The sequence below is a fragment of the Lagopus muta genome, chromosome 15 (assembly GCF_023343835.1).
Source record: "Lagopus muta isolate bLagMut1 chromosome 15, bLagMut1 primary, whole genome shotgun sequence".
In the NCBI taxonomy this organism is placed as follows: Eukaryota; Metazoa; Chordata; class Aves; order Galliformes; family Phasianidae; genus Lagopus; species Lagopus muta.
The window spans coordinates 6161256-6222203 of record NC_064447.1 but is presented as its reverse complement, the minus strand read 5'-3'; the positions used below and the strand labels follow the sequence as shown (position 1 = coordinate 6222203).

At 41.5% G+C, this 60948-nt stretch overlaps 3 protein-coding genes and 1 long non-coding RNA gene across 6 annotated transcripts; 2 read left to right on the top strand and 2 right to left on the bottom strand.

Moving 5' to 3' along the window:
* The first annotated feature begins 773 nt into the window (after positions 1-773).
* On the top strand, positions 774-10539 carry TVP23A (trans-golgi network vesicle protein 23 homolog A). 2 transcript variants are annotated; one of them, XM_048962312.1, is made up of 7 exons: positions 774-952; positions 1055-1134; positions 5037-5181; positions 6060-6149; positions 7631-7756; positions 9020-9149; positions 9540-10539. In XM_048962312.1, exons 1-7 carry the CDS (start codon positions 944-946, stop codon positions 9599-9601), a joined length of 642 nt encoding a protein of 213 aa, XP_048818269.1. In that variant the 5' UTR covers positions 774-943; the 3' UTR covers positions 9602-10539. The 2 variants fall into 2 exon arrangements, with proteins under 2 accessions (XP_048818269.1, XP_048818268.1); XM_048962311.1 differs by having other exon boundaries at positions 944-1134.
* A 114-nt stretch (positions 10540-10653) lies between these two features.
* NUBP1 (NUBP iron-sulfur cluster assembly factor 1, cytosolic) lies at positions 10654-15257 on the bottom strand. Of its 2 annotated transcripts, XM_048962309.1 has the most exons (11): positions 15124-15157; positions 14931-15032; positions 14712-14848; positions 14528-14596; positions 13969-14001; positions 13617-13707; positions 13001-13155; positions 12273-12383; positions 12047-12149; positions 11303-11386; positions 10654-10820 (listed from the first exon to the last, which is right to left on the bottom strand). In XM_048962309.1, the coding sequence occupies exons 1-11, from the start codon at positions 15155-15157 to the stop codon at positions 10768-10770; spliced, it is 972 nt and encodes a 323-aa protein (XP_048818266.1). In that variant the 3' UTR covers positions 10654-10767. The 2 variants fall into 2 exon arrangements, with proteins under 2 accessions (XP_048818266.1, XP_048818267.1); XM_048962310.1 differs by lacking the exon at positions 14712-14848 and having other exon boundaries at positions 15124-15257.
* A 1677-nt stretch (positions 15258-16934) lies between these two features.
* On the top strand, positions 16935-38272 carry TEKT5 (tektin 5). The gene is made up of 7 exons (XM_048962308.1): positions 16935-18189; positions 18957-19040; positions 20643-20713; positions 21330-21473; positions 24042-24264; positions 34463-34617; positions 37360-38272. The coding sequence occupies exons 1-7, from the start codon at positions 17629-17631 to the stop codon at positions 37571-37573; spliced, it is 1452 nt and encodes a 483-aa protein (XP_048818265.1). The 5' UTR covers positions 16935-17628; the 3' UTR covers positions 37574-38272.
* Positions 29713-49909, bottom strand: LOC125700953 (uncharacterized). Its single transcript, XR_007380105.1, has 3 exons — positions 49295-49909; positions 35824-36088; positions 29713-29913 (listed from the first exon to the last, which is right to left on the bottom strand). It is a non-coding gene; the product is annotated as an uncharacterized LOC125700953 (long non-coding RNA).
* Positions 49910-60948: the final 11039 nt, after the last annotated feature.

The window sequence follows — 60948 nt, the reverse complement described above, 5'->3', positions numbered from 1 at the left end:
TAATAATTGTACCTGAGGCTGAGGGAGCTGGGCTTGTTCAGCCTGGAGAAAAGAAGACTGCAGGGTGACTTCATTGCAGCCTTTCAGTACCTAAAGGGAGCCTACAAACAGGAGGGGAATCGACTCTCTGAAAGGGGAGATAACAGCAGGACAAGGGGAAATGGTTTGAAGTTGAGGGAGAGGAGATTTAGGTTGGATGTCAGGGGGAAATTCTTTACAGAGAGTGGTGAGGTGCTGGAACAGCTGCCCAGAGAGGTTGTGGATGCCCCGTCCATCCCTGGAGGTGTTCAAGGCTGGGCATGGATGGGGTCCTGGGCAGCCTGGTCTAGTATTGAATGTGGAGGTTGGTGGCCCTGCATGTGGCAGGGGGGTTGGAGATTCATGGTCCTTGAGGTCCCTTCCAACCCTGGCCATTCTGTGATTCTGTGATTCTATTTTACAGAAGACAGGTAAGATGTTAAGTGCAGGCTTATGTAACATCAGTAAAGCTGTCCCTCGATCCTTCACTTCGTACCCACCCGATCGACCCGTTTCTCGGTCGTTCTGAGCACACTTCTGTTCCCCTATCCATATTCGGAAGCCTTTCTCCGTGCTGCCGCCTTACAACCATCCTGCAGCTTCAACAAAAGCAGGCTGAAACACCTTTAACTACAGGACGGGAATCCCTACGCCAGGCTCGCGGTGCAGCCGCAGCTCTCCGCCGCTCGGCCGGGCTGCGGGGCGGCCCCGTTCCCTGAGGGGGCGGCCGTGCGAGCGGAGGAGCCCCCGGCCCCGCGCCATCTCAGCCCGAGCCGCCCGCCCGCAGGCGCCGCCGCGCACCTCAGCGCGGGCGACGAGGCTCCGCCGCGCCTCAGCCCTGAGCGGGCCGCGCCCGGTTCCGGCGGGATCCTTCTCCCTCTGACACCTCCGGGCGCCGGCGACTGCCACACCCCGCAACCGCGGCATGAAGCAGGTAGAGGCGCGGGCGGGCGGCGCGGGGCGGCGGGCTGCGGCGGCGGCGCGGCCTCCCCGCCCCTCGGCGCTGACGGGAGCGCTGTGGGGGTCCCCGCCGCAGGCGCTGGTGGACGACACCGAGGACGTGTCTCTGGACTTCGGCAGCGAGGAGGAGCTGGCGCTGCGGAAAGCCAAAATCAGGTAACGGGGAGCGGAGCGGATCGGGCCCCGCCCCCCCACCGCCAGCCGCTGCTGCCGCGTTGCGCTCGGGCCGCGTTGCGCGCTGCAGGGAGGGCCCTGACACAGCGCCCCGCCGCACCGCAGCACCGCCATACCGCAGCGTTCTGCTGCCTGGAGCCGAAGGGCCCACAGCCAGAGGCTGTCACAAGATGAGGTGTATCGTAGCATCATAGAACGGTTTGGGTTGGAAGAGACCTTAAAAACCATCCAGCTCCAACCTTCCCCCTGATCGCGGGTTGCCACCCAGCAGATCAGGCTGCCAGGCCCATGCAGCCTCCAGAACTTATCTGGGTAACCTGTGCCAGTGCCTCGCCGCCCTCTGAATAAAGGCCAGCTCCTTCGGCCTGTCTTCACAGGAGCGCTGCTCCAGCCCTTTGATCATCTTCATGGCCCTCCTCTGGATCTGCTCCAACAGCTGTCAAAGCGAATTGCCCATACACACTCATCAATACTTCATGTAATCATCTTCTGTTGATACTGATCTCTTCCCTCCCACCAAGCTCCAGATGACTGTGGTAGATTGCAACATTAGCATGTTCTGTAGGCATAAATAAAATAAAGGACACTAAGCCTGCACAGCTTATCTGAGGCACACAAGCAGTCGTGCAGCTTTACAATACAATTGCTCAGCTCTACCAGTATCTGGTGGAACGTCTCAGCCCTTCCACTGCACTAGACTTGCAGTCTGGCTCCATGGTGAGCTGCCATGACACAGCATTAACATCCCCAGAACTGTTTTCTGTGTTCTCTGCCATGGCAGCAGGTTTGAGGAAGGTTTGCATTCTGTTCTGTATTATGGTGTGATTCTGAAGCGCATGGCTTGAATGGAGGTGACTAAACTGGGAACTAAAACTTGCAAGTGTTGTATGCAGCAGACACAGTGGAACCAGACTGGAGTCTGGTGGGAACTGGAACTGTACTGAAGTGCTTGCTTCAGACCTGTGGCACCAGCCCTGTATAGTAGAACCAGCTCTGTTCTGCAGGTTCATGCTCCCTGATAACCATACCACAGTGGGCTCACTTTGCTTAGATGATTATTTCACCAAAGACTGCTCTTTTTTCTTACCCTCATTGTGACAATGCTAAAGGATAATCTCTTATTGAAATATTTTGTGCTGTAGAATACAGAAATGAAACTGCTCAGATTCTTTGGAAATAGAAAAACAAACTTCTCTGTGAGCAGTTGTGCAAATGAGCCTGGTACACAGCCATGAGCTGCAGAACTTCATTGCCTGTAAGAAGTCATAATGACATATTCTGGACGTTTGTTTTTATTAAACCTTATCCCACTTTCATACATCTTGGACTTACTCAGTTTGCACGAGCCATGACAAGTTGTACATTTGTGATTCTCCAGCATGTGTGCAAGTGCTCTTGAGAACCAAAAGGTGGTTGGTGGCTGCTTCTGTTAGGAGGAGAGCACAACCTTGCACAACTTGGAGCTCTGTGCAGTATCAAAACATTTAATCAGGATCAAGCAGGAGCATATGCTCACATCTGTTTCACGTTAGTCAAGTAACACAAGATGATGGAGCCAGAGGGTCTGGTTGCTCAAAATTGGCCTAAATATATCTGAAGTTCTGGACAGGAGGTGCAAAGAGTGGCATGCAGAGCTGCTGTGGCACTTGGCGCAGGTGCCTGGGCAACACTGGATCAGTGGTACACTGTAGGGCTGACCCAGTTTGATCCCTTAATGCAGGGTCCAACTAAATTCACAGCAGTTCATTCCTATCCTGACAGCCATCATCCTTTTGAATGGAACAAAGTTATTAATGATATAATTGGTAATAGTTTAGTCTTATGAGAAGTTGGTGTGCATTTAAAGCCTACACTGTCTTCCGTCAGTACAAGAAATCATGTTAGTTCATACAATTTCTTAATTGCTACCATACTTCTGGGAACTGTATTTTTAAAAAAATGTATCGAGTACAATTGAAAATGTATTCACTGAGAGCTGTATAGCTTATGTCAAAAAGCATGCAGAGGCTTCGCCTTCACGCCTGAACAGTTTCTTTTATCTCAGATTATTTGTTCAAAGTTCTGTGCCTATATGGTAGAAGCTGTAAGCTTCACCTGGTGGCTGCAAGTTAGGGAAATGCATGTTTGCTCTGCTGGATGAGGAAGCAAACAGTATGAACCAGTTTAGTTTCAGAATTCAGAATCAGAAAACATATTTATTGTTAGCATATATAGGTGCACATGTTCTGTGAATGAGGGAGTCATGCAGGGAACAACATGCCAGTGCTGAGCAGTCTAACTCTTCCTCCCCTCGGACCTGCAGATGTGTCTCTGGCCTGAGCAGCTCTATCTCTATATCTCTGTGAGGGGCTTGACTCTCTGTAGTCCCCACAAAAAGCATTCAGGGCTGTAACAAACGTGGGCCTCCTGCTTCTCCAGAGTGCCCCCAGCATAACTATAAAAGCTGTCTGCCCTGATGCTCTCCAGGGTTGCAGCCTACAAGTAGCCCTTATTACTTCAACTTACTATTTGTGCAGCTGAACTCTTACATCATGTTGAACAAGAAGTACCAAGGCAGGATCTGCTTTTAGCAGCTCACAGGATTCCTTCCGCCTGTGTAAGAAAAAACCCCTTTCATTTCACATGTCACGTGTTTATCTGTAAATCAGAAGTTTTTTGGAAAGTCTGTGGTTAGTGTGGGCACAGCAGTACATGCAAGCTTCAGCTGTGTGTCATTCTTGCTTTTCCAGTCAGGCATCTTTACTACAAGCACAATATTTCCATTATATAATAGTTGACTTCTACAATAAATAGGTAAATAAATAGGTATGGAGTAATAATATTATAATGAAGGAATATATATAGTAAGTACTATAATTTAAACTCCAGTCAAATTTTTATAATATATTCAAATATTTTTATAATATATTCAAAGATTTATAATATGCATATGAAATTTTTAATTATACATAATATAATAAGAAATAAAATAGTCAGATAATTAATGAAGGTTTGGGCCATACTACTCTTAATCACTTAAAGAGATAGAGGGGCTTTGTGAAACAATCACAGATGGAAATAAACCATCTTATTTGGAAAACAGATTTTATTCATTGTGGCTTCAAGGGAGGACGTTACTCAGGTGGAATGGCTTTTAATTAACTGTCCTTTTAAACTCACAGAAACCAGCTGTTTCTGTTGTCTTGCACTTGGCATATTACCTGGACTGTGCATCTTACAGCATTCCTCCAAGCCCACGTCCTACTGTACAGACCAACATTGAACTCTGTACAGTTGGTTCTTCTACTGAAATTTCCCTCAGTTTTGTTGTAGGCCAAATTTCCTTTGAGAAGCACAGCACAGATATGCTGTGAAATTAATGACCATTCATTCAGAAGAACTGTAAACTTCCTAAATTGTACTCCCTCTGTAAAAGGAAGTGTTCACTTTCAGTTATTCCATATGAAAGCTCATTTTGTCTTATTTTATGTCATTTTAATTCCAGAGAGTTGCTGGTCTTGTTTTCAAAGTGCTTTGGAAAGACACAAGATCTGTCTCAATTAATTCCTTTGTGCTCTGCCATACAGATGGAGGAGCTGGGACTGCAGTGCTGAATGCAACCACTCACCAGATTCCTTTACACAGCACCACGAAGCTCATGGCTGTGCAGGTTTTGTTCCATCTTTGAGGAAGCATTAATACAACAATTGCTGTTCTTAGTTGTAGGCTGGAGGTTGGTTATTGGATGTATCATCACTTTGATCATTTATCAACATCTCAGATAACAACTACAAACTGAGATGTCACTGTACACCAGAAATAGTTGCTGTACTGCACTGTCAGCATATACACTAACTGTCCTCCTTGTCCCATAACTTCCTAAGTGCTCTGTGTTGTTTTTCCAGGCACCCACTGGCCACCTTTTTCCACCTGTTTTTCCGAGTGAGTGCTATTATTACCTACTTGTTCTGTGACTGGTTCAGCAACAGCTTTGTTGCCTGTTTTGTCACTATTCTCCTTCTTCTATCCTTTGACTTTTGGTCAGTTAAGGTAAGATGATCCTGAACAGTAATTACCTTTGAAAGTATTGTTATGCCATTAACAAATATATATACTATTAATAAAAAGGGAAGATATATACTGAAAGGGAGACAGACATTGTGATCTGTTGATTTAGTAAATGGGTCAATCCTGTTTTATACAAGGCTTTTACATATCATAGTCACTGGTGTAAGTTACTAACATGGTAGGAAAGCAGCCTTGCCACAGACAGATTTGTTTGTATACTTTGTGTATCCGGAAAAAATAGATAGTAGTTTTCAATAAGGATGGGAAAGGACCCAGAGGATGCCTATAGCTGTGCCTCACAGCCCTCAGAGGGCCCAGCTGTGGTACCAACACCATCGTGATGGCCCAGGGGGTTGGTGGGGCCAGCCCAGAGTCCCCAGGGGTGCAAAGAACAAAGTTTAAATCCTGTGTGAAACACTGATGTGTCTCCAACTTACAGTAAAATTATAGTATTGATCCAGGTTCAAAAATACTTTCTTAATTTAATTGTTTGCTTGATTCCAAGCAGCTCACTTGTTTATAATTAATTTTCCATTTTTTTTCCCAGTGTGTTTTTGGTTGGTGTTCTCTCAGTAAGAATTTATCAGTCTTCTCCAAGTAACTGACTTAGGAAAGATGCACCCTATCATTTCTTATCTAAGTTAATATTATTGTGCTAATGATCAGATTAGGAGAACGGTCTCTCCATTTCTATTAACTCATCTGTTCTTAGTGACTGTTGTGCACAAATTGACAGAGGCTTTAGAAATAAATTTAGTATTTGGTAAGAAATACCATTTTCAGACATGCTTGTCTTTATTTTAAATGTTTTCTGACAAATGAGTGATGCAGCTGCTTAATGCAAATGTTTCTGTCACTAGAATGTGACAGGAAGACTCTTGGTTGGTTTACGTTGGTGGAACCAGATTGATGAAGATGGAAAAAGTCACTGGGTATTTGAAGCAAAAAGGGTAAGAATGATAATTAAAGGCACATGACAAGCAGAAAGCGTGTGAAAAGCTTGTCGTATCCATACTAATTAAAAAAAAGAACAAATGAGAACAACTTATAATGAATCCATCTTCCCGTAGTTATTTACAAAACAGAATTATCTTCAGGAAGGAACTATGTTGAAAGCAAGGCTGAATAGTTCAAATTCATTTCTTAAAAGTTAGTATCGTTTATTCATGCTCATGGGCAGCAGCACCCAGATTCTGGAGCATTCTAACACTGCTAGTGCTGAGCAAAGAAGCTCCATCAAATGGCACTTGGCATTGCTGCTAGAGTCAAGACTGCCAGTTCCACATTTGTTTGCTAACACAGTGTCCAGCACCCCAGCAGACAAGAGTTTGGTCGAACAACACTCAAGTGTTGCACAGTAGGTCACCCTTTTTATGCAAAGCCAGAGGTGCACACAACTGAGGTGTTGAGCCCAACGGGAACTGCCCCAGAGATGCAGGCCAGCAGTGCCCTCTAGCAGCCCTGTGTGCAGCTGGGGCTGTACGTGCAGGAATGCAGCAGGCAGCGTGGCTGCACACCAGTAAGAGGAGAGCAGAGGTCAGCTTTCTGCCTGTAATTTAAGTGAAATCTAGGATACAAGCAAGTCTGCAGGAAAGCAAGGAAGCTGGAAGACCTCCAGTGTATCACAGTTTTGTGGAGCTGAGAAAGACAGCAAGAGCTTTCTTGGCACTTACTGTAAAATGAGTAAGTGCATTGCCTACTTCACTTACTGCAGTTTGTCAGTCAGTACAAAGTCCGCTCACCTCTGTGGGCTCGAGCCTTCAAAAACTTCTGGCAAATAGGTTGATTAACGTGGGGATCATAACAACAGAGGAAGGAAGGTATAAATAGGGTAAATTGTATTTTTGTCCTTGTTTACTGATCATGGCACAGCCTGGGGTACCCACTGTTCTCTTACTTCCCAGTCTGGGGCTCCATCTCTTGCCACTCCTCTGACAGCTTTTTAAAATCTCCTCTGTGGGGTGGGTTTGCTTACAAGTGTGACAAGTCATTCAGCACCAACCAGCAACCAATTCCTGGTACACTGCTGCTGCTGGGACAGAAGCTCAACCTAGAAATCCTACCAGCAGCTGAGGTGTGCTGGAAGACAGTAACACACCCTGAACATCACAACTGCCAGCCCTTTAGGTCTTTCAGGTGTGGAGTTCTCTCTGTATTGACTTATTTTTTCCCCTGAACAGTAAGTGCTAGTGCAGCATCTCTGCTGGTAATTTGTTGGTAATTATGGTTACATGTATTAAAATTCTGTTTGTAACACTGTCTTCTGTGTCACACATCTCTCAGGAATCTGAGAGATAGTAGGAATCTGATGCCAAATTGAATTAAATGTAATAAATTCATGTAAAGATTTATGTCAATTCCTCCTTTGTTGATCTGTTAATTATTGTGGGTTTTGGTTTTGTGACTAAAATGTCAATAATTTCCTTTGTAGGTGCCTACAATAGCTGCCTCAACTGAAGCTGAAGCTCGAATCTTTTGGCTTGGCCTCATAATCTGCCCAGTGATTTGGACAGTGTTTTTTTTCAGCACCTTGTTTTCCCTGAAGCTGAAATGGCTGGTAAGTCTGGGGTTACTGAATGAAAGATAGCTGACAAGCAGTGTTAGCTGAGAGAAAACCCAGAGCTGTAGTTTTGCAGAAATCTTTGCATCGAGATCTCTCATGTTACAAAAATCCCAATAAGAATTTGAAATCTGAGGTTTCTGTAGTGAAGCCCTGAGCTCAGGAATGCAACTTTCAGCCTGGCTTTACTATGTTATCAACTGTTGACAGTTTCACCTGTCTCAAGAAGGGCATCTTAAAGGTTGGCAGAATTGTAGCTTCACTTTTAACTACAGCAGCTTACTTTTCCCCAGAGCTGTGTACCCCATACTTGCACTGTGCTAACAGACTTTAAGAAATCATTGTTTTCCCCTGTAAAATTTTCTATTGTGTCTGCATAATCACCACAGAATACATTTTGTTACATTGCTGTGCTAAGTATGAATTTGTTACTGATTTTTAAGAGGTAAAGTGCCTTGCATACATACTGCTACATAACAAACAATACCTGAGATTGCATTTTATTACTTAATGGAACAGGAAATTCATCTGTGGGTATGAGTTGATTGCAAATAATTAACTGCTTTATCGTGGCTCAAATGGCATCACTAAAGAAACAACAGTTAAAATTAAACCAGCAGTTGTTCTCCACCCTTAGTTTTGAAAACCAGAATTGGAGCCAAGCTAGCAATGAAGATGCATGTTGCTCGTACATTGGGAAGCAAGTTCCACAAATGAAAATGGAGTAGCTTCTAGGAAACAAAGTTTCTCTGACCCTATAAGCACCAATGGTTCCACTTATTTTTACTGCCTGCTAATGGTGGATACTGATTTGTATCTATTGATGCTCTCTGTAAACCTGTGAGTTACAGGATCTTACAGCGAGGCATTTGTCAGCAAACGTATCTGCAGGCTTGCTGTGTATCTGCTTGTGAGGATATTAGATATGTCAGGCTTAGAAGAAGTGAAATGATTATAGAATCAGTTGGATAGGTGCTTTTTTCTTTTTTTTTTTTGAATAGGAGCTTAAATATTTCGAGATACAGAATGACTTGAGCCAAAAATTCTAACATTTTTTAAAAAATGTATTTTCTTACAGAAAGGGATTGCTGTGTTTAATATGAATGTATCTCTTTTAAGGTTATTCATTATTTGAAGCAATATATTTCTTTTATATATATAACATCCTTCTTATAACATATGTATGCATATATTTTCCCTGCATACAATCTACATATATGGCAGCACATTCATCTCTGCTAAACTTCTGTTTGTCTGCAGGCTCTTGTCATAGCTGGTATCTCCCTTCAGACTGCTAATTTATATGGATACATCCACTGCAAATTAGGGGGACAGAAAAGCATCAGCAAAATAACTTCAAGGTTTTTTGTCACAGCAGATGTTGCCAAGAGTAAGTATTAAGTTGGTCTGCCAGCAGCAGCCCATGAAGTATCAAATGCTGACCTGCCTCATACTGTTACAGGCTTTGGCTTCTTCCAGATACTGATTCCTAGCATATCTTCTGGCAGGGCTTCCAGCACGTCCACCTTGTGAGCTCCCACCACGGGGCTGCACCAAAGTCACTGCTCTGTATTCAGGAGCTGGCTGAAGCTCCATGGCTGAGCAGCTTCTAAACCCCATGACGAATTTTCTCCGAGTGAAGTGCTCAGTACCATGCTGATTTAGCACAGCACGTGGGCATTGCTGAAAGAGCTACCTTAAACCCTTGGGTTTCCAACAGCCTCTTCCCTGCGTATATTAAATGATGCTAACACCTGCCTGTCATGTTTTCACTCAACAGGACAGAACAGGGGGATTTCAGAAGACCGCACTGAAGGACATGGGAAGACACGGACCAGATAATCAATTAAGGAAAAACAAAAGGAGGAGCAGTAGGAGTACTCACTTATAAAAGCTGTTTTTCATATGAAATTATTGAAGTAAAGCTCTTCTAGAATTGCCTGCATGAAATAATGATTTTCTATCATTTGTGTTTGTGTTATCAATCTCCAAAACCTCTCAATTTACTTCAAAATGACTTTCCCCAAAAGGCAGTTTGCTTGTAGTTGTACAGAAGTTCAAAAAGCAGACATTATCTTGAGAAAAACCTGTAAACTAAACTGAAACTGCTAGATTGTCCTGAGCATTAGAATGCAGCCAGGTGATGATCATTTGTTTAATTCTGAAACTAAAATCAATGAAGTGAAAGTACCTTTTCCTCCTGTACACAACACAGATTTCCCAACTCTTTGATTACTCGGTAAAAAGAAGAGGAAATACAATTGCATAAGGGCAGCTTGGTTAGGGACTGTTATTGTTATTTTAAAAGTGCTCAGGCTTAAGAGTCAGTACAAGGAAAAAAACAGTGTCATGCAGCCACAGTTACGTTGAAGTAATCAAAATCCATTAATCTTATTCTGATTTGTGTAGTAAATACAATTCTGTACTTGTGCTGTTAACTGTAAGCTGCCTAACATCTAGGTGTTTTAAAACCAATGCCAAGTGTAAGGAAAGAGGACATCACTTCGAAAATTCCACTCTAACAACAGATCTTTTCCACTGACAAAGATACTTACGTCATGTTCAGTAAGAGAGACATCTGGCATTGCAACTCATCCTACAGCAGAAGGCAGGACAGAGCCTACTGCACATGCACATAAGAGTTTAGATAGAATGTCCCAGTGTCACTGAAGCCTATTTTACATTCAGCTTTGTGAGTAAGATTTTGTCTATGCACGTTTTCAAAAGCCAACTTCATATTCATGTCATCAGTATGATGACTGGATGCAAACTGCACCCCTGTAACACAGATGAAGGTTTGTTTATTTTATCTAATTAACCTCATAGCATGTTCTGAGACCAGATGTGAATTTCAGTAATCTTGATTAATCTTTATGGAAAAAAAGAGAATGACATTAATACTAAGAATTTATTTGCAGTATACAAAAAGAATACATTCCTTATATTAAGTCAAGGCAAGGCATAAGTTACTTTTCTGTAATTACACATGAAGCATATTTTTATTGCATTCAGATAATCTTTTCTTCTTGAAAATGGTGCTGATCACAGTACTCCTGAATCCCTGGAGAGACAGGGAAAAAGTTATACATAAATACCAATCCTGCTGTCCCCTGCTGCTCTCACAGGTTGGGCCTTTGTCACGGAATTTTGCTGCTATCTTGAAACTGTACATCATTGGCTCCTGGGGTAGTTCATATGCAATTACAACCAGGAGGAGGCAATATTACCCAGCTGTATCACATTTAGTAGGCTCCCCTCGGTGGCCTGCTTAAAAATTGCTTGAGAGCAAGCAAACACACATCTTTTCTTAATGATTTAAGCAAAAGGATGAAAACAGTTATTATATACAACTCAGTCACCAGTTTGTAAGTCTGCCATAACTAACGACCAAAAGAAGTAAAGATTACATTGCATGTTACATTCTTAATTGCTATGCACGTGTACCCTGGTTTGTTTTCTGATTACGTGCAGCAGAAAACCAATTCCTAGCACCTTTAATGCACTGCAGCAGGGATTCACCTTCATGGTGATTTTAGGACTTACTTTGAATTATGTTCCTGTAAGTTGACGTCGCTGGAGACTCAGGCACTTCAGACAAGAAAGACTGACCTTTGTCACAGCTTCTTCCTGGAAGGACAGGAAAAGCATGAAAACAGTGCAACAAGAAACTTGTCTTTAAACTTGTCTTTACTGCTCATCCCACTATCAGTTATATTCCTCCAAGGAACCACTGGTATCCGTTCCTTTTAAGAAATGGTTATGTCAGTGATGGAGCTGCAGCTCACAGTTGTGCAAAGGACCACCATCAGCAGGAGGTTTCAACCGTTACTTTGGAAGTACTGACCTGTTCCTCAAGTCATTAAATCAAGTGTTCATTTCCAATAGCCAGTGAGGAACCAAGGCATCTCACAATCCACAACATGGTTTGAGTCATGCCAGTGAGAGTGAAGAAAGAGCACTAATTTTAATGCTTATCATTTACAAGTTGCTATTCTTCACAGAAGAATTTACTAGCTGTGTTTTCAGGTGATTACATAAAAAAGACACCACATATTTAGAGTAAGGATTATACAGCTGAAAAGACGTGTAATAAAATCCTCATCAAGATGAAACATCAGGTTAAGTAAATTACCCAGCACTTTTCACACCATGGTATGTGTGATTCAGACGCTCTATGTAAAAAAGAATATCTACCTGAGACACAAAACATTTAACATTCTGTCAGACTCCCCAGTGAGAACACCAGCACAGTTTTAAAGCTGTTGTAGTGCAACACAGTAACGTTACCTATTTGAGGATCTAGAGGCACTTTTCCCAGGAGGGAAACATTTAAGTTCTGGCACATCTTCTCTGCACCTCCAGTAGTTGGGGGAAAGATCTGAGATTCTTTCTGGGACAACATGAAAAGAAGAGTTACAGTGCTCCAATTCTGAGAACATGGTATTTTTCCAGAAATGTTTGATTTCAAACAACAGCGAGATAAAGAAATGTTTTAAGATACAGACAGCCTTACCTTGCAGTTTGGACATATAAAGCCACTCATGTTCTCCACAACACCTATGATTGGCAGTTTCACTTTATGACAGAAGTTGATTTCTTTCCGAACATCCTGAAGTGAGACTTCCTACAAACATGAAGAAACAATTGGACTTTATAATGAATTGCTTATAATCAATTGGCGTTGTTCCCTTTGCTTATGTTCATCACAATATCTGTGAATTTGATGTAAATGAATTTCAGACCTCTGATTTTTTCTTTTAAAACCGTACTTCACAGAAATATGCCTTTTTCTATGTGCAAGTCAAGCTATCCCCCAGATTTTAAGTCTTCATGTGACTTTTCTCTACTCCAACTGATTTATGGAAAGCACCAAGCAGCTGGGAGGCAGCACTTTATTTGCTGTCTAACAGTGCACACCTTATTTAAAAACTTATTGACTTCTGAGCTTTAAGCCACTGGTGACCAAATTACAAATGCACAGTGATGCCAGCTCATATCCTGAAGAAGTGAATTAATGCATTTCACTTCACAACACAGATCAGACAGCTTTTGACCGCGAACCACTCAGCTGTGCAGAAGCTCACTCAAGTCCATTACTCCACCAAGGCATCCACCTAGCTCATAAAGCAGCCAGCTGCACACACAGGCAAGTCAGTCAGCTCCCTTCTCTGAAATTAAACACTGATTGTAAGCCAAGCACTTGCTGTGCTGCTTCCGTGAATGGAAATGCAGATCTCTTACCTGAGGGGTCGTAATTATAACAGCGCCATCTATATGCGACGCACTGAGGTACTGCACAATTGAGAGGTGCTCATCTGACGTCCCTGGAGGGGTGTCTACAATCAAGTAGTCAACTTCACCCCAGTCCACATCACGAAGAAATTGTTTGATCAGCCCTAGCAGAGAGGACAAGAACGTGGCATTAAATGAAATAAAAATCCTTGTATATTTCAATCTGCTTCAAATTTTAGAGCCCAGATATGCAAATTCTGACTACAGTCAACTTAAGTGCAGAAGTGCTTATTTTGCAATGAATTAAAACAAACAAAAGGCAAAACCCAAAACCCAATAAAGCACCTGACCCACTGTAGCCATTATTCAAAGAAATGAGAGAGGATATTGAGAAAAAGTTCTGAGATGAAAGCGGAAGCAGTAACACAACTATATTGTGCAGCTCTGGCTCTATTGTGCAAGAAAAATGATGAAGGTATGCTAACTACTACTGAACAGTGTGGAGTATTCACTGCTTCTTGCCATCGCTTACTTTATTAGGTTTGTGCTTTAGCCAAGTAAGCTCATCTTCAGATATTCACTATTCCAATCATGTAAGTTGTTGCTGAAAACCCTGAACACGTACCATTTTTTTTTGGTCCTCTCCAGATGACAGCATCGTCAGGACTACTGAGCAAGAACCCCACTGACATGACACCTAAGTTTTCCTCAACATACTAAAAGAGAAGAGAAACTCCATGCAGAACAGGAGAGAAAGGGTAGAGGGGATACACTACAGGTGACCTTCAGACAAAAAACACCTGGCATTTTCCCTGCATATTTTTCAGATTAATGAGATGTTTTCTGGGGGGTGTAAAAGACCCTCTGTCCACCACAATTAATACAAAAGCACACTGTGCTTCTTCCCCAGCCCTTCTGCTCCTTACAACAGTGTCAAACCCAGCCAGCCACCTCTGGGAACAGCTGCACCGGCTTACCACTGGAGACCATCCTGATCCACTCTGATGAACCTGAAAATTGAAGAGATACATACAAAGTCACACGAGAAATTAATGCAGAAGTTATGTAAAAGATGAACAGAAGATCAAAGAGGATAAAAAGACCTTGCCTATGGATGTGGTGCCACTGTATTGGACCAGGTTAATTAAAAACTGCAGAAGTTAGATCTCCATTAATAAGTGAACTGCTTGAACGCTCTTGCTGGAAACATACCCATGATTTTATATAAACACATTAAACATTTCAGAGCTGATAAAGAGCACCATGCTGGTACAACTCAGGTTCAGCATTCATGGATTAGCAGTAGATTCAGAGCAGCGCCTGCCTGGCAGAACTGGTCACCCCGACTGCCTGTGACTCTCTAACAAATGACACCACGCTGCACATTGGCCATCTCAGCTTTTTTGCTCCCCTGGTTTCCCAATAAACGACCATATAGAAGCCTTAAATCTAAGCGAAGCTTTAGTCTTAATGACACACTGGGGATGCTTTTATCTGACACATTCGCCTCTCGGTATAGCAGCGGTCAGAGCGCACCTGCTCTCCTTCCAGACCCATCATCTTAGGGATGGACGGCCCACAGATGTCGACGTCCAGCAGAGCAACCTGGAACACAAAGCAACGAAGGCCCGTGGAAACGCGCCTGCACAGCAGGGCTCTCAATGCAAAGCCCCGCAGCGCACACCGCAGCGCAATAAGCGGAAAGCCGTTCGCGCCCCACCTGTTTGCCCTCGTCGGCCGCCAGCCCGCGAGCCAGCAGCGCGCTGAACGTGCTCTTCCCCACGCCGCCCTTCCCGGAGAGCACCACCACGATGTGCTTCACGCCACGCAGCCGCTCCCTCAGCTCCGCCGCCTCGGCTGCGGGCAGTGCGGCCGCGTCAGCCCCGCCCCAGCGCGGAGCCCCGTCCCGCGCCCCCGGCCCTCTCACCGTCTTTCTCACCCGGGTCCGTTGCGGCGGCGCCGGCGGCGCAGAGCTTCTGGTTGGGGCATCCCTGACATGCGGCGGCTCGACCCGCCTGGGCGCTGCCAGTTCCCGGGCAGTCTGTAAGGGGATGCGACAGCTGCGGCACGAGTCCCACCGGCGGCGGCGAGCGCCACGACACGCCGTACCCGCGCGGCGCCGCGTCCCTCACCCTCCGGCTGCGACCCGTCCGCCACCTCGGCCATGGCGCCGGCCATACGCCACTTCCGCCGGGAGCGTGGCGCCCTACGCGCATGCGCCTGCAGCCGGGGGTGGCCATACCGCCTGGACGCTAGGGGGCGCTGCAGGACGATAGTGGCCGCGCTGCGCCGTTGCGCGGGTGCTCGTGCTGGGAGTTTTGTGTCTGCGAGGTTATGCGTCGTTCCAGTAAAATAAGGCCACTCGTACAATTTGCGGCGGTTTTGAGTATCTGAGGAAACCGCAGCGGTAAAATTGAGAACCCGAAGGACCCCAGCTGCGCATCCTCTGTGTTAGCAAAGTGTTAGCAAAGAACAGGTGATCTGACAGAGCCGAGCGTTGAGCCATGGCACCGTTCTTCTTCTTTCCTGCGGGAAAATAAAACACCGCTCTAAGTAACTGTCCACATACCAAAGGCAGACTAGGAACAGAAGTCTTGAAGCACTGTTAGTTTATGGGGAGCTGGCCTCTGGGGTCGGCTGTTGACCACTGCCTGTTACACCATTTCCATTTACAGGGCACTGACCTCAGGTAAATGCTGATCACTGTGTGCTACATGCAGAATTACTTGCAGAATTCCTGATGAAATAGCAGCTCCACCTGAGGCCAGGGCTCAGAGCAGTGCTTTGGGTCTGCGCTTCCTTCAAACATGGATCAGATTTGCTGATGTCAGCAAGCCTTTCCACACCATACAGTGAGGCATGTGTGCAAACATTTCTCTTCTCGGGCCAACAGATCATTTCCTGTTCCCAACATTATATAGAAAATTCCCCACACAGAGCAGCAAAATAAACCTCTTCCTTGGAACCCCCTCCCTCCTGAGGCAGTGAGGCCACATCCATCTAGATACAGCTCACACCTCATGGGAAGATAAATATAACTTAACAATAATTTGATTGAAATTCTCTCTTTTTTTTTTCTCTCAGCTGAAGTGTAATATCATGCTAGTGGTCTGCATCATAATGCATATAAATATGTACCTTTTTGTTTTCCCAAATTAAAACAAAAACACAAAAACAAGCTGATTCTGGTAAACCTGATGAGGTTCAGCACGGCAAAGTGCAGAGTTTTGCACTTGGGCTGGAGGAATCCCAGGCATCCATACAGACTGGAAGGAGCAGACCTTGAGAGCAGCCCTGTGAAGAAGGACCTGGGGATCTTGATAGATGAAAAACTTAACATGAGCCAGCAATGTGCTCTTGCGGCTCGGAAGGGAAATGGTATCCTGGGCTCCATCAAAAGAGAGGTGGCCAGCAGGGACAGGGAGGTGATTGTCCCCCTCTACTCTGCTCTTGTGAGGCTCCATCTGGAGTACTGTGTCCAGGTCTGGAGCCACCAGTACAAGAAAGACAGGGAGCTGTTGGAGAGGGTCCAGAGGAGCCACAAAGATGATCAGGGAGTTGGAGCACCTCCACTATGAAGACAGGCTGAGGGTGCTGGGCTTGTTCAGCCTGGAGAAAAGAAGACTGCAGGGTGACTTCATTGCAGCCTTTCAGTACCTAAAGGGAGCCTACAAACAGGAGGGGAATCAACTCTTTGAAAGGGGAGATAACAGCAGGACAAAGGGAAATGGTTTGAAGTTGAGGGAGGGGAGATTTAGGTTGGATGTCAGGGGGAAATTCTTTACAGAGAGTGATGAGGTGCTGGAACAGCTGCCCAGAGAGGTTGTGGATGCCCTGTCCATCCCTGGAGGTGTTCAAGGCTGGGCATGGATGGGGCCCTGGGCAGCCTGGTCTGGTATTAAATGGGGAGGCTGGTGGCCCTGCATGTGGCAGGGGGTTGGAGATTCATGATCCTTGAGGTCCCTTCCAACCCTGGCCATTCTGTAATTCTGTGATTCATAGGTATGTATCTGGAGAAGGAGTGATGATAGCAGCTGTCTTGCATTCAACCTAGAAGAAATCTGCACTGATTTAAGGACACTTAGGATAATACACTTAGAAAATACAGAGCCTAGATACAAACAATTATTTATATTCAAAATCCCTGGCACAGAAAATGGGTTACGATGTGATCTTAGAGCACTGGGTTGCAGGAGCTTTTTGCCAGAATCCTGAAAGGAAAAGCTACAAAAGTAAGTTCTCTGAAAAGCAACCTAATGCTTAAAACATGGGAAAAATCACCAGGAGAGGAAGGCACTGTTGTTTGCATGTGCATTTGGAGCAAACCATCTGCAAACATCATCAGGACAGCCCAAGGCAACACCCAGAGCCTGTGCTTCGGTTCAGGCTTGTTTCTAATGCCTGCAACTGACTGTCACACTCATACTGCATGGATGCAACCTGCAATTCACTCAAGGCAGACCCAGTGAAGGCAAGCCCACAGCCCCATCTGAGAGAGCCTTCAGTAAACATTCTGAAGGGTGGAGCAAAGGCTATGGAATGCGCCCTGTGACACCACTGTGTATCACTGGGTGCCCGCAGCCCAGGACAGCCTGCAGTGGGGCTGCCTGAAGGCAGCTGCCTGAGCCCTGGGCACGATGGAGTTTTTGGGGACCACGCAGGTTGCCAGCTACTGTGGCACGCGGAAGAGCTGCCTGTTCCCGGACCCAGCCCCCACCAGCACCACCAAGGACACCTACCAGTCCTACTACCTACCAGGATGCCGCTACCTCAGTTCCTGGAGGCCCAGTCTGCTTCACAGAGTGGTCTCAGTCCCTCCCAGCTCTGCTGAGCTGTTCAGTCCCACTGGGCGGCCACCCACTGTTCTGCCCACCTTGCGTTCCGCCCTCCATTCCCGCTACAGCACTCGCGACTGGCACCAAGCAAACATGGTTCAGCTAAAAGGCTCTGAAGCCTCCAGGTACTGGGCTGGAAGGCTGAACACTGATTCCTTGCGACTGATGCAAGATAAGGACCAATTGACTCACCAGATGCAACAAGACAGTAGCAGAAACTTGGGAGAGAGGATCTCTAACATTGATTTCTGGAGATCTGAGCTCGCCTATGAGCTAGAGTGTCTGCTCAAAGAGACCCAGGCCTTGGAAACGGCCAAGAAGCGGCTTGAATGTGCTGTAGGTGAAATGCAGGGACCGCTGAAGGTAGGTTTGACACAGCTGCTTACTTCATGACTATGGCTAAATGGGTAAAGAGAATATTTTTCTCTCTGTTGAATGCTATTATAACTTCCACCGTTGTCACCAAGACAGACCGTGGTCAAACATTACCCTTGGTAGGAAGGAAGCCTGGCCACCATGGTCACAGGTCAATACAGGAACCTACCAGGATGCTTCTAAGCCTTCTTCCCCTGTCTTCCCGCTCCAGGAGGCTGAGGCTCCGGCAGGCGCAGGCAGTCATCTCTGTACCTTCCAGGAGAGCAGGCAGTGGCTCAGTGAGCTGCAGCACTCCTGGGCTCCCTGTTCACTAATGGTAGTTACGCAGTCATTCTCTAGAATGTAGATGCAAAACTTCCAAACTTTGATACTGAGTAAGGGTCAAAGGGTTAAAGTATAAGAGTTAGGAGAGATGAGAGTCAGGGATTTTGCCATGGCTAAGTGTAGAACAGAGGTGTTTTAATTAACACAATTTTAAACAAAACGGGCAAGTTGTGATGTAGGCCTTGCTGCACTTTACTGTGCAGCTAATGAAATGAAAGCTTTGGTGGCAGCTAATCCCTAGAAGTATGTATTAACAGGTAAGGTAATGAACCACAGAGACTCATAGCTTTGTGCAGTGGAGCAATCTCCTATTCTGTTTCACCCTCACTGGATATCATTTGCCATGTCAGCTCCGTGGTTCCTTCAGCAAAGTTTTCCACTCTACAATGCAGTACTGTGCCCATTGCAAATGTTCTTTGGTTTGCTTGCAGACAGCCCTGGAATGCTTGTACTACCGCGAGAAGCGGAAGGAGATAGACTTGGTTCATGATGATGTGGAAAAAAACCTCATGAAGGTAAGACTGGACTTACTCATTTATGTTTTAAACTGTGAGAATAACTGAAATCCAACTAAGTGCTTATCAGGGCAAAAGCATTAGCTCATAGCTCATTTGGAAGACTGAAGGTGAGAGAGGAGAAAAAATGGGTTAAACTACATGTAGTGGGAATGATTGATGTTCTGTTCATCCTCCCTGGAACAAGAGGAACAGCCATGCGTCTGTCTGAGGTCCTCTCCAGTTCTGTCTTCTCCTACGAAATGATGTAGAAATAATCTCAAAATTGTTTTTTAGGCCATGTTCTATAAAATTTCTGAAGTCCTTCAGGGCTTACAGTATAAAGTAATTGTTTACTGCCTTGCTGTTTTTATAGTCTTACTGAACAAGGAACATGAGGATTGTAGTGATTGCTAAATCTTTCAAATATAAAAGAAAAAACCCCAAAATGAGTACCATTTTATTAAGATTTGAAAGAAGTTATATTGGAAGCATAAGAAAACTGATACTAGGAAAGAAAATGATGGGACAATGCCATTTCTTCAAGTACTTTTCTGGATTAGAAGATTACAGAAGGATCTGCAGACCAGCTGAATAACCAGAATGTTTGTTCAGCGCCTACAGTGTGCAACTGTACTAACAGCCAGCTCAGCAGGAGAACGAATGGCAGCATGAAGCACTGCTTACTCTTCCAATGTGACCAGATTAAAAAAATATTTAAAAAATGAAAAATAAAGACCGTTTGTGTGATCTCCTGGGGCGCTGCTCTGATTATGGAATGAGCTAGATGGAGTCGATGAGGGCCAACAGAGGCCTGTTCTGTAGGAACAGCAAAGGCACTTGTAACGTCTGTCAATTGTATATGGTGCAGGTACAGAGACAGAACTTGGCATTTCAATTTTGGGGTGTCTTAATGACCTCAAATAATTCAAAGCTTTTTATTTGCTGTTTCAAAACTTAATGATATGAAAAAGCTGTTCACACCGCTAAGAGGGTCTGTTATGCCAAAAAAAAGGGTTTCTGAAAAGGAAAGAGAATGGATGGAGCACCATAAGGTTGTTTGAAGGACTGTAAGTACCACGTTTGCATAGTTTCCAGTGTGGTTTGTTTCAGTATTTTTTATTTATTGTAATCTGAGTGGAAACTTGGCTTTGAATTTCTTTGACTAATATTTACACTTTTGAAGAGTACAAAACTCTTTTATATCAAGGAGCCTACTTCTGAAATCAGATATATTTTCAACCTGCTCTGCTGTTCTTTTAACAAAGTGTTTATATTATTGTAGAAAAATGTAACAGTAGTTGGAGGGTAGTTTAATAGATTAAGGCTCATGTTTCAAGTACATTCATTATACCCAGCCAAAGAAAAATTTGTCCTTATGTTTATCAGAATGACTCTATCCATTAAAATCTACTAGAATGTTTGATATAATATAAAAGGCCATACAGAACCAACTCCAAAGATACAAATTTGTGGCACTGAGGAAGATAGGGACAAAAACACATCCTTTCCTTCTCCACACATCCACACATGAGATGATTTCAATATCTAGAATGCAGAACTATTCACTAAAGCAAATGGAGTTGAAGGAAAGCATTGACATCTGGGTATTTTTCACTCTAGGAGGTTGATATATACAAAGATTGTCAAGAAATACTGGCAAAACTTGCACAAAGAATCAATCATCAGTTGGGGTAAGTATTTACGTTTAATTCCTCTTTTAAAGACAAGAAGCTAAATTCAGCGTTGGCTGGGATCTTATGACATTGAAAACAGCAATTGCAAAATCAGAGGCTTAGCCTGTTAGATGCTGCTTGCCCTTCACTTCTCATTCTTACTAACAATAGAATTTGTTAAGCTGCAGAAGAGCAATACCCATCATTTAAAGCACCAAGACAATTTGCCATCTTCTTCAAAGATTTCTCCCATCTTACAGCCTTGCTAACATGAGAGCTGTTACTGAATGCCCGCTCTCTTTTGCTCTGAGGCTGTCCTGCATGCCACACAAACAACTATCTCGTGTTTTTCACCCATGTGGTCATTTGCCATCAAAATGAAAAGCGCCATTCCATGCGCAGAGTTAAATGCAGTTCTTTGGGGAGCGTTCTGAAGCTAAAAGGTGAGCGGGGTGAAATGGTACAGCAGCTCCCTCTAGCTAAATTACAGCGCAAAGCATTTTCATGCCACCATAAGTGCCAGCAGATGATATACTGAAGCATGGGAGGGTGTTAATGAAGGCAGTTAGCTAAAGTACGGAGTACTAAAGCTTCGAAGATAGTTCAGATTAAAGTAAGACTTTCCCCTCCACAGTATCAACAGAGATGCGCAGCATGCCCTGGAGCAGGATCTTTCTGACAAAAACTCAGCCCATTTTATTGACACGAAGTGCTTTAACCTGAGGAACACATCAGACAGCATCAACTTCTACCATGGAGTGGAGAAAGCAGATGGGACGTGAGTACGAGTGGTCGCTGCTGTCTTCTCTTTCCAAGCAGGAGCCTGATTACAGCACAAGTTCTAGCCTCATATTTGAAAAGTGGCAGGAAAAGAAGTGTCTCTGTATGGCCCTAAGGCCTTTCCTTGGTGTGAACCCTCCATCATCCTCAATCAGTGCCTGCTTTCTAACAGCTGCTGTGGTTGGAGAGCAGACAGGAGCTGACAGTCTGCAGCACCCACAATACTGTGCACTGAGCTGCTGCAGAGAGAGCAATCATTTACAAACATGTTGCAGCTGACTCGTTGCCTTCAAACTGCTTCATGCAGATCTCTCTTTTTGGTTTTTATTTATAATCTTCTGTGTTCTTCAGGTTTCAAAATCCATGAAATCAAAGCAAAATATAACTGTGGTGTGCAGTTAAGTGCAGCGGGGTGAGCAGCATGCAGGTGAACACCAAAGACTATTTATCTTTTCATAAAAATAGCTTGGATTATTTGGAAATTAGCCCATCAAGATGTACAGGACGTGCATTAAACAGCATGACTGAAAGGATTTAATAGATTTTAGCATGACTGAAATTTTGCAGTTATATACAGTTTTAAAACTGTATATCATAGTTTACTTATGAACACCTGCATCCAATTCTAAAGTAATAGCAGAAGAAAAACAACATGCAATAGAGGGCAGTGTTTTTGTGCTAATGACTTGTTAATGCACTGCTCACTTGAACAGAGCAGTATCTAAATGGTGAACATACTCCACAATTTCAGATGATGGCGACTCTGTCTTGCTGAACAGTGGAGGGAAAAAATGTGCACTATTTGTTTACTAACAGAACATAAGATCACCTCATTCACTACTGAAATAAGGGAGTAAATGAGAAAACCTTGGCAGGAGTTCTGCTGACTCCAGTCATACTACCGACTCTTAGTATTAGCAATGAAAATAAAAATATGCTTGTGGATAAGTTTTACGGCCCTTTTCCTTTTTCACCAACCATAATCCAAAGCAATGCCAGTTTTCATTAACATCTAACTGAAATAATCTGGCAAACTGAGATGTACACGCAGCACTTGGGAGCAGAGCAGGTGTATTCTGCCTGAATCATTCAACAGAGCCAGCCAGATAAATTACAGTCTGGAAGAACAATGTTAAAAACCAGATCAGGTATTAAGTATTTCAAACCATCAAGATGGAAACCTGCTTGGGAACTCAATTTTCTGATCAGAAAATGAATATAATACATCAGACCAAAAAGAAAAAAAAACAACAAAAAAACAACCACCGAAACCACGAAACCACCCTACAGAAAGTACACTGAGATTGGCTGGATAAGTTGTAAGCACTGTCAGCTCAGCCTTAATACACTGACTTATGCAGTCTTGAAATCGTGTTGGGTGCCCAAGACTTTTCAGGGCAACTACTGAAATAAATGTGTAGTACTAAAGACTTCCAAATACGTTGGGAAGATCAGTGCTTCAGTTTAGAGAGACAGGGACACCCTATGAAAAACTGGGAAAAAAAAGGGGGGAGCCACTGAGAAAACAAGACATGGCAAAATTCAGTTATTTCATCCCTTAATCTCATTTTTCAGGTAAAATCTAAAGAAAAAAAATAGAAGACTGAAAAAATGGCAAAACTTTCCCTGCAGATTTAACATACAAGCATCGTTCTTAGAGGGAAGTTTTGCATAAAGCAGGATGTTTAAATGCAGGCAGAAGTTTTTCTCAGCCTTTCCTTCTGGCAACTAAAAGATAAACCTTTTCATAAAATATTCTGATTTTTTTCTGGTTGAAGGGCAGAGTGATCTGGTAGGCTGAGCAATGCATTAAAGAAGGCAGCTTATACAGCACCACTTCTTGCTGGGGGCTCAGGCAGCAATCTTAGGGCCCTACAGACTCCCACTTTGGAAAAACCTGAGTCTGAGATGTATGTTCAATTAAGGTAATTAAGGCCATCTGTGAAGGCTTGACATAAAACCAAGAGTCCCAAATTTTTTTTGGCTACACAGCATTGCAGAGGGAACATTCTTGGCTGGCATTTTTTCTGTGCAGGAGACCTTTATTCAGTTTTTCTATGTCTATTTGTAGACTTTCCCATACCAATGTCATTTCTGTATGTCTCGTATATATTAATAAGTTTAAGAATAATAGGGCCAAAAATTAAAGCAGAAGTGTTCATTATAATGCATGGAAAAGAAAGAGGATGGAGATCCTACAAATAGCAAAGATGGCCAGTGATGGAGCAGGAAGAAATTGCAGTTCTCCTTACTCTATCCTAGGTCAGTCAGTGAGTTGTCCATCCTCCTGCTACCATTCCTTCTGATGATTAAGTCTACTAGGAGAATCAAAGCCACGTGCTTTGCTGCATGGGTCATGCATTTCTTGAGACGTAGGGCTGTTGATGTCTAACAATCCTGCTCTCAAGGCTAGTTGGTCATTTGCATCACATAGGTTGGCTTCTCATGTTTTCTGGCAGTTGCTGACACACAGCTCAGATTCTCCATGATAAAGGCCTTGGGTTGTCTCAGGCAGTATTTGAATCCAATTTGATGATGTACAATGTACTTTTATTTTCCTTACTAGTGTTTCAGTTCCTGCAACATGGGCTAAATTCAGTGAAGACAATATCAGGTGCTCTCAACATGCAAGGGCCAACTCTGTCAAGCTCCGTGAGGATACAGAGGTTGCACTGGAGAGCACATCTGAGGAGCTGTGGAATCAATTTGTCAGCACCAACTTGGCCTTTAACAGTCGCATTGCCGAAGTAGCTGATGCCAAGAACAAACTCCAAGCACAGCTGGCTAAGGTAAGACCCACTAAGCATTGGCAGCTGTGTATAATCCTAAATGTGCATGAAAGGCACAGAAATCTCTAGAGTTTACATCCTTCTTGAATAAGCACCTCATCGAAAGTCAGCTATATTAGCTTCTGCCAGGCAGTGCATTCGCATCACTTGTAGCCTGAGAAGGGCTCACTCAAAGATGAGCAGCCTGGGAAGATGACAGAATTTTACAACAAACCATACAACATCTGTCCCGTACAAAGAATCACTGTGCTTATGTTCATTTGCACTTTACATGTCTAAAGTGGGGAAAAATGTTTTCAGTTTTCTTTGTTTTCCTATTTTTCATTTATTGAGGTTATTCCCTGGTGATTTCCTGAGCAAAGAAAGTGTTGTTATTTTTTTGGTAAACAGTGAAATGACTTTGGAAAGCACACAAATAAAAAGGCCCACAAACATTGTAACATTTTTTTTCTTTTAGAAGAAAGAGGATATTTCAAGTTTTTGCACTTTTTTTTCTGCAGTAGTAAAAGAAAAGTTCAGAATTTAAAAATCCTTCCATTCAAAATGTTATCAGTCTGCCTTTGAAACCTAAGTTCCCAGTTGTCCTTCTCCTTTTAATACAATATACCTTTACATCTTTAACCTCAATTTTGGCCTTGGTTGTGCTTGAAAATAGTCTCATATCTTGGGGTGGTTCAGACAGTTAACTTCTCAAATATTTCTTCTTTCTTTTCATGTGATAAAAAGCAGAAATAGCACCGAAGGTGACAGACCTGTATTAAATTCCATCTGTAAACCCTTTTCAGTCAGTTTTCATGGAAAAATGTGACTTGTTGGAAATGTATTAGTGGAATTTTGAAACATGTTCTAAAGTTAATAAGAGGTGCTGCCTTTGTACTGACAGATAAAATCTTGTTAAACTATCAAGACTCACTGTGTTATTCATGTGACTTCAGTCAGAGTTCACTGAGTTCTTCTACTAAGACTCCTTCTCTTATAGAGGAGGCTCGTGCTCACTCATTTGTTTCAATGCACATTTGGAAACAATAGAGTTTTCCTGCCATTCTATTTGTCATAAGTTGTTTTAAGATGTTTTCAGTTTATTTTTAGGGACTTGAAGGAAAGTGCAAACCAACCAGCTAAATATGTGTGAAGTCACAGCACATAATGTTTTCTTCTATTTTTTCCTGCTTATAAAGCACAGAAGATGTTGAATGTAGTTTTTGTGTGGTTTGGATCTGGTATAAATGAAGCCAGCTATAGCATTTTATCCCTGAATTGAATATCCACCTAAGTTTCTCACGGTCTTAATCTATGAATTCTTGCTTTGCATTTTCCAGTGACTTTTTATAAAAGGTAGAATAAAATACAGAAGGTAGAATAGGGCCACGTGTGGAATCACAAATTGCAGTGTGAAATACCAACACACTATCAAAGATTTGGTCATCGTGTCCAGCTGACTCAACGCTGACAGCTTGTAGATAATAGAGGAAAAAGTGACTTATGTCCCCATGCTGTCACACTACTGGATTGCAATAAGAAGTGACTGGGAGAAACTGAAGTAATCGTATATGAAGATCGTTACTGCATAAAGAATAATTAGGTTGTGTGTGTGCATGGATTAAAAAAGCGTCATGCAGGACGGCATTCCATGAGCTCCTGCTGCTATGCAGGGATGAGTTACAAAGTGACAGCACATACACAGCAGAGACCTTCATCTCGAACTCCATAGTGATGTGAAAACAAAATGCTGTAGGCTTGCAGAGCAGAAATGCTGCTGGTTAAGGAGTGGATGAAGATATATGATAGAACACCTATTAATTCTTTTGCTTGTGATACCTCAAAAGGACAGGAGGAAAGAGAGAGAGTAAGGAATGAATGCTCAGTTAACGGCCATCTATAGCTAAGCAGAGCAGATTACGTTTTATTCTTTCTCCTAGCTTGCAGTATTGTCTGTAGAACTTAGAGAAAAAAGTATGGCTGGATATGCTTTAATAAGACAGCCACAGGAGCAGCTAGGGCTCAAGGCTGTCCCTTAAACACTACCACACTGCTACAGTTCCTTTTCCTTTCACACGCAATACCAACCTATTCACCACAGCGGGTGCCACGATTTCATTTTCTTGTGTTTAGTGTTTAGTGTTTGTGTTTAGAAAATGGATCACTCTTTCAAAGGCTGTTTTTGCACTGGCTTCACAAGCAATGAATGTCAATATTAGAGACATCCTTCCTTCTGCCAAATTCTTCTCCCAGCTAAGCAGTCTACCTCCATGAACTGGGAGGAGAATGAATATAGAAAAAGTTTCCTTGGAACCAGGAAAAGTTTTATATTTAATGAGATCTGAAGTTCATTTCTGAATGAAAAAATAATTTTCTGCTTTGTGAAACAGCCAAATCTCTTCCAGACAAAAAGCTACGCAGGGAACTTCCTGTAATCATTTGTTTCCAAAATCAGAAAGGAAAGAATAATTAAAAAAAAAACATACAAGAGTAAATAGTGTGAATATGGTGATGATAAAAAATAACCACATGTTGAAATAGCACATTTTCTTCTGTCTATATCACTTACATGCAGAAGATCAGCTGGATGAGATTATGAACCTAATGCCTCAGCTTGTCTCAGCATGTTCTTCCTCCTCCTAAAAAAGTACCAAATTAGTATATAAAAAAAACCCAAATGTAAAGAAAATCAGCAATTCATTATTACTCTGTTCAGTTCTATTGTAGAATATCGTCTTCCTTTATGTCCAGATAAGTGTTTTCTATGTACCAAAAGATGCAGAATGTCTCTATGTAATAAGGGCATCCTGTTGTTTTCACTTCTATCAAGAGTTAGGCCAGGAGTTTTGCCAGGACCTTCTCCATCAATGACATAATGTCTCCATTTCAGGTTACAAACTGTACAAGTCTCAGAGCAATAACTACACAGCAGTACATCTGCTTTTTAAAGCATTTTTTCTGCTGCTAGGATGGTGGGTGGAATTGAACCTCAGTTTCCACCACGTTGCTGCACCATTTACCTTGAGTTACTGATACACAGTTGAATAGCAGATCTGAAGAAATTCCCTGTTGCAACTGACTGAGATTCTGACACAGCTTTTAAACTAGGTTTGCACTATAAAGTGTCCGCACATCATGTTTAAAAGTGCATGAACAAAACGCACTTGAGAATAATTCTTCATATAGTTTGCCTTCACTACGTACTTCCCAATACAATGAGGACCAAGGGATGCAGTGAAGAACTCTTCCTGTAAGGCATCTGATAAACAGACATGAGAAAATTATTTCAAGAGGAATGGAGCAAAACCCTCAACAATGAAAGTGCTTGGCACTCTGCTTTTTTGTATCTAAATTAGTCCAAACAAACCACTTTACAATACAGATCACCTGCTCCACTACATTTCTTACTATGAACCTCCACTCCTTTTCATTTATTTAGAGGAATGGCTTAGTGACTTACAGATGTATCATCTTGTGTTAGATCAGCTGCGACTTTATCTTTTATTCTACTTGGAGTTCAGCCTGGAAGTCGGTGCTTGAAAGGGCTCCAAGTTCAGATCAGGTTTCCAAGTCAGTGTGAGAGGTCTCCAAAGCGCATTGTTTGCCAGTGATTCCAGCTTGCCTTTCTGCGTTCTCAGTCCAGCTGCTGTCTGCTCTCACTGTTACTCCACTGATGTATTCAGGAAACTGTCTGAGTTTTCTTTCCTTCAAATTTTTATTGTCTGCTTTTCCTTCCTGACATTTCTTTTGGGGAAGCTGGCTGGTGAGGCTCACAAACCCCAACTCTATCAGAAATCTGGGAAGTGATTTGCCTAAGGAAATGGTAAAAACGGATTGAAGTGCTTCTGTATGACTCTGAACAGGAATCTATTGAATGCAGAAAGGAAATGCTTTTCCTAAAAACTTGCTTTATATGTCTCTGTTTCTAGTTCATGATAGGGCTTCCATGATGAATTATCCTCTGCCCGCTTTTGCTTGATTTTTCTCTAGCAGGCTGAGACAACTTGCCCTCTTTTCAGAAACTCAGTACAGGAAGTACGGGTGTGGTATAAAGCATTTCCTACTGCAACTCTGAAGCCTGGAAGCCATCACAACTGCAAGAAGGATTAAAAGAGTGGAAACCGGGCAATTGCTTGAATAAGTTCCTCAACTTCCTCCTCAGTAGGATGAAAAGGATGATGTTAGTAGAACTAGATGACACCACTAGATTTAGGTTATTCAAATAACTGTTGGGGAAGGGGCACAACACTTGCTAAATCTACAAACGGCTCTATAGAAGCAGACAAAAACAAAAGAAGAATCAGTGGCGAGAAAGAAGCCAGACAAATCCAGATGGAAAACATACACACTTCTTTTTCACAGCAACGGAATTCATCGCTGCAACAGTTACCACAGATAGGTGACTTCATTAGTGCGAGGAACTGAAAATCAAGATAAGATCGCTGTTCTCCCCGAAAGCTCTGCTTTTCCTACAGGCACTGGCTTATGAAGAGGAATTGCTACAGGGTAGAGTAGTGTCCTGCAGGCAGTGTAGGCAGCTAAATAACTCAGACTTTCTTCTCACCCCAAGATTGAAAATGTCCTATTTCTATTTCTATCCCAACTGCATAAGCCTGTCATTAGTTTGTCTTACTTGATTCTGGGATTAATCTTGTCTTCTGAGAATTCTTGTGAGAATCTGGATGGCAGAACCGTAGATGCATGAGGTTCTGGAGGCCAGAGACAAGGAGCCCTTGCTGGCCAGGGTTCAATCCTACACCAAAGAGGCTGTCGCAGCTGTGCTGTGTTTCATTGTCACTGGGCTCACAGAGAATGTAGCTGTTTGGGGATGGAGATATTTTTCAGGGTTCTAATCACAATGTGTGACCTTGGTCAGGCACAGAGCTGTTCTGGGACCAATATTTTAGGGCAGTGAACAGCAAATATAGCCCACACAATTCAGTGTAGAAGATGGTGGTATGGTAACTACAGCATGCACCACTACAAGAAACACTCAGTTTACGATGAGAGAAAATATGATAAACATATTTGACATCTGATATAAAATCTATACAAATCTTTAGGAAAAGGAGGAAAAGCTTTAATCATGGTAGCAGCCCCTCATTAATATGTTTGCATCTATTTTCCATAAAGCTAATATTAACGTAAATAGTTACCTTGGCTTCCCTCTCCTGGAAATAACCAATAGGACAGGATGTTTACATGCAGTAGGTCTGAGAATCAATCAGACCAGACAGCAAGTGACATATTTACACAGCCCAGTATTTATCCCATGCCTAAACACCAGATTATCTCAGTTAGCACTGTACAAGATAGAACACCTGCGCTGTGCTCAGAGCATTTGTATGCTCAGAGGCAGAGCTGCCCAGCTCCTCCCTTCCTGCAAGATTTGCTATTCCTCTACCCAGGAGCACAGGGATCAGAAACATGCTAGAAAAACAGATACATATTCAGTAAAACCATGAAAAAATAACCACTCATTCCAGTAAACGAGCAGCCCTGATTCTGAGTATTTCCACTCAGTTCATTGAGAATGAGTGCTTTTAGAAATAGTTCCCTCTTACTTACTTTTTTTTACTCCTGCGGTGTGAAAAGGCAGTATATTGCATCGGTATATGATGGAAATTAATTCTTTCTTGCCTTTCTACTTGATATATTTCTACTCTATACCTGAAGAAACAACAGAATTTTGTTTTAGTAAGTTGTTCCATCACTTACACAGATTATCCCATGAGTTTCCATCACACATTTTTTTTTTAATTAAATTCAAATGTATTCATAAATTAAAAAACAAGCCACTTGTTGTCTTAACACCTATTGAATATATTTGTATGATGGCTAGAGGGAAATACTGAATATTGAATACATTTTATAGTTACACAATCAACTTCTAATTCAAGACATAAACCTACTTGGGTTTGTAAGTAGTATAAAACATAGAGCAAAAGCCAAGAGAACCTCAGTGGCAATAAAACCAGGGACTGCCCTCCAGCCTCCTAAATAATTTTCTAACTCCTCAACTGTGAAATTCAGAGAGAAACCCTCCTACAGCTGTTGAAAAGGACACAGCTCAGCCTTCCTCTGAGCAGGGGCATCTGGAAAGGCTGGCATATTTTAGGAGGTGCCTGCGTGAGAAGCATGAAGAAGGGGTGCAGCAGGGTTGTGAGCTGAGGGATGGAGCGTGTGTGTAGGAGAGGGAGCACTTTCCCTGTGGCACTTTTCCCACATAGGCTTTCATCTTGGACCCCGGTGTATCCTCATATTTTTATACATGTCTTTGTTTGCTATTTTTTTCTCTTCCTCATTTTATGCCTTAAAAACTCAGTAATTTATGGTTTCTGATGCCTTTCCTGGTGGCTGAGTATATTCTTCATTCACTTAATCTTATCGTTTAATATGGGAACCTGTTTGAGAGTAAAGTTTTCAGACAATTAATGAAGAGTGACTCAGAAGTGGTTGGGAAGGTGTGTGCTGGTTGGTCTTAGCAGCTCAAACATGCCTGGAAAAACCTGTTTGAAGGAGGAAAAAGATATGCACATACTTTAGACTTTTACTTACAAACCAAGAGAAATTTCACATGAAAAGTGAGGCAATAACTGGAAAACAAAGTTAGATTTATGTCTCCTAAAATGGTTGCTTGGTCCCATGAAATCATAAAGGCTTGCTTAGACTGGATCAGAGTACAAACTGTGGCCAGGGGGAGAAACCATTTAGGAGAAGCCTCTTCTCAGTCTGCCACACTGCAGTGCTCTACTTCACGGGTTAGGCTGAGCGGCACTCACTTGGGGGTGGGCTGGAATCGGAGTAATGCATTTGGATTATCATGAATCCAGTGTCATTAGCTGCACAGTGTCTTCTCACACTGAAGGACATGCTCCCAGCTGCTCAGTAAAGGCAGCCTGTATTGAAAGAAAGCAAGCCTTTGCTGACGTTGCTACGGAAGGCAACTTCTTGTGTGATTTGTAAGACTGCTCCGATCACGTGTGTGACCTAGCGGCTCTTTTTCCAAGTCGTACTGTATCCAGACTATAAAAATCATGGCCTTGGTGAGGTGAGAGAGCAGCAGGAGAGCAGTTTTCTAGAAGCTCTCAAGTATTCTGCAGCACAAAACTTTCCTCATGTCCTGGAAGGGAAAGTTTCCGGGTGGGCAGCTGCCTGAGCCAATCCCTCAGCACAGTCTCTTAGGAACATGCTGCTCAGCATTTGTTGTTTTTGCTTCCTGCCTTTGGAGGCCATCCAGAAATGACGTATACCAGTGCAACACTATCTGGTGATCGTCCCCACCAATCAGTTTATGCACTGTAGATTATCTAAGTCATTTTATCCAATGTGTGTCCCGAATGAGTAATCAAAAAATGTTTGTACTAAGCTTCTGTGATGCTTTAGAGGTGGTTCCCCCGAGGCCATTTTACTTTGCATGTCTGAAATGACAGCACTTAAAAAAAAACAAGGAAAAAAATGACAACATACAAGGAACCACATCCACTTACATGCAGCCAAGCAAGGCTTGAAGATAGCTGCATGACTTTACATTTGAATTTCGAGTTAGGAAGCAGGTTTAAATAATTTTATTTTATTTTTTTATTATTATTTTTTTTAATGGTGAGGGATTTGCTCAGTAGTCTTGGTTGTGCATAATGCCCTTGCACGCTACTGGCACCATTCTGAGCAGGACTTGTGAAGTAATGTGGCACAAGGGTGCTTTGTAGTGACTGTGCATTATGCAGACATGATGTTGTAAGATAACAACTGTGAATTTTAGATTTTAGCTCACTTCGTGGTACCAACCAACAACTGGATTCTCAATAAAGAGAAATCAGAAATTAGAGCCTGCCCTTTTTGAGCACTGTCATTGTGTGAATTTGCAGACTGTGCCAGTTCTAAATACTTTAAGTCATTTCTAGATACAAGAAGACTACTGGCTTACGTCAGTTATGGTAAATGCACGTATAACTTAGTACTGGAAAAAGAGGACAGTCTCCCACATCTGTGTCACTCAGGTAACATCCATGTGTGTTCTACATGTGCTGTGGGCAGTGAGGTCCAATTGGACACAAACTCACAGTCCAGCACAGTCAGTGCCATGGAGGAAATCAACCTCAGGACTGATAAATTACAGCTGAAATATATGGGTTTATGGTGTAGTATTATCACCAATAAAGCTCAGATTCTGAACCAAACAGGCCTTACTCAGAAACAGGACTGAGAACACAAGTCCTCTGTTTCACTGTAAGTAGAAAACAAATAACCCTCCCAAATCCTTTCTGAAATTGAAACACAACTTTGTCCAGTTCTTACTGAGCTGAGGTGATGTGTGCTACTACGTTTCATTGGTTTTACTTTGATTTACACTTTTAAATTGTTATTTTAAAAATCTACTTACAATTTACTATAAACTGTAAATAGAATTAACATAGGAGACCCAAACCCTCACAAAATCCCACTGCAGGTAACATAACCACACCCCAGTGAACTTGGCTCACTCAGTAACTTGCAGCAAGGCGTAGCATGGGAAGCACTCCTGCAGTGACAGAAGCTGTAACATAAACACAGGAAAGGAGGACCCTGCTAAGCAGTGGGTGACCTCCAGAAGCACTGCGCGCTCTTCCCTCACAGCCTTGGCACATCCCCACAGGTTGATATTTTGGTTGGCAATGAAGATGAAAGGTGTGCACAAAGGGTAGGACTGACAGGCTTACAGAATCCCCAGCAGCACACCTGGGAGCTGCATATAACCTCCTGCACATGATGTGAACATACACAGAACATTTCTAAATGGTGACATTCTTGTAACAGCACAAGCTGATCAAAGTTTGCTTCTCCTTCTAATTGGGCAGCAGAAGATCTCTCACATTGCTCTACTACACCACATAACCAAGCTCTTAGATTTGGGCTGATGTGCAGGTTCCTGGTATCCTTAGCCCTCTGGGTTTTACCTATAAATAACCTTTCAGAAGCAAGAACTAACTCAATTTTCAAACCACGTGCATCATTAGCTTAACGTGATACAGCTTCATATGTAGGCAAGATCGAAACAGCAGCATAACTTTAAGCACATTACGCCATTTTTAATGGTTGCTGAAATTCAGGTTGCATTGATTTTAGTAAACTGGCTGAGAAACAATGTCAGTTCAGTTTGTTCTCTTCCATTTTAAACCTGTCTACAGGAAGAGCTTGAATTTGTTCCCTGTATTGGCTGCAATTGATTGTGATAAATGAAAGTAAGGTAATAATCAACTAGTTAGGGAACATTATTAGAACATAAACATTTCTTTCCTGCTCTCCATTTTATGGCTGAGCAAAAAACTTCTCCTTTGTAGTTTCTTCCACTTTTTAACACCGATGAAAACAAATAAAAAGCACTTGCAGTATGCTGGGGAATAATACCATGCTATGGTAATATGCTCTGCAACTAAGAACTATGCTATTCTAATTCTGTGAGGCTCTCCTTTTTGATGTTGTTTCACTCCATACTGTCTCCATTTAGAGAAAAAAAAAAAGTTATTTCCTCTACAGCTCCCAGAGACTTTTCAAAACTTCCAGAAGTTAGTTTCAGTACTTAAAAATGACTTACACTTATACATATTTGCAGCAAATGTCCCCCAAATACTTGTAGTCTGCCACTATTTCAGGGGGCATGTTTCATGGCTTTTGAATTTTTATGGAGGAAAAGGAAATAAGTACTGAATGAAAGTTTGAATGAAAATGAAAGTTTGTTGAGAAATTTTATCTTTTATCTTTTATCACTGCCTCTACAAAAACGGCATTTCACAAAAAAACACAGTTGGGATTTTCCCATCACTGTATTTCAGTGCTTCTTTTCTGCTTGTTATAAATTTGTATTCCAATTTATATTCCAATTCAAAAATTATTTCATGTTATAATAATAAAAAAAAGGTTTATTTCTTAGTGGAAGTTGTTCTCCAGCATTGATACCCAGTTTTGCAGGAACAACTTAATTACATGTTTTAGCAGCATTTAATGGCCTCTGGCTCTCCCATGAGCTGTGATTGCTGTGTATCTTTTGAAAGAAATTGCAAGATCAAGCCAACAAATTATACAAATATGTTTGATTGCTGTGAGGTTGTAGAAATCTCCTCCCCTAAATCAAAACAAAATGACATGCCAGATGGAAGCAGTTCCGATAGCACGGTTTGAAGGAGAGTTAAGTTCTGATTTGGATGCATGCGAGGCTTAAGAAAATGTTCTTCTTGCTCAGGTACTTCAAGAAATCTTCCAGACAGAAGATACAATCATGCTACTGGAGAGATCCATAATGGCGAAGGAATACCCGCTGAAAGTGGCTCAGACACGCCTGGAGGGAAGAACTAGGCGACCCAATATAGAACTGTGCCGTGACGCACCTCAGTTTCAGTAAGTAGAGGCCAGACCACCCCGTCCCTTCCTCAGTCAGCTACTCAAGAAATTTAACAACAGCATGAATTGATTCAACAAGATTAGAGTTGTATTCATTATGTGACTATAAATCCTGGAAGAAAGAACTGAAATCCAAGTAGCTATGCTGAAGTGTAGTTGAGTTTAGAGACCCCTTCCCAGAACAGATTGGTGTTCAATTGCTTGGTGGTGGCTGATATGCTTCTGAATTTGGTCTCATGTTGAGTGGAACTTAAGAATTGTGTTTAATTCCGTTCAGGATGAAACAACAAGATTTACTTCAGGAAATACCGTACTTTAGAATTTTTTTTTTCCAGGAAAAATTCTGTTTTGATGCAAAAATTATCTAATGGTCAGGCCCCTTTAAAAGTTATTTGCAAATTAGAGAGAGGCAGTATTTCTTTCTTCATGAACTTGCTTTCAATGCTTTTATCCAATACAGTGAGTCCAGAATCATTGTACAGATTAGCTCATCTGCTCATTTTAGCTGTGGGACCCTTCCAACATGCTGGCAGCAGCTTGCTGATCCCTGTGCTGTGGTTCATAGAACAATGTGAGTTATGTCCTTCTGGATACAAAAAACAGCATCTGAGACATTAGTCTTCCTTCCCTAGTAAAGGAAGGGTCTTCTGAATTTTAATCCCATTTTTCTCCCTCCCCATCAAGTCTTCAGAGTATTCTGTGGGAGATTTCTCAAGGAATGCTGTAGCTGGAGTGAATCTTGCAGTCCAGTTAGAGAATTGGTGCTTATTTTATTGAAAGCAGGAAGCTATACGTTGTTGACATTTGTATCACAATCCTACCACATGCAACACTATGAGAATACTGGAGTACATTATGCTTAGTCTGAGGATTTATAGTAGTTTTCCAAATCCTGTTTTGTCAGCTCAAAAAGCTTCTGTTCAAACCATTTGGATAGTTTTGTTTGTCTTTTTGTATCACACAAATCATACCTGTTCCAGATGCAGTTCAGCTGTGAATAAATAAAAGCTTCTGATCTATGCACAGTAGTGTTCACTTAGCACTTACCTTTACTCTGGGAGCAGATCAGTTAACACTTCAGTTACCTTTGTGCCATTGATTAGGAATACAAATTAGCAAGTATCAACCATTTATTTAAGAAAAGCCAATCACCACCACCAAGATGGCTTTAAATATTACTCTACAACTTCAGTTATTACTCACTCAAAGTCTGTTCTCTCCTCACTTCCTCCCTGAAGATCTCCTCCACAAAATGTCTGCAGTGTCATGATTGATATCAGTCGAGTCATCAGGACTGTGTGTCCAAAATAAAAAACTTCTTTGAGTTGGGATCAAAAATGTGCTGAAGCAGAGGGTCATGTTATTCCTTCTTCTTCCCATAATTGCCAGTGATACTGCTGATGTTCCAAAGGATCGTGTCTCAGAAAGCTTGAAAGCTTCATTTGAAATCATTGAATATTTTCTTCATCTACTGTGAAAAGATATAAATACGAAATTTGTGTAGGGGTTCTGATTCAGTTCAGCTCTTACCAGCTTACAGGTTGTATAAGAACTTAACATGCAGTTACACATGTATTCAGAAGTACTTTAACCTTAACGTACACATAATTTTTCCATCAGTCTGATACGATTTCCAATATTTCAACCTAAATATCTATTCAAGTACACTGTTTGCTAGACAGCTATATTGATAATTACCATATCTTATTCTCCTTGCTTTGATGAGTATTAATTTTGTTATGCCACAGCTCCCTAATCGTGTTGTTTTGGATGCTTTAGCTGATCTAAATCTTTGAATGCTACGTTCATCCTAACTGGGATTGGAGCTTGACATTCTGACAGAGGGTATTTGAAATGTGAGCACTTTTTCTACCACAGTTTTTGGCTGAGCTTATACCTCAGATAAAATATATATTTTTTTTGAGAAACTCCAACCTGAGAATGCAAAACCATTTACTAATTCATTTTTAAATAATTTGTTCCACATATTTATCTGTTGGTTTAAAGCACAAAGATATTCAGCTCAATAGGGAAAGAAAATATCAAATGAACCACTTCTTTGTAACATGTAAATGTTATCTGAGTTTGCTGTTTATTTAAAAGGAAGTGCTGATGTTGGCATTTGTTCTCTGTGTGCTGCCAACTTTGTAGTTTAAGGGATTAAACAGAAAACAAATTAATAAAGTCTAGCTTTTCTGTGCTGTTCCATGGTGAAAAAGCTGGGACTATCCCAAAAGAAGTTGACGTGGATTCTGGAGAAAATAAAAGTTTCTTAAAGCTTACAGTGCTTGGCTTATTTAATAGAACATTAGGTAGCACACCAGGCTGACAGTATTAAAGAGTTTACTCACTCAGTGATTATGCAAGGATCCTTGCCATGTCTGCATAGGTAGGCTATGGAACTACACTGATGGTCTGCAGAAATGCATACTATAGAACTCAAGCTGGCCATGCTAGCCTTAGAGATGCTACCCAAATAGGAGACTGCAGGTGAGGAAGATAGCGTTCAGGATGCTGAGTGGCTTAACTGCTGCTGAATGTCAGTGTAAGCAGAAATTGACACTTCTTACAGGTGCTATGGAAGCCAGTATGGCAAAGAATAGGTTTCGTGTTGATTCAGACCAAGAGGGTCTGTTTGAATTCTGTCTGAGAATCTGATCTGTGCTTCGTGTAAAAAAGGCACATGGTGGGAGACTGCTAAAGTTATTGGAGCAACCTGTCCCCTTCTCTTTTTTTCAGGCTTGTTACTGAAGTTTATACTATAGATGACACCTTACAGACCTTAAAGAAACATCTGCAAGAAGCCCGTGATACTCTGCAAATGCTGCTTCACAACAAATCAAAGCTGGAACACGACATTTCTGTGAAGGCAAACTCCTTCTTCATTGACAAGAAGTGTATGGAGATGCGCAAAACCTTCCCCTGCACCCCACGGCTCATTGGCTACATTTGAGCAGTAACCTTTGATACCTCTCATGCATGATACAAAAGCTGCAAAGGTTGCAAACACTTCCTGAAGGAAATCATTATTTTGTTGGGGTTTTGTTTCTTTGTTTGAAATCCAATAGAAATAAACCAACCAAAATCAATACTGTGCTTCTTTCCTTCGAACAACTGCGTAATCTCAGCTATAGCTGCCCCATGGAATGGAATTAGTAGATCTATTCTAAAAGAATCCGACCACACTAAAATGACTAGAGAAATTTTGCATGATTTGTGAGTTACTAGCTAAAGAAAATTAAAAACTGACGCCCCGCACTTTTCACCAGAAGAAGTACAGTACAGGATGTAACTGTCTGGGATATTGTGACGCCTGTGTTTCAGTCCTTGTCTGGAAAAGTCACTTTTGAATGCTTACCCATCCTTCAACTCTCTTTCTGTTTAGCAGACGTAAATTTGGTGTTTGCTTGAAATTAGAAGAGGTTGAGCAAACTTGATTCATAGAAGAAAATCTTGTATATTTATGTGAACTATTTATGACCATTGTTTGCCTAAGACTGAGAGGTCTTAACTACACAGAACTGTGTACTATCAGTAGATGTCAAAGGACTTCATGAGCACAGACAGTACCACAGTTCTTCATCACTTCATCAGGTGAAGACAATGAAGGCTGAAATGTTTACAGTGCAGTAATCACAGTGAAGGATTTGAGGAAGCACTAGTTTTAACCCATGTTAAAGCAATCTGATTTTTGAGCAAATGGAATAAAAATGTTTTTCTGTTATTTGTGTTTCTGTGCTGGGTTTACGTGCCCTTACATACAGCATAATCAGCAATGCACAGTTCTAACAACTGAGCTGCTTCCTGCTACCTTGGTCCCACAAGGGTCCCCTTCACATAACAGCTCTAGGAACACATAAAACACATTTTAACTGAACCAAGGCCAAATCTGAAACAATGCTTAGTCTGAAAGTTGCCTGAACAAACTGGCTCTGTTCCTCCTCTTTTGTTTTGCGGGGGTGGTGGCTTCGCTCAGCTCCCAACAGAAGTCACATTGCTGGGGGACACCGAGCCGTGCAACTCTGTACTTCCCGGCAAGTTAACCGTGACTCTCACTGAGCGTGGTTGTGGCTGAGCCATTTCACACTCTGTTTTACTTCTCAGTCAAAAAAAACCCAAACGTTTCCTGTTGAGTGTCAAACCGTTTACACATGGTATGTTTCTATAGATTCAAAATCACAGGAAAACATTTTGCAAGATGTGACTGGGGAGTAACATCTAGATGTATTTCCGGTACTCGTTAAACTCATTTCACGTTGACTGCTCTGCATCTTCATTTTCTAAATTAATTCCTGCATCATGGCCATGAACCGCGCTGACTGCTCCATCCAGCATTATGTCTCCAGCTCTTTGGGAGGAATTCCCCAGGTGTGGGAAGAGTTCCAAAAACACAGTTTGTGTTTATATGTGTTAGTGATAGCAGTGCAGAGCATTTCCAGGGCTCATGGAGGTAGGGGGACTCACTGAAGACTTTGTTGGCAATCTGATTGGAATTAATGGTCGTATCTTACTGTCTCTTAGTCTGAAACACATCACAACAACCTTCTAGTGCAGAGTGAGGAATCTCACTATATTTTGTTTCTCAGCAGGGAGGACTGTTTCCACTGGTAACATTTTCCTCCCTCTCTATGCTCTGGTACAGAGGTGAGGGAAATTTTATCACTTGCTTCTGTTACCACAAAACTGTAAAGCCCTTGATTTGCATTTTGTATGTTATTTTTACAGCGTAAGAAGAATAATATTAGCACTGAGTTGTTAAATATTGACAGTGGCCCCACCCTATTTATCAAATACTGACAGCTGACCATGCAGAGGACTAAAAATTATTTGGAAATTTGAACATTTTTGAAGGCATCAAAGAAATTTTTAGAAGTTGGAGTCTTTCCCAGTTCACACAACTACTTAATAGCTAGAAATAGTTTCTCCCCTTCTTATGCCAAAAACCCAATTAAGAAGCATGCAGTAGAAGGAAAGCACTTTTAGGAGAGTCAAATTCTTTGAACAGTTTTATACAGAAAAAGAAACAAGGAAAAATCTTTTCCTGACAGCAGACAGCATCACTGAGAAGTCCTGAATTTGTAAATTTGGGGGTTTAGGGATAGAGATGCTGGGGTTGAGCAGGGCTCTGAACATCACTAATTCCAGCTCCTCCCTCTGCCTTTCTTCAGCCACGTTCTCTGCAAGATCTCAGCTCTGCTTTTTGGGTGGAGTTCCCTATTTATTGTCAGTGCAAACAACACCAAACTCGTCTGAACACAGTGTGAACTCCTACGAGGAGTGACTGCCTAAAATCAGGGATCTACGACAGATAGTCCCATTCTCTGAGGGTGGCGCTCTGCATGAAAGCAGTAACTCCCCGAGGTTCAGCCTCCATCAGTAAGAATAAACTTCTTTGGGTTCTGCGAAATAAGAACAGAATAGAAAATGATTTTATTCCCTAACTATAGCTGCCAGAAGGTGCAAAGTGTATCAACCTAGTGGAAAAGCCTTAGCAAAGAAAATGCTCCAGTCTCTCATTAGTAGTACCCCCATAAGCAGCACATTTATGTTTGCTGATAATGTTCACATTCATTGCAAAAGCATACAGTTTTCTTTAGGCTATCCAAGAAAAGAGGGAAACTTGCTTAGGTTATAAACCTATATAAGTTGGAAAAGGCTGAAATTTGTTTACTAAGTTTTAGAGGGTGGAGATAAGTCAGTATTTGGTTCTTGGAAGGCTGAGTTGATAGGTAAGGCAGAAAAGCTAGATTATAATCTTGTTTTGTCACTGAGTTAATGTGTAAATAAATTTACACAGCCTTGAAAACACAGCTAATATTATTTGTGATGGGAATACGTCAAAGGAAACACATTTCTAACAAGCATAAAGATATCTAGATAAATCTGAGAATCTCTTCAGAAGACCCTAACAAAAACAGAACATAAACATCCTTTCAGGCATTTTTTTCCTTTTCTTTCATGGATCTCTTCTTATGAACTGGATCCTTAATTAACCCACAAATCTAATAAGCAGATCCATAGAACATGAAAGATAAGATCTGTTTTATAGCAGATAAAGTAACGCAGAGAAGACCAAAACCTGTCCCTGCCTGCTTCAGACAATGAGATAATTTTAGTTCCAGACAAGCTATTTCCTAATATTATCTAAACCATACCTCATAAAAGTTTATGGACTTTTATAACCTCCAAACAGAGCAAGAAAACAATGGACCTAAGTATCTTCAGTAATGATAATGCCATTTCAGTCCCACACAGTTACTGACTGCAGTGAAGACACCTCATTTTACCCCAATCTACCAGTAGTTTATTTCTGCTATTTTACTTTATTAAATCACACCAAGGAAGTAAAATGTGCCCCACAGAATTTACAGGTGGTGTCCATTCCCAGTCAGTGCATGCGATGGTTCTCGTAAGACAAGTCATCCCAGCAGAACCACCGAGCCAGGTAAGATCTGGTATGCATGAAATCAGCACGGGATGTTAAGGTGTGTTAAGGAGACAAAGAACGAATATTAACTGTGGAGATTAAAAAAGTGCTGAGTTTGAAGTCACATAGAATTTCACTTTTTTATAATATTATTGGACTTCCATTTTGTTAAGGAGGACAGAGTGAGAGGCCCTTCACAACATCTGATATTTTTTCCACTTCCTGACAGTGCATTTGGTATGTCCAAATTTTACCAAGAGTCCAAGGATGCCTAATTACACATTTACTTACAGCATATGCAAGGCCATTGATGTAATATGAATATGCAAATCAAATGAAGAATACATGCCAATAGTTTGGTAAGTAATTACTGTCTCAGATAGGGTTCTGCTCTGACTTACACCTCCGCAGTGTTGAATCTCAAAATGCAAATCTGGAGTCAAACCTTCAGTGTTTGAATATTTGCACCATGATGCGGCCGGTCCAGCAAACACTGAATTCACAGAACCACAGAATAGTTGATGTTGGAAGGAACACCTGAAGATCTTCTAATCCAGCCATCCCTGCATAGAGCAGTCAGCTTGGAGCTGTTGGCAGGCTGTGTCCATGCAGGTTCTGAATACTCCTGAGGTTGGAGACTCTACAGCCCCACAGGGCAGCCTGTGCCAGAGTTGATAATCTCCATGCACTGTAAAGAAGGGTTTTTTTTCCCCACATTTTCTCACATTTCCTGTAATTTCTGTATTTTCACCTGATCCTGCTCTCCCAAATATGGCAATATGGCACTTATCTATATTATGTTCATCAGAGATGAGGTTTGGCACTTCTGTCTGCTTCAATCCCGATTAAAAGTAATCTGTTAGATGATTGAGACTGTAATCCACAAGCAGCTATGATACACGACTGTCACTACACCATTTGGTTTTGGATCATTTCTCTCCATCATTGTGAGAGAAAGTACAAAGGTCAACAGCTTCTATAAAAGAGGTTAATTAGAAGATGAGGGTAGTAATAAAGTAAAGGCAAACATAACAAAAACAGATGGCTCTGGATCTGGATTTCTACAACAGAACAGTAGCCGAAGTAGTAATGTACAAATGACCGTGAAATTTTCAGTTTATTTCTGCATTACTTAGCTCAAATTCTTTTTTTTTTTTTTTTTAATTGAAGAAAATATGTGTCAAGGAGAGTAGGGGCTTCTTTTTTAAACCAAGAGATTCAATTCTTACAGCAAAAGCACAACCAACTCCAACAAAGAGATAAATAACCAAATGACAAAGAAATAAATAATGTTTTACTGTGCAATAAGGAATTTAAATCTACAGACAATGCAAAACAGCAAATCTTTCTTGCACTCTGCACTGCTTTGAAGTGTTAAGGATTGGTAGAAATTTCTTGTCACTGAGTTATGATCCTACGGCATGTAAGAACACGCTTGCTGTTCTAACTAAGTCATAAAATAACCGCTGCCTCCTTATTATGCGCATTACCAGTTCAGATCTGTTCTCTGGCCCCAGGCCTGCTGAAATCCGTACTGTGAAACAAACCTTCTATTAAAACCTGCTCAGGAGAACAAGACACAAGCCAGACTTGTCTGAATACTGTTTGTCATAGGAAAGACCCTCCTAACTCTTTGTACGTTACAACTCTTGTTATTTTTCAACTGAAATTCATAAATGTTTACCCACTCTTCCTATGATGTCCTTTGATCTCTTACATTTTTTTTATTTTTAAAAACACAGATAACATTCCTGTATCCTTATTAGACAAATAAGAGGAGACAACACAGTAGCTTGAACGTTTGTTTGGATTTTCTCTGAGGATTTATAAACACAAAGGCAGTCCTTCATTGGTTGCCAATGCAAAGACATTCAGGTTTATATAAAAGAATCCAGAGTATTTTATCTAAAGCCAACCTAGGCTATACAAATGAGAGCCCTGACCACTGTTTGTTTATTTGTTTGTTTGTATGAAGGCATTTACTAGTTTATTACTATCACCAAAGTAACTAATATTGAGTGGAATTTTTAAAGTTAAAAAAAATGAAAGGAAATATGCTTAAATAAACAAGGCAGAGGTTGTCTTCTGGTGGGAAATTTCTTCATGTTGTGAAACAAACATAAGAAAATACAGCACAAGAAAATGAGGCTATATACAAAAAAAAGGGAGTGATGAGAATATTCTGTAGGTCAGAGGGCACAGAGCAAAGCATGGTCAGGAAGGCGCTGGCACACTGTGTGGCAGCGGGTCCTTGGGCCTGCAGGCCCTTCTGAGCCACAGATTTCCCAGCCAGGAGGGTGGCACAGCAGGCATGGAGCTCCAGGGGCACAGATGGATGTGTTTAGCAGCCCCACAGCCACAGGTGCCATCCTGTACGCTGCCCACTGAATGCATGACGGCCATCATCCTCCATCAGCTCCTGCAAAATGCTGCTTGTGGCCTGGGAGGAAGAAGCATCAGAAACAAACCTAGCTATTTTGTTACAAACATGCAACAGAGAGAGGAGTGCGTTCATCTCCCAGTATCGCATCTGTGCCCTGCAGGCAATGTTCCAAGAGAAGTCTGTGAAACTTGCACTTGCAGCTATCTCAGAGAGCTCCACCTGGAACCGCCTCAGCCCCGGCTCTCCCAGGGCCTGACTCCATGCCAGAAGTGTGTACGTGACCCTGATGTTCCTGCCTGCGTTTAACTAGCAGCATTTACAAACACGCCATACAGGAAAACGAGGGGAACATGAAAATGGGCTCAGGAGTTTCATTTGCATCAGCTGTGTCTGTTTGCTCTCCGTTCAGAGAGGCACTGGGATCTGAGCACACTGCACTCCTGCACCGCTCGCTGCAGCCCCGTGCGGGCAGCCCATGGCACCAGTGCACTGTGGAGCTGCTGTGCCTTCAGCCTGTGCAATGAGCTCATTAAATGTTAAACCAGGGATTTTGCACGTGTTTTACAGTCAAAATGGAGCTCTGTACTGCCATGGTTGGTGCATTCTCTCCACTAGCTGCCATTTTGTTGGATGCTTTTGTTGTGATTAAGCCCTCCTGTCCATTTCAGCATCAGTCTTCCCTAGCCCTGGCGGTCCTAACCCTAAAGTGGCATTAGCATTACGGCTGTTCCCCCACTGGCCCCAGGGTCTATCCCAAGCACACCCCACAGACAAACAGGCCAGCTGGAGGGCTCCGCAGCCATCCTGCACTGCAGCAGCCCCAGGGCAGGTCAGAGGATGGCTGAATGGCAGATGGTTGACCAACCCCAGGAGGCAGAATTCAGAGCCAGCTGCCCACAGACATGACACACATTGTACTAGATTGCAGGCATGCTGACCAAAAGCATTTACATACACAAATCAAATCATCATCTTGGTTTGTGCTGCTGTTGGTTGCCTGTAAAAGCCATTTATCCATATGGCTAAGCAGAAATGCAGGACCCTTGCACAGCAGCTTATGCTTCAGTTTTGCTCCAGTGTCTCCATGAAGTTGTTCCCAGAGTCTGGAGACACTGACTCAAGGACTTTTGTGTAATACATCTGATCTGCACTGACTTCAACATAGAGCTTTTCTTCGTCCTCCTGTAGCAGGAGTACATGTGTGATCAAACCATTCCATACAGAACCGTGTCCCAACAGCAAGGAAACACCAAGAAAAATCAGTTATGGATGTAGCTGTTGCAGAACTGGGCTTGTGCTCTTACTGTCTCAGTTTAGTTAGGTTAAGCTGGCTGCTGAAATTGCAGCTGCTTGTTCTAACCTGCCACTAGCAAGATCCAGTCTTCACTGCTGCTCCCTGTCCCACGGCCTGCCCCTCTCCTTGAGAGCTGCAGCATGTGAGCTCTGCTCTTTTTGCTGATACTCTGCTTGCTCAGTGTCCTCGCTTCACCTTTCTCATGTAAGAAAACAGCACAGCCCTTGCCAGGTCTCTCCCTGCAGTCATCTGATACATGCAGAAAGGGCAATGCTGTGCTTCCATTTTGTGCAAGAAAGCAACTACCTTGTGGGCTCAGGGGATGCTGGGATCCCAAAACTGTTTGCAATGTTCAGTCTCCTTGGTGTCTGCAAAGATATACATACTCCTATGAAGAGGGTGAATCCCTCAATACACTCAGCTTTCCAGATGAATTTCATAATTGGAAAGTGTCACCCAAGCTACACAGGCTCAGTGGTGCTATAGCAATTATAATCTGTGTTCAAAAGAAAGTGAGAGTGTAATGACTAATTGCTAATGCATGTCCCTTATCACGCATCGCAAATATGCTCCGTATTCTAGAACTTCAAAGCTGTGCTTGTTCTTTAAATGTACAGGAGAAGAGGAAAAATTCATCTGTGTAAGTTACTTAGTGATGAATTAGTTGTATTGTACTGGGCATAAAGGGATTTTGCCAATAAAATACCAACTTATATATTTGTGCTCCTGTCCGAGTAGAGAGCGCAATGGCTTACAGTTAGATGGAAGAACACTTTTTAAAAATGTATTCTGAATACTTCGGCACAGATTTTTGGCATAGCTGAGGTTTCTTGTGGCCTAAACACAGAGCAAACAATATGTGCCTGAGCAAACAATGCTCTTTTACTGAAGTCACAACTCCATAGAAGGAGAAACTTGGAATAATATGGTCTAGCTTGGCTAGTCTGCAAGCGATGTGCAAGGCTGTGCTGCTAAACAAATCACTAGGGGTGGTGGGAAACGTCTGCAGTTTGTGCAGTGGAACTGACAGACTTGCCAAGCAGATAGCCCCAAATGATCCATTATTTTTGTGCCCCAGCTGAAAGTACTTATGTAAAAGAACTACTACCTGTTTCCCTCAGGGGCAGCTAAATCATAGCTGTGTGCTGGAGAGCTGCAGAACTTCTATACATAAACATTTAAGCACTATGATTTATTACCTGTAGATAGCTCCAGCATGTTAATGTCCATTTACCTTTCATATTCTTAGAAGAGAAGAACTATTCTGGGTACTAAAGCACAACGGAGTTTATGCAGCCAGACAGACTGATCTACTCAAGGCCAACACTTTGTGGTATCTAGGCCTGTCGCGGTCTAGCAGCGTGTCCTGGCACATGGCACTGAGCCTGGAGGCAAGGGCGTTGGATACCTCGAGGAAAGCAGAGGCAGGTCTCTCCCTCTGACTGGAATATTTGAGGCACAGATGAGGGGAATGGAGAACAACTGATGAAACAACACCAGGCTGATTATTTTGAGCTGAACAATATGCATGTTTTAGAATGAGCTTCCAAAATAGGAACAGTTACACATATGAACACAACTGGGAAGATGACAAAATGATATAGATTTACAACATGGAGAAGGCATTGCATCAACTGATCTCTTCTCCTGAGAGGATGATATTTTATTTTAAAGCAGGGAAGCGTAGTAGCTCTGGCCCATCTGGATATTGGGTACAACATCTCCATACCTTATGGGGAGTAAACTCTACTGAAGGCAATACTGAATCATACAAGAATTGAAAGGTGAGAAGGTGCAGAGGGCCTGCAATTCACCTCCCCCATCTCTGCTGTTTTCCTGGTCCCCCTAGTCCCTGCATGGGGCTGCTGAACACAGGCCTACCTGGTTTCCTCCCTGCTCCTGAGAAATGTGTGCCATCAAGCATTCATGGCACAGTGGTGACAACTGGTCAAAAAACTCAGTGCTGAGCTGTCGGAATGCATCCTCTAGAATGATTTTGCTTCTTCTTTTGCCTTCTCTCTGAGAAGCAGTGATCAGAGATCTCTTAACAATATACTATTTTTGTAGTTAGGTATAAAACAAATAATGTCCTTCAAAGCTGATGGTAAGATATCAAGCAAAACATTCAACAGAAAGAACTGAAAAAAGACAGACAGATGGAAAAAATTTAAGAAAGTCAACTACTATTGACAAAAAACCCTTTCAGGTGAAAATGAGAGGTGCTACATCCTACATTTCCATAAGGGAAACAATTATTTTGCAAACAATAACAATATAGTAAGGCAGATAATCAATATAACATTGCAAAAAAGTATCTTCTCCAATTTGTTGCTTGCATGATCAGACTAATGGTGAATCCTAGTCAGTCATCTTGTGTTACTGCTGTGACAATACTAGTTTCGTGTGCTACTGCTGTACATGTTTCTGAAGCTAAGATATACCAAGAATTCCAAAGACTTCATATGATCAATGTTTTAGCAACACAACTTGGTGCCCAGTTGTTTGTATTCAGACTTTTTGACATTATAGAAACAACTTTGTGAGAGGTCTGGGAATAAGGGGAAAGATGAGATACCTGTAATTCTCCATCTTCAACTCAGAAAATATCCCACATTCTCCAGAGAGAACGATGAGGGAACGCTGTTTTTTTTTCCAAGCGGCAGCATGCAGTTCCCCTTTATACCTACTATCCAAAAGGATAAAATGAGGAAACTATGCATTGCTTTTCAAAGCATCTTCTAGAGGGCTTGTGGGACAGTTAGAACAAGAGGCCAACTCATTTTCAAGAGACTGCTGACTTCTGGTGTAGAGACTTCAAGGTGCCTGCCTAGAATTCAGCTTATCAGAATCACGGCGTGCATCCTTTCCCCCCTGCTACCTAACTTCCACCCTGCCTATAGCAATGTTATCCCAAAACAGTGAATCTGATTTCGCAGAACAGCTCAGAATCCAGGTAAGAGTGCCCCTACAAGGGTCGAGTAAAGCATTTAAGTATCCTTTGTGGATTAAGTTTTGATGCTTTAGATTCTTCAGAAACTGTCAATATTGCTGTGATTCAGTTGCGTCAGATGTACAAGTGTTAGAACAGCAGTGCAGTCAAACTCCTACTGTTTGCCAAAGACAAACTTTAAATACACAGCCTTCCTCATTTAAGATGCCTTTCACTGGAATCAGCGTTTCCTTCCACCTCAGAACTAATAATCAGCACAGACTACAAGAGCAGCACTAATTTATGATTTCCTTTTACAGAACTGAGATAAGGCACAGATAACAACTGTGGAATTCAGTACGGACAAAGCTAGGACCTCAGAAATTTAAAATGTGTTTATCATCAGATTACCCAACCTCATGTTGCAGGAAGACTGAATGACGGGAGAATAATCCAAGGTAATGTTTGGCTCAGCAGGTTTCTTAATGACTTGGAGGAGAATTGCGGTAATGTTGCATGAACAGTTGGATTTTTTTCTGGTCTCCAAGCATTTTACCATTCCAGCGGACAGTAGTTGCTTTTAAAAACTGCAGTTCTCTTACTGATACTGAAGCAGACTCAAAATCTTAATTGCCCAGCCACAGCTTTTCACAGCCATCTTCCTACAAGCTCATTTTCTCTCAGGTGCCAAGACTGGGACCTACTCTTCTAACAGTGAGTTAATCTGTTTGGAGTTGTGAATCAAAGTGCTCACTACCCAAGGGAATCACACTTCTCCATCACTAGCACTCTCAGCCACACACTGATTGCCTTGGCTGCTCTCTGGCATGTGGCCTTGGCAAAACAAGCAGTGGCTACCACTCGCAGCATAGAAGGCATTGAGAAGGCTTTAAGAGAGAAGAAAATTGGTACACTGCTAGATGTCAAGGACATGCAGTGGGAAAAGATGTGGGGAAGAGAGAGTTACAGCAATCAGCTTAATTTTATCATACACATGGGGAAAGTGGAGAATGTAATAGTTACCATCCAAATTCTTTCTTGCAGAATGCACTTCCTTCCTGCCTGATGAATTCAGCAATGGCAACTTAAGCCAGATGTGACCTTAACTTTTCAGCTTGACTCAGTAATGAAGAATTGCAATGAACAGCACTAGCAGCAGAATAAATATACAGATTTCTCAGTCTTAGGCACTGACAGTGAGATGTTCCAGACCTGCAACTCACACTGTGGTATATAGCTATGCTAAGCATGCACTGAAAAACTGTAAGTGCTGTTCCCTATTTCAACAAATAGCATTTCATGGCCTTACCCCAAGACTCACTGTGCTGAGATGTTTTACACTTCATTCCCAACCCGCTGCACAGTCTGTGCTTTAGAAATACTCATAGAAAGTGCATTCAAGGGAAACCAGAATTTGAATGGTTTTTGTGTGCTTCCTCACAGCAAAATAACCATGCTGCAAATTATGTTAAGTACACAGCTCCAAATGACAGCTGATTTTAAAGCACTTTCATAGGTGTGTTGAAGCTGGAGATCTAGGTAACATACTCAGTACAAAGTTCAATTTGTAAAGAAAAGAAATCAATAGCCTTCCCTTATGAGAAGAAGGAAATGACAGATCAGTGGGAACTCACAACTCACACTCACAACTTTTGTTGATGGTGGTCAACCGTCGATCCATGACTTACAGAAGGCTGCCTTCCTCAATGCTGGGCATTGATCCTGGATGCAGTAGGCTCAAGGACTGTAGCTGTGGGCACACCTTATCTGTGATGAAGCGTCTTTCTATTATCAGTCTTTTTTTTTTTTAAATTAAATAAAGCAATGACTTCAGCAATGACAGCCCAGGAAAGAGAAGTCATTTTTTTCACTAGTTGCTTCTCTGTTCATTGTACTCTTGATGATTTATCTAATATAGTCCATCAGTAGTCCAAGTGGTACAGAAATGTTTGTGACATTTCTTTCTTCAGGAAAGTATTTTGTTTATAGGATTTTACTAGGTACAATGTCCAACTCTCTGGAGATGTTTATTTGTTCAGACTGTTTCTCGTATAATGTATGATTACCCAATCGAATTCATCATAATCAAACTTCTCATTTGTTATTTCTTGCAAATTTAAGAGAAAAGCATCTCTTCCACAAGTGTTCTACATTCTTCTTCTGTTTAGAAATGTCAGGATGTAAACACAAAACAAAGTAATAGCTTGTTTCCATTTTTGCTTTGCAGAGTGCACTGAACAAGTGGCTTCTTACATACTGGCTGTGGGGAAAAAAATGTTGCAAGTAATTAAAATGCCAATTTTATTATTTTCAGACTTCTCACATACAGAACATTCCTCAACATTAGCAAACTAACACCCATATATTGAAAAAGTGAAAGGTCCTTCTAAGAATCTGGAAAAGCCATGAGGAATTTTCTCCATCTCTCTAGGACTAAAAATGCCAATGTTTCTTCGAAATATTACTTAAACTAATGTTCCCCCTAAAAAGCTTTCCACTTGCCAATTTTTTTTCCTGTTCCTCAAAAATCAAAAGCTTGTTTTGAAAGAAATATGAAAGGACTCAAAGGGATTGCATTGAGCCAAAAGTCCTCCTTTCTCCATCCTCGCTCTACTCATCTGGAAAGCATCTGGCAAACAAATCCATTGATAGCTTAGAAAAGCCTTTATCTATTCTCACAGGCTTAAGAAGAGTGGGTAACATACACATTCCATGGATTCATCGTACATCTCCTTTATGTTATTTCAATTCTGAAAACATAAAGAGTACAGCAGAACATCTATCATGCTCCCAGAGAAAGGATGTTCCTGGTAAGGCTGCATCAAGCCCTAATTCATAAAACAGTCAGCAATTGTTGCTCAGCACCATCCACAAAGGCATACCTGCGTATGGAGCTCACCTGAGTCCAGCTGGGTTTGTTGCTCATTATTTGGTCATGCTGAATCAGCTACATTCATAACCTCAGCCTCAGTTTGCTGCCTCACACCACATTTCCCTGGTCTTTGAGATGCTTAAGTGGCTGCACTGCTGCTGAACACAGAGGACAGGAGCACAACTGGCTCCAGGCAGATTCTGTGAGCATTTGCTGGGCACTCCCTTGATCTACACTCCATAGTTTCTACATACTTGGTGTTGCTAATGCTGCAAGTAAAAAGCAGTGGACTTTGGTTCTCATTAGAGTGCTGCTACATTCAGATGTAGAGGAGGACTGTGTACTAAACACAGAAGAAAAGTTTGTATAGTTCCCTTAGATGATGCTGAATATTCACCATACATGGCAGTTTGCAGATGAGAGCAGATAAAAGGCATGAGATCCCTTCATAAGCATGACAAGTAGCATTTTCTGTTAAAACTATACAAAATACACACATGCTGTATTTAGACATTAAACTGGCAGATTGGGAGTGGCGTGCAAATACATGTCAGTCCTCCCAGACACGATTCATTCCGTATGATACGAAATCAGATCCTTGATCCTCACTTTCTCCTAGATTGTCAAAACTGAAGTTTATATAGCTGAAAAACTTATGGCATGTCAGCATTTGGAGCTGCCCCTCAGTCCATTAAACCATAGTACAAACCATCTGTTGCCCCCAAGGGTTAAGTGACAGTTCTTGTCTCAGAGATACTATAGTTGAGACAGGTTTTCACCACTGGTATCCATGGAAAGGAGGTTTAAGTTCAGAAATGGACCCAAGGCTCTGGCTGCTGGGATTCAGCATTTACATCTGGGCCCTTATTAGGGCACTGGTATGGCTACTAACACAAATAGTCTCTGCTTCAATTGGTTTCTGGAATACCTTTCCAAGCCCCAAACTAGACACTTCAGGTTGTCAATAATGTTTCGTTCATTGCCCACCAGTAGAATAATTTTCTTCAGGTAACTAAAAGTTTTTTCATCCTTTATAACCCACCTGCAGTAGTAATACCAGGAAGTAAGATTCTTCCCTAACAAAGAATATAACCAGTTAACCAGTTCCATTCTCTCATATGACCCCTTCCCACTGCAGGTTATTTATTTAGTTATTTTTAAAGACTGTTTTGACGCTATTTAATTTTACTGATGAGATTATAATACAGGCACATCAAAATCATAGACACACACAGCTCGTTAGTGAAACTAACCCAGGTAATGCAAGACAAACAGATCCTGCCCCCATACCATAAGTCAGATCATACTCTCCCCATGTGGAAGTACAAAGCATACATTTCTCTTCTGGAGCATAGAAATGAAGCATGTAAGACGGTCAGAGAAGGAAATTGTGAGCTGCTCTGCCTTCCCTGTATGTCTGTGTAAACTCCATGATTGCATTAATCAAACCAGCACTATGTTATATTGAATATTCATCGCTGAATAAAGGCAAGTATTTATGCAACAGGGTTTAAATGGGAAATATTCAGGATGATTTTCTGCTAGGAAAACATTCATTTTCAAATAATTGATCATTATAAAGGTAAAACTGGAAGCTGGCTGTTAGAATTTGTTCAGCAGACCTTGGGGCACCTAATTCCTCTCTGTACTTACAGAAACCTTCCGGAATCAAATTCCCCTCTCAGTGAAAACCTTAAACCAGCATTAAATGTCTAATTAGTATCCTGTGTAGAATAAGCTTCCAATTTTCTGTTTATACATTTCTTAGTATTTAGCTTCTTACAGTGATAAATACAAGTCTTCTAATGCCGTTTTTCACACAAAGCCACCACAGCATTGCTTTCTCACTCCTCCTGCAAATATGTAGGATGTACATGCAAGATCACAACCTGTTTTTTGTGTGTGTTCTGTGTTCTTCTCAAACACACTGTATGAACCATTGCAATGTATTCTTTGGCACATGCAGAGTCTCAGAAGTTATTTTAAATCTGTAAAAGAAGTTAAAACAAGTTTGCAAATGATTCAGACTTTGTGGAGAGCTCTTGGGAATGCTTTCTTGGCTGACTTGCAGTTCAGAACTGGGAAGGGAAATGAGAGGAAAGGATAGCATTATTTGCAGGTGGTTTCAAGATTTTAACAGTATCAAAGTCATTTTACAGGCCTTTGTGCTTGTCCTTAAGATTTTACATGTCTTGGAAACTTACACAGCTTTGCCTCACACCATGCAGCATCAAAAGAAATGAGTGGCACATTACCAAGCAGAAGTCTCCTACATTATATGAGCCACTAAGTTTCCAGGATGATACTTTCAGCAGGAAAGCAAAAGAGAAGATTTCATTTGTCTGCATTTCAACTTCTGATTTATAACGAGGGCTAAAATTTGTTTTGAAGGGTCTTGCTGGGAATGCAGTGCAGATCTGTGGAAGCCGCATGCTACTGATATTACACTGTGTTTGGCAGCCCTCACTGCCTTGCCACATAGTCTTCCCAGCTGCAATTACATTTTAGCCATTGCTATGAACTTCTTTTAGAGAACCATCAGACCTCGAGGATGCTGACGCTAACAGCTACCAACAGTTATACAGAAAAACAATTACAAATAAGGTTTCCTTTTCCTGAATGGATGACTCTTCTCTTCCTACAGACAGCTGCTATTTGAGATTGAGCAAGTTACCATTCTAACACCATGGTAATAATTGCGGCTTTTTAATCAACTGTCACACACCAGGGAGAAGACTCACTGCCTCTCCAATGATCTGGTTTACACACAGAGGAGTGCAGCAGGTTTTCTGCCATGCTCTTTTGCTTTTCTGATTTCCTTCCACTTGACTTATCTTCCCATCTTTGCATTCAATTATTATTAGAGTCTAACTTGAAATGGACAAAACAAATACTACCAGATTACTTTTCCATGGTGAGATTTGGATCCTTTTTCAGGATAAACAGACAAAATCTTGGTAACAGAGTTTCTATTGCTGCACACAGAAATTCCAAGAGCTGCTTGTCATCTGTTGGCTGGGCAAGAAGAAACAAATCCCAGACATTCAAAAAAAGTCCTCTTTCAGTTGGATAAAAGCAAGATTTATAGACTTTGGGCTGAGCTAAGATACAATGGGCTATTACATCTGCTTGTTTTCACTCGTTCTTTATTACTATATATCTTTTTAAATAAAAAATATTACAGCATTCCACTTCTCTCATGAAGCATTGTTGAATTTCAAAACAGTGAACATCACAGCATTAGAAAACAACAAGTGATTCTGTGCTAAAAGTTAGGCAGAAACTTAAACTGGATGTCAGTATTATAGTTGAGTATCAGAGAACTCAAAATTGAGGTTGTTTTACAGCTCCCAGAAGAACATCAGAACACATCTGCAACCTGCTCAGTTAGTGAGAAGTGTAGCCATAAGGCTAACTCTGTCACCAAAGCAGCAGGTGCAATTCAGGTTGATAAAGTCCAAGCTTTAATAACAAAAAAAGGAGAGCCAAGCTACATTTTTATGATACTGAATGTTCTGAAGTGACTTGCTCAGACTAAGTGCTGGCTCATTACATCTGTATGCGATAACATCCCAGGAGGGTTTTGACCATCTTTTCCCTTTGCAGCTCACAGTTCACTTGAAGCAAGTTCCAACTATAAAATGTATTAGAATTTTCCTAGCACGATGTGTCATTTTGTGAATTCAGAATACAACCAAATATTAGAAGAATTATACAGTTTACTGTAGAGATCATGGATTCATGGCTTTACCAGTCTACTGCTAGACTGAGCAAATGGAAAAATTAAACCAGATTTTGCTGTTTAATGCTGGTTACAAACCTGTCAGGTCTGAGCAACCAGGTCAAGACATTGTCACTGAACAGAGCACAGCCTGTACTTGTTTGTAGCACTGTCCCCTCTCTCAGATGTCATTGCTGCCTCTCTGACATGTGGCACTGGGTATCTGCGCCCCCTGTAATCCTGGAGAAACAGCTGTGAGACTGGATCTAGATATATTTCAAGTGGAATTTGCTTTGCTAATACATACAGCCCTAAAGTGAGATATCCAATTCATCAAAGCATTACTATGGATGTTTCCTAGGCTTTACTGACAACAACTCTTATTTACCAACCTCATGACTAATCCATGCCCTCATACTATTTAAGGTCTTCTTGTGTCTTCTGGACCTCAAACCTTACACACCTTGGCATGCCTGAATTAACCCTTTCTCAAGCAGCATGCTGTACATTTCTCAACCACCCACTACAAGTCAATTCACTCTTACCATATCCCTATTGACAAAAGCTGTTCATAAGCTGACTGTTACTAGATATGCAATGGTTAGGTAAGAAACATAGTAAACATGCAGAATTTTAAGGATATGACTCATGATGAAGCAGTGAGTCAGTAAATACCAGTAGAAACTTTCAGGCAAAAGAATCTCCAACAGCATATTATTACTATGCTTATATACAAATCCTAACAGCACACAATTTAACCATAGTCTCAAGAAATCAGCCTCCTAGATCTTTTACTTTTCAACAGGGAAAACCTCATGTCAAAGTTATTGCAATAGTGCATATGCATTAGAAGAATAAAGCAACTCCCACAGTCTATACTGACAAGCTGTGATGGCAAGCTTTCTTCTTTTGCAGACAAATCCTACTATTTAATGCTTCTGCAATCTTAACTTCACACTTTGGATCCCCATGAATGCTACTTTGACACATCAGGAGTTGTGTTGTTGGCAAAGCAAGGGCAGTGGCAACTGGATTAATGGAAGTGGACAAACAACATAAGCCTTCAATAAGGATATTCACAGACATCCAAAGAGGAATCCAGCAAAGAAGGATCAATCCCAATCTGCCTATTGTAGTGTTCTAATCATAAAGAAGTTCTACCCAGAAAACAGTAGCACTTACAACAAACCACAGTGCTAGGCTTAGAAGAAAAGCAATACAATGACAGTCCTATCACGCAATGCACCCAGTGATAAAGAGCACTAGTAGAATATGTTTGGTTTTATTTTCAGAGTCTCTGTAAATTCAAAGGAGCCCCACAGGTTAATATTCAAACCAAACACTACCACCAACATCCTGCTGCCTGTGCACAACATGCCCAGTGTCACTTACTTCATGCAGTGTCCAACTGCACCTCTTGCTACCGTGCTAGAAAGGTGCTCCCCTAAGTCTTACATTACAACGTCCAACAGGGCTCTCTTTCAATCCAATGGGTTATATCTTTTAAGAGGAATGCACAGGAAACTTAACTTGCATTATCAGCAGTATCATACAGCTAACCTCATTACTACATACTCAGGGAAACTACAGGATGCCATGAGAGTTCTTTTTCTGTTGTAAATACGGACACAGAAATACAACATAAAAAAAGAAAAGTTGCCATCTTGAGGGTTTCAGTCTGTAGCCAATGAGCTTTTCTTTCACACTGGGATATCTGTTGTATTTAGTACCAAGTTTGCTAGCAGGGAACAATACAAAATCCTATCCACGACATTAGGAATAATTTTTTATAAATGTGGATAGATTCTTGTCAGTCATCTCTGTTTATAAACGGGTTGGGTCTTGGATAAAGAAAAAAAATATTAATTGCATTCAGGCTATATCTCAGTCACTCATGTGCTTCCTCTTGTCTTTGAAAGTCAGTGCAGTCTTGTCTACATTGGTTCCATCCACAGAAATATCCCTGCCACAGCTCCAGTATACAGCAGAGATTTGCATTCCTGCAGACTATCTTTAATTCTGAAAATATACATTCAGTCCGATGAGGAGAAATGAAACTGGGTGCCTAGACTGATATAAAGAATATCAGTGAATGCACAACTGCAGGCAATGAACAGTGTGTTGTTTGCTTCCTACCTACAACAGGTTTTATCCACTTGACATGCATTTAAATTACAGGATAAGCTTGAAATTAGAGGACAAGCAAAAAAACCTTAATAATAAAGAGATAAAGAAAGAGACACAAAATGCAAACAACCCTCCCTAACCATCCTTCTTACCACTCACCAGGCTACTCCTGTTTAATCTTGCCTTGAGGTGTCATTAACAGACATTATGTGGAGATATACTATATGGGGGTATAAACACTTGTACTTAAGCACATACATTTTGATGGAAGAACAGGCTTATTTCCTGGGCTAGTTCACTCAATAGATCATCTGTTACCACTTACTCTTTCAGACCCCCCAACAAATCTCTTCCTACCAATTCTCCTTTATGAAGTCTCAAATAGATGAAGCTCACTTGCATACATTGTCCCAGAATCTGGAAAAAGTATCACATCACCTGCTGAAAAATGTTTGGAAATCAAAAATAGAAACAGCTACATCTCTCACTCTTTGGGGCTCACACAGTGCAGTGGAACTGGTCTGTGTGAAATATATGAAGTGGTCATCAGAGGAATTGTGTCCTGGCTGGTCCTTGTCAGAGAACAGGCTTGCCAACTGGGATTTCTCTCTCCTTTTCAACCCTTGGTTATATTAGTTATCAAATCAACCTCTGCAGGAAGGTCTGAACTCCCCCAGATAAACTTCCTGAACTTCTGGATTTAAAATTCTTTCTTACACTACAGAGAATACTGCCATTTGGGGGAAAAGACAATATGCTTGATTTTTGGCACAGTTGTGTGACGTTGTCATTAACGCTAGACAAATTTAAAAAAACAAACAAGTTTAGTATAGCAAAACAGAGGATAACATTCTGATTAATAAAAAGTTATCAATACCAAAACAAAAAATAAGACTCAGAACATAAGTTGAAACATCTGTCTGAACCATTTTCTGAGTCATGTATCAAAAGTAGATAAGGGAGATTTAACTTAGTTGTACTGAATCCTGAGTTTTCAGGAGATGTGGAAGACAAACTTTAGCAAAGATTTTATGGTGTTTCCAGCTGATAGTCAACATTTATTTCTGCAGATGATGGAAGAACACACCTCTGTTACACAGTTGTATCACTTGGTGGAGGAGTGCATCTAAAGCTATTTGTTAGTATTCCAATCAACAATGGCAATTAGAAATGTTTCGATATTTATAATTTCCCTATCCTCAACTAAATAGCTACATGAACAGGTTTCAATACAGTAGTTTTATTCAGAATAAACCTGGCAAAAGACAGGAAGAATAAGAAATATTTGGATGTACTGATCTTATAGCCATTAAAATTTCTTAGTAAGATACAAAGAAATCCACTGTGTTCTTGTCAGCACACCACAGCCTCTAACTTTGATAGTCCAAAAGCACACAATTGGATAGATTTTAAAAACAGTATTGGGAAAATGAGATCTAGCTGTTGGTCGCAATATGACAACTATGTGCTACAGCTACATGCTAGAAAAAAGCAATGAGACATCATTTCCTGAGTGGAGGTGGAACAGGACAAATGGAAGACACTAAGAGTCCATGGGGAGAGATCATATAAAGAACAAAGTGGTTCACAGTTCTGATAAAGAAAAGAACATTCTTTCTTACCCAGTCAATGAAAATTATTACGTTTGATATAGGCCATTAATCTTCCCACATGCCCTAGAGACCTAAGTGAGTCTATGCACACTGTTCTGGTGTTTTTGATGGCAACCAATTAATCTTAATGAGAGAGAATACTGAGTTTAGAGGTTCTATCTCACTGCACTGCCATTTATTTTCACTGGCAGTTGGCTGAATTTTCCTTTACAACATGGAGGTTATGAACGTCTCATTTATTTTGACAATGCAATCACATCACAAAGGGACACTGATTGATACAACTCTGTTTAAAGTGTTACAATCTTAAAATTGCAGTTCAGAGGTCCATTCAGGTACCAAGCCTTCAGTGATTTACTTAAGGTTTTATTCTGTTCTCATTTCAGTTGCTCTTGGATGTTTTTCTCTTGGCCTCTGCCCTTGGATCCTGCTTTGACACTCTTGTGTGTTTTCCATTTGCTGTTGTCTGAAGTCTTCAACATCCAAATCCCTGCCTTTTTTTTTTTGCTGTTCAACAGCAGCAACACAGAACCAGTGGCAAAGAAATGTGACAGAGGCACTACAGCGCTCACCACTTTAATGCATTCCTCAAAGAATATCCTTCAGGAAGAAGTTGCTGTACGTAAATATGCTGCACTGATTCCATTAATCAAAAACAAAATTCTACTTAACTACAAAAACTGAAATGTAGGCAAACAAATGCAAGAATGAAAAATAACTTTACCATGCTGACTGATAAAAGAAAAACAAACCATTCGTTTCAGCTCCTGAATTCAGGAGTTGTGCTAAAAATACAGAGTGAGGTAGGGAGAGAAGGACTCAATCTTTCTGGCTGACAGCAATTGTACATTTTAAAATGTTTCCAGAGAACTTGGACTTTGCATTTGCACTGACAAAAAGCTATACTGGTAATTACTGTGAGCAACTGGATTGACTTTTAACTGTTAGTTTCATCACAGTTCCTTTGTATGGAAAAACATTGTATTATTTATGTTTAAATTTCTTCTTTAAATAAGGTAAAACATTAAAAAGTTTGCTAGGAACTGTGGCACATTCACTGGCTTTTTCCCTGGTCAGTATTACAAGTTTCTGTCTTCCTCCTTATGTAGAAAAACAGTAGGTGTCCAGACATAAAGAAGGAGGCATTTTTTATAAGGCAAACTTCTTTCATTAGGCTGTAAAGCAGGCATGACTTGTCAGAAACCCTCTTGCAGCTGGTAACAGGACTGCTGGATAGCAGCACAGACACAGTAGGCTCCCTGTTTCCATTGCACACCATCTTCATTTCATGAGCTGGCACGCTCCCAGTTGCCTGTGTCTTTAAGCAAGGACTTCCTGGGCCGTTGTGGGTCAGTATGGACGTTCTCAGCTTCTGATTTTTTTTTTCTGAAAGTCCAGCCAAAATCTCCTAAGTCTGAAGGCTCAGGCAATGACTTGATTGCAAAACAATCTTGAGTGCATGAACCTAATTGGCACCATCTCTGTTTCACCAGCGATCCTCTGTTAACCACCACTACTAAGTCCTAGATGCTTTCCTTGGCAGCCAAACTCCTTCCACACCCACACAGAAGTGGAATGTAACCTTTTAGCTTAAGGCTTTGGTACTCAGCCCCGTTCTGCAGCATTGTACGGATGCAGAAGTGGAACTAAGACAGTAGAGACATGGCTGTACTGAAGTTCCTACGTTTTTTCTTTCTCAGTATGTGCAAAGCTCATTTCAAGTGTAGCTCTTACTAATAATGAACTGCAAAGAATCATTAACTCTGTAACACCAGCCACCTGCTTCCTTTGATCAGCAATAGGCTTAATAATTTTAATATGCAAACAAAGTAAATCAAGCCTCCTTACCTCTTCCCCTCTCTGGCACTGTTCCCCTCATACCAAAATTAAATCCCTCGTCACGATCTCACTTGGTTTTCAAGGCTGCTGTGCAATGAATATTACTTATTGATGATTTGTCTTCTGTTTCCCTCCATCTCCTAGATCATTTGAACACTAAGCACTGGTTTCACGTTAAATTACGAAAATTCAGTAATCATTTCAATTGGCCTGGACTGAGCTCTCAATCAGCACAGTTCACAGTACTGCCACAAAGCAATAGAAACGTGGGTTAAGAACCAGCAGAATCCGTGCTGTAGGTACTTGAATGCATTCAGGTTGAACAACAGACTAGCAGTAATTTTCTGTGTAATTCTTTGTACTGATCTCTCCTGGGAAATGATGATGAAATTTGAGAAGTACTCAGGCCTGTTTCAAAAACAACATCTACAGTTTCTCAACACAAGCCATATATCAGCATAATGAACTTAAACTATTCACTGGCTGGTCAATTTACAGCAGTAAGAGGAAACAAAAATCCAAGTTCAAAACCTCAGTTACTTTTACTACTACTTCCTTAAGTACACATTAAGACAGAAACATTTTATTACTGCATTATATTTGTTGTCTTAAAAAACATGAATTGCTTTTATTTTAACAGCAGTTTCAAGAGAACCTGTTAGGGGAACTTTAACTAGGGAATTCAGAACAGAACAGTTGTGAAAATTCCCAGCCTCACACAGTCACACTGTCCAGAAGTATTTCAAAGCAGATAAAAACTGTGCAACTTATTTCTTTACTCTAATCCATTGTTGATGAATCTTCTTATATTGAAAAGATCTTCCTGGGACTTCTCCACAAGTTACTGGAAAAGGCAAATGAAGGCATTCACTACATGGGTAAGCACTCTACTGGACTAGTCACCTTTACTGGATTCGTTTCATCATTAATAAGCGTGTGTCTTACTTGTGATTCAGTAGAAGGTTTGAATCTATTACTTTTTCCTCAAAATTGAAATGGAATTCCACAAAAATGTTCCCTTTCTCCTACAAGTTAAAAGGCAAATAAGCCACAAACAGGAGGTAAAAGGAGAACTAATGCAGTGTGGGACTGGTTGTGGATGGTCTCTACTTTTCATCCACCT

Bases quoted from the DNA above. Each gene is read 5' to 3' on its own strand.
- TVP23A (XM_048962311.1), top strand. From the start codon at position 944: ATGAAGCAGGTAGAGGCGCGGGCGGGCGGCGCGGGGCGGCGGGCTGCG. The intron at 6,150-7,630 runs GTAAGAATGATA...TTTCCTTTGTAG, and splicing joins GGGTATTTGAAGCAAAAAGG to GTGCCTACAATAGCTGCCTC. The intron at 9,150-9,539 runs GTAAGTATTAAG...TTCACTCAACAG, and splicing joins CACAGCAGATGTTGCCAAGA to GACAGAACAGGGGGATTTCA.
- NUBP1 (XM_048962309.1), bottom strand. From the start codon at position 15,157: ATGGCCGAGGTGGCGGACGGGTCGCAGCCGGAGG. The intron at 13,156-13,616 runs GTACGTGTTCAG...CCTCTCTGCTAG, and splicing joins GAGAGGACCAAAAAAAAATG to GGCTGATCAAACAATTTCTT. The intron at 10,821-11,302 runs GTAAGTCCTAAA...CTGTCTCTCCAG, and splicing joins TTACAGGAACATAATTCAAA to GGATTCAGGAGTACTGTGAT.
- TEKT5 (XM_048962308.1), top strand. From the start codon at position 17,629: ATGGAGTTTTTGGGGACCACGCAGGTTGCCAGCTACTGTGGCACGCGG. The intron at 18,190-18,956 runs GTAGGTTTGACA...GTTTGCTTGCAG, and splicing joins AAATGCAGGGACCGCTGAAG to ACAGCCCTGGAATGCTTGTA. The intron at 24,265-34,462 runs GTAAGACCCACT...CTTCTTGCTCAG, and splicing joins TCCAAGCACAGCTGGCTAAG to GTACTTCAAGAAATCTTCCA.